This window comes from Lissotriton helveticus (assembly GCF_964261635.1).
Source record: "Lissotriton helveticus chromosome 1_1 unlocalized genomic scaffold, aLisHel1.1 SUPER_1_unloc_6, whole genome shotgun sequence".
Classification (NCBI taxonomy): domain Eukaryota; kingdom Metazoa; phylum Chordata; class Amphibia; order Caudata; family Salamandridae; genus Lissotriton; species Lissotriton helveticus.
The window spans coordinates 4,027,758-4,099,846 of record NW_027611703.1 but is presented as its reverse complement, the minus strand read 5'-3'; the positions used below and the strand labels follow the sequence as shown (position 1 = coordinate 4,099,846).

Below are 72,089 nucleotides of genomic sequence, written 5' to 3'. Positions count from 1 at the left end.
CCCTGCACCATACAGGTTCAGTGTAGGACCCTGTGGAGCATCAAAGACTACAGAAGTATCTCCCTTGGAGTGAAGGAGTCACTCCCATGCACCATACAGGTTCAGTGTAGGACCCTGTGGAGCATCAAAGACTACGGAAGTATCTCCCTATGAGTGAAGGAGTCACTCCCATGCACCATACAGGTTCCGTGTAGGACCCTGTGGAGCATCAAAGACTACAGAAGTATCTCCCTTGGAGTGAAGGAGTCACTCCCCTGCACCATACAGGTTCAGTGTAGGACCCTGTGGAGCATCAAAGACTACGGAAGTATCTCCCTTGGAGTGTAGGAGTTACTCCCATGCACCATACAGGATCAGTGTAGGACCCTGTGGAGCATCAAAGACTACAGAAGTATCTCCCTTGGAGTGAAGGAGTCACTCCCCTGCACCATGCAGGATCAGTGTAGGACCCTGTGGAGCATCAAAGACTACGGAAGTATCTCCCTTGGAGTGAAGGAGTCACTCCTCTGCATTCACAGGCATGTAACACAATTAACCGGTCTGCTGATCCTGAGCTCCTGTGGATTCCGAAGGCTCCAACAACACAGGAGGCGGGTTGCCAAGTTCCCTGAGGTCGAGCTGCCCTCTCACCGAGTTTGAGGCCATTATCCCTCGTGGGGACCGCATAACCCATACCCCTGTTCACCGCGTTCATTTGCAAGTGCATATGCTTGTTGGCATTCCCCAAATTTGTGCATTGGGGTGTCAGCCCCAACCTCTGCGCACATTTCCTACCAAGGACTTCGGCCTCCTCACACTCTGTGCCCTAGGAACTGAGATTTTGTGAAATTGCCTGAGGTCCCCTCGCGACTCCTGTGCCTCCAGCATGTGGGTCTTCTTGAGGGTCAACACTGCTTTATTTGGGCTCCCCTGGTTGCTCCAGGCTTGCCCTGACTTCCTTTGCTGTGGTGAGTCTCCTGGTCCTTGTTGGGCCAGACCCTAACCAATCTTGACCATCTTCGTGGGTTGCCATTGCCAAGGCTTGTTGGTGTTCCCGCCGGACACTGACCCCTCAGCACTCAACATCTGGGACAGCTCACATCTGGCTCCTGGTCGTCCTCGATGTCTCCTTGTCCCTGCAGCTGAAGAATCAAGTACCCCCTCATCTCACCAGAAGCACCAGACATCGGTGGGCATTCGTCTCCAGAGCCCCTGGTCACTCCTGAATGACCCAAACTCTGTCCCCTTTGCTTTCAGGTTCCTTCCATCAAGAATCCACTTGTGGATTCCACTGGACATTCTTCTTCCTTCCAGCAGAGGCATTTCCTTGAAGTCTCCCATTGAGAACGACATCGTTTTCCAACACCACTTCAGCCCTATGCACCCAGCTTCCCTGGGATAGGTAACACTGGTACTACGGTATCCACGTCTCTCCAACATTCTAAGTTCCAAAGGGTTTCTTCGTAATCCACTGGGAAGGGTCCTTAATCTTTAAAAATTCAACCGCAACTCTCCCATAGAGTTGTACGGAGCACGCGTCCTCCGTGGGGTTACTATGTACTTACCTTGGGTCGTTCCTTGGGGTTGTGCGATTCTACACCTCCTAGACATGGTCTTGACTCAAGTCGTGGTTCTTATACCACTATCTTAGTATATGGTTTGGTCTTCCCCTGGAGCCCACTGTGTATTGTGCTACTTATGATTGTTTCTTTGCTAAAGTATTGCGTGCTGTGTGTTATATCCTCAAATAGAGGATACTAGAGAGTGTTATATTAATACATACATATTTTTATAACTACTGTGTGGTTTACCTTTCATTCAACCAATACTATAAGGTTGCATTCTGGTAAAACAAGCTGCTTAACATTCCTTCAAGACTAAGCCCAACGGGTGCTCTCCACAGCTACCACTTGGAGAGCTTTCTAAGGTTATCATTAACCTAATTACCATAAGGGATGTTTGGACTGGTGCAAGGTGCCCACTTTAACTAGTGGAAAGCATATACCAGGACAACTTCTCACATTGGTGTGCAGCCGTTGGGATTCAACCCTGCATTATTTTACCACATACATCTTGTATTGATTAACTGGAAAACCACAAGTACTAGGTACATATAATGCTAGCTTGGATAAGTAAGTTCTACTGAACTTGGGGTTGAGTAGTCAAGGGTTTAGCACACCCTTCCCCAACCTAAGAGAGTTTAGTTTCCCATTAGGTTAGGTAGGTGCACACACCACACCACACTTAGTATGTTTACTAAAGGAGAAACCAGTGCCTCTCTGTCCTCTAGATACCGTGAGCTTTCATTCCAGGAATTGAAAGCCCTGTGTGCCTCTAGAAAGCTGAAGACAGGGAGAGCAGCCAACACTCAACGCCTGACTGAGGTGTTACTCATAAATGACCGTAGGAAGACCCCTGGGTCAGATGAGCTGGAGGTGGTGGGTGGGTCAAGGAATGAGGACATGTCAGGAGGTGACACCTTTTATGACTTAGACTCAAACCCTGACAGGAGGAACCTGAAGGTTCCCACCTGGACTATTCAGATATTCCAGAGGATCAGGGAGATGGCTCAGGGGAGCCAATCTTCACCCCTACTGGAAGAGTGCAGAGTTTACCAAGGAGATCTCGATCCCCATCTGCAGAATCAGATCGCTCATGGCACTCAGTAGGGACCTCTGTATCCAGTAAAGGGACCACTCTTTAGATAGGGAATACCAGTTACTTGAGCTTGAGAAAGCTAGGTTTAGAGTCAGGCAAGAGCAACTGCACTTGACAAAAAAGTTCCTGGAAGTCCAGAGAGCTAGAAAAAAGTTGCCACTAGAGTCCCATGGTGGCAGCAACAGTGTCCCTAGAGTTAAGAAACATTCATTTGACAATAGTAACTTGAGCAAGATTGTCCCTCTCTACCATGTTGGGGATGACATCCACAAATGGAGACCTGCTTTAGAGAGGGCATGTAAAGTACAGATGGTCCCTCAAGAGCAGTGAGCAGCTATCTCGTGGCTCTCCTTTGCTGACAATAGAGAATAGCCCCTCACTGTTAGACAAGAAGATGCTGACAATTATTCAGTTCTGAAGGGTGCTCTCATTGATGGGTTTGGCTTAACTACTGAGCAATACAAGGTTAAGTTCAGATACACCCAGAAGGCTTAGACTCAGGCCTGGGTAGACTTTGTGGATAGTGCTATAAAGGCTCTGTAAGGCTGGTTGCTTGGCAGCATGATTTTGTAGGATTGTATAATAAATTATGAGAGAGAAGATACTTAATAATTGCCAAAGTCCGTTATTGCATGAGTACCTGGTTTACTCAGATTTGACTTCTCCCCAAGAATTGGGAAAGAAGGCATATAAGTGGGTCAGAGCCAGGGTGAAGAAGAAAACCCAGAACAATGGTGGTGACCAAAAGAAGCAAGATTCTAAGACTCATGATGGGGGTTTGGAGAAGGGTAAAGATCAAAAGTCTTCATTGGGGCCCCATAAACCTAAATATGGGGGCGGGGTGTAGGGGGGTGTCACAGTCTAACAAAGGTAAAGGCAAAAAGAAACCTTGGTGCTATTTATGTAAAGAAAAGACCCATTGGACAAAAGATGTAAATTGTCCAAAAGCCAAGGATTCTACTACCACTGCCCCTAAGGCAACTTCGCCCCCTAGCACAGGTACAAGTGGTGGTACAAGGAGCAAGGGAATAGTAGGGTTAACCTTGGGCTCTGAGGTGGGTTCTGGCTTAGCCAGAACTCCAGCTCGGGCTGTACTTGTCTGTGATGGTGGCAAGCCCGTCTGCCCCAATTTTAGAAGCAGAAGTTGCCAGAGCCATGAACAATATCAAATCTGGATCCCCCCTTGAATCCTGCCCACATTTTATTTTAAGACAGATCATACCCTCCCTCACCCCAACTATCACGCAGCTTTTCAACAACTCCCTGGAAGCAGCAACTTTCCCAGAAACATGGAAACAAGCGATTGTGACCCTGCTGCTAAAACAAAAGCAGGTACAGATGTGACAAACCCGGTCAACTACAGACCCATATCTCAACTCCTGTATCTCTCCAAAGTGTTGGAGAAGCTGATTAATAGACAGCAATCCAAATACCTAGAAGACAACAACATACCGGACCCCTCCACAACAGGCTTCAGGTCTGCCAATAGAACAGAGGCCACATTGCTGGCCGTCACGGACAATATTAGAAACTCTCTGGACCAAGGCACAGCTGTGTCCCTGATCCTGTTAGACCTGTCGGCAGCGTTCAACACAGTCTCTCATCATCTTCTGCTCGAAAACTTACCGGAAAATGGGATGAATGGAAAAGCCCTTGAATGGCTCAGTTCTTTTCTGTGCAACAGAACCCGAACGGTCCAGCTAGGAGCCTTCTCATCTAAACCGAAACAACTGAAATGCGGTCTCCCGCAGGGAGCATCCCTCAGCCCCACGCTGTTCAATGCCTATGTCTCACCTCTGGCACAAATTGGGACAAAATTGGGCTTTGGGGTTTACTCCTATGCGGATGACACACAACTTACAATCACCATAGGGAAGGGGCATGAAGACACTAAAACTAAACTTACTAGCTGCCTTACCGAAATGGCTGACTGGATGACAGACCACTGCCAAAAACTAAATGCAGACACAACCGAGATCCTGCTCCTCGAAGAAACCAAACACATCTGGGACTCTTCCTGGTGGCCCTCCTTTTTAGGAGACGCCCCCACACCCATGTACTGTGCCAAAAACCTGGGTGTGACTATTGACGACACACTAGCTATGCAGGCCCACGTACGAACTCTATGTGGGAAAAGCTTCGCCATCCTGAAACTCCTAAAAAGGTTATTCCTGTGGATCCCCCTGGAAAGCAGGAAAACAGTCACACAGGCCCTGCTAGTCAGCAGGCTCGACTATGGCAATGCCCTTTTCGTGGGCATGCCAGACTACCTATTTAAACGTTTACAGGTGGTACAGAATGCTGCAGCAAAACTAGTGTGCAACAAAGGCAAACACAGCTCAGCAAAGGACTGCCTAAAACAACTCCACTGGGTACCCATGCGTCAAAGAGCCTGCTTCAAGCTCCTTGGTCATGCTCACAGGACACTCCATGACACAGGCCCCATGATCCTTCAGAACAAAATACACTTTTATATTCCCACTAGACCGCAACACCTTGCTCTGGCCGAAACAAAAAGATAAATAAGTCTAGAACAGGAGGCCGTACCTTTTCACTTTGGAACTAGCTATGGTTTATTCTTGAAAAAAGGTTTCCAGTCTTATCCTGCGGAAATTAAAATACTTGCCCAGGATCACATCATTTGAAATCAATTTAGGGGTCAAGAGCATTATAATTAGGTTGAGTAGATTATTTGAGTCACTTGTCCTACAAGTCTTCTAACATTTTTAAGATTTTTCGAGGCCTGTGTGGGACCCGACTGCACCAACCAGGATGTGAGAGGCCCCAACACGAATAATCTTAGCTGCCTGCTAATAAATTATCATAACTACTTAGAGTAACTACAGTCTGCTAACTCAGAGTGCTGCCCAGCCCGCCGCAGCACTGGGCAAACCGCAGGAGAGTGAGAAGCTGAGGTAAACAGGATGTAATTTTTTCAAAAGGCTTCAGCTTAGCTGCCAGCTCCCTAAAATAATGTAAATCAATTTTATTGTAGGCAATATGCCAGATCTGTTTATTAAGAAAAGCTATGCAAAAACATGCGGTCAGATGTATTTATTGTGAAAAGCATATTTTAAAAGTGCCTAGGGATATAATATAGGGGAATTGCTATTACATGGCACGTCCCAGATCAGCCAAATTAAAGATGCTCATGTGGACACATTTGTGTCAAAAACATTATTTATAGATGTGGTCAGTTAATGGGTAAAGTCCGTGGTTTCAGTGGCCCAGGAGAAAGGTAAGAATGTGCAACTTGAGATTCGGCGACTACGGCGGCATTCATTATCATGCCTGAAGCCTCCAAAAGCAGCCTGCTGGAGACGAGGAATCGATAGTTCTGAGTTGCAAGCTGCAACAGTCTTTAGTCTACAGACCTGAGGACGTGTGACTGGGAGTCCCAAGGCCAGGAAGAGTCTTCAACAGCCTGGTCGCAGCGCATTGGATTTATTTAGGCATTTTTCGATAGCGCATGCTTTACCCAGAGGTGTCAGATCGCTTTACAATAGAGCGAAGTATATAAGATTAGATATTATGGTAACATATTTACAGAGTATAAATCCGCTAAAAATTACACCCTGCAAACTAAAGTTGGCGCGATTATGGTTCCAAAAAAACACATTCCACAATTTAAGCGTAAGAACAAACTAGTTCTCCAGTGAGGAACACGAAACAGTCAGAGTTATTGGTAGCCGTGTCTTTGAAAGAGAAGAGTTTTAAAATCCTTTCGGAAGATGCGGAAAGAGGTGGCAGTGCGGAGGTACGGAGGAAGCGAGTTCCAAATTGTGGTCGCACAGGGCCTCCAGTCTGGGCAGGTTTATTGTTTTGACCCCGCTCTCATTAACAGACCCTGCCCCCAAACCCAGACCCGCCCCCACCCACAGACCACACCCCCAAACCCGCCCCTTTGCATTTCCCAACCTAAGTTCTGTGGTGGGTGGTAAGAATGTCGCTGCGGTGCCGCCGCCAGCGAGAGCGCAGCTCGGCCCGGCTGGACCTGCCCCCGGCAGAGGAGGAGCATTCACACCACAGGCCCCGCCCCTACCCACAGGCCCCGCCCCAACATTCACTGACCATGCCCCACAGACCCCACCCCACACCCAGCACAGGAAGCACATTCCCAGTCACAGGCCCCGCCCCCACAGGCCCCGCCCCTTGCAGTTCCCAACCTAACCTGTGGTGGGTGGTAAGAATGCCGCCGCGGTGCTGCCGCCCGGACCCGCCCCTGGCAGAGGAGGAGCTTTCATGCGCACTCTGGAAATAACCATTCAATGCCCCCAGGCTGGGCAGGTTTATTGTTTTGACCCCGCCCTCATATCCACGGACCCCGCCCTCTGACTCAGACTCCGCCCCCACATACACAGACCACGCCCCTACCCACAGGCCCCGCCCCTGACAGGCCCCATCAGCACATCCACAGGCCCGCCTCCTTTCAGTTCTCATACTTTAATGCTCTTGACCGCTGCCCCGAGGCCATGTCATACCTTAACTCTTTTGTGCGTTCGGCCTGTGAGAGGCGGCGAGGGAGGAGCAGCCCTGAGGCGGGCAGTGGAGCCTGGTGGAGCGGCCCTGAGGGGGGCAGTGGAGCCTGGTGGAGCGGCTCTGAGGGGGGCAGTGGAGCATGGCGGAGGGGGGGGACACACCAAGGGACTCGGGCTCTGGAGGTGCCGCCAGGACAACAACTCTGATGAGCTGTAGCTGCACATGCGCAGGACACACGGTGTGTTACAAGTGGCTATGACTGCGCATGCGCTGAGAATAGCGAAGCACATGAAACTGGAAGATTGTGCCATTGTGTATTGAGCAGCATAGCTCATAGGTTGCGATGTGTGACATTTTTATAATTTTTGTTTAATAATGAGTGACATTTCAAAGACTATGAGTGACACTTTCTCGCGAGCAAAATCAAACAATGAAGATGAAGGAAACAAACAAATATTATAAATTACTATCCACTGAGCAACGAAAAGCTCTAATTGTATCTTAAACTTGCTTAAAAGCACCAGAAATGTAAGGGCACTAACGAGACATAATCTCACCCCCACCAGGCAGATTATGCAAAATTGGTATTGACTACACCAGGTTGGCAGGTGATGGCAGTTGGTGGGAGCAGTTGCCACTTGAGGAAGTAACAGGATGTTATTTAAGTGCGTGAGGGAGAGCCCTGTGATTACTCTGCTGTGTCTCTCCCTGCACAGAGAAAATGGATCTCAGCAGCCAATTAACTCATTTTCTGTAGTTTCAGTAAGTTGTTTAAGTTAGGGTGGGTGCTCTGGTTTCTGCATGGTTTGGGCAGAGTGGATAGGTTTTCAGTTTGCCCATGTGTGACATTTATAGGCTTTCAGGGTATTTATGAGTAAAATGTCAGTGGTTTATGTTTGACACTTTGTAAATCATTAAAGAAAGCTCAATTGTTTTTTTTCTTGCGTTTTCTGTTTTCATAACTTCTTCTTGTAACTCGCCCTTGTCATAACCCATTGCCCTCCAGTGCAAAGTAAGGACGCTTTGGACAGAAGCTTTCACCAATGTTCATTTCCTTTACAGACCCAAGATGTGTTCACATTCTAGATGGCTGCAGCAGCAGTTACTCTTTTAAAGCAGGGCCACTTATGAAGACAGAAGATAACTCAATTCTGATAATAATGTCATTAGACAAAGAACGAGAAATATACCTGTAACAGATGTCCACTGCTGCTCTCTGGACAGGATCATTTTAACCTCCTGGTCCCAGGGTGGCAGCTGTTCACGCCGGGGCTGCAGCAGGGTCTGGTCTGGGCCTCCCAGCTCCAGAGGCCCCTCAGCTCCAGAGGCCTCTCAGCTCCAGAGGGCCTCTCAGCTCCAGAGGGCCTCTCAGCTCCAGAGGCCCCTCAGCTCCAGAGGCCTCTCAGCTCCAGAGGGCCCCTCAGCTCCAGAGGGCCCCTCAGCTCCAGAGGCCCCTCAGCTCCAGAGGCCTCTCAGCTCCAGAGGCCTCTCAGCTCCTGGCCCCAGGGTGGCAGCTGTCCCCGCCGGGGCTGTTGCAGGGCTCTGGTTTGGGCCTCTCAGCTCCAGAGGCCCCTCATCTCCAGAGGCCTCTCAGCTCCAGAGGGCCTCTCAGCTCCAGAGGCAGGGGCGGCTGGTGACATTTGAAAGTGGTGAGGCGTAAACTAATTTGCATATTGCACCGCAGCGAGCGAGCTCGAACCACCTTGCATCCATCCATACATCATTCATGCATCCACCCATCCATCCATCCACCCACCCACCCATCCATCCACCAATTCTGCATCCATCCTGCATCCATCATTCATTCATGCATCCACCCATCCATCCAGCATCCATCATTCATTCATGCATTCACGCAACCATCCATCCTGCATCCATCATTCATTCATGCATCCACCCATCCATCCATCCACCCATCCATCCTGCATCCATCATTCATTCATGCATCCACCCACCCATCCATCCACCCATCCATCCTGCATCCATCCATCCATCATTCATTCATGCATCCATCCATCCACCCATCCATCCACCCACCCATCCACCCACCCATCCTGCATCCATCATTCATTCATGCACCCATCCATCCATCCATCCATCCATCCACCCATCCATCCATCCTGCATCCATCATTCATTCATCCACCCATCCATCCATTCACCCATCCACCCATCCAGCATCCATCCATCATTCATTCATGCATCCATCCATCCACCCACCCATCCATCCACCCATCCATCATCCATCCTGCATCCATTCCTGCATCCATTCATGCATCCACCCATCCACCCATCCATCCTGCATCCATCATTCATTCATGCACCCATCCATCCACCCTGCATCCACCCTGCATCCATCATTCATTCATGCATCCACCCATTCATACATCCACCCATCATTCATCCATCATCCATCCATCCATCCACCCATCCTGCATCCATCATTCATTCATGCACCCATCCATCCACCCTGCATCCATCCTGCATCCATCATTCATTCATCTACCCATCCTGCATCCATCCTGCATCCATCCTGCATCCATCATTCATTCATGCATCCACCCATCTATTCATCCACCCATCATTCATCCTGCATCCATTCATGCATCCACCCATCCACCCATCCTGCATCCATCATTCATGTATTTTTATGACCATATAACTTGCACACAGCTTGTCAGTGTTTAATACCAGTCTCGTACCTTGTACTCCAGCACCAATGATGCATGATTAATATTAATTGTTTTTAAAACATGTATTTATTCGACACCAATTTCACACCTTAGTCGGAACATCATTTTTATTTGTTTTTTAAAATATCTATTTATTTAACACCAAAGTAAGTCATGTATACATTTTTATGGTTCGATAAGAGGCTCGAACCTGGTTTCCCAGCACCAAAGTCGGCCGTGCTATCCGTCAGGGGTTATGTAACCGGGCTATGTATTGACCAGCCAATCCTGCGCCAGGATTGGCGGGGGGGGCACCATGACTCCTCGCCCAGTCGCCCTGTGTAACCCCGGGGGGCTGCGGCCCGCCCCCTGGTCCTCTCTCTAAGGGGGAATTCCCAGGAAAACGATCTGCGCATGCGCGGGCATGTTTGTGCCCAAAAATACACTTGCGCAGCTGCAGCAGCCCGATCCCCCCCCCCCCCTTGCGCACTCCGGGAAGGTCGGGTGTCTCCCGGTTTCCCGGCCGGCAGATAGCGCAATTTTTTAAAATAATTGTGTTTGGCTTCTAGTGACGACGTGGTGGGTCCATGGGGCTTAGTGGGGCTACGCTCCTACGCCCCAATGGACGCACCGCGTCTGTCCAGAGGGCCTCTCAGCTCCAGAGGCCTCTCAGCTCCAGAGGCCTCTCAGCTCCAGAGGCCTCTCAGCTCCAGAGGCCTCTCAGCTCCAGAGGCCCCTCAGCTCCAGAGGCCCCTCAGCTCCAGAGGCTCTCAGCTCCAGAGGCCTCTCAGCTCCAGAGGCCCCTCAGCTCCAGAGGCCTCTCAGCTCCAGAGGCCTCTCAGCTCCAGAGGCCTCTCAGCTCCAGAGGGCCTCTCAGCTCCAGAGGCCCCTCAGCTCTGTAGCGTCCAGCTACAATAAATACAAACACTAGTAGGGTACTAACTGGAGCTTTATTATATGCATGTTACTCCTACCTTGTCCCTGCTCTAACTAACTATTTCCTGTGTCCACTCCTCCTCTTCCTCTGGCCCCCTAGCTCCTCCCACTCCCAACTACTGGTGTGCTAACTTCATAACATCTCCCCCCTTTGTAACAAAACAAACAGAACATACTGACTTCTTAGTCCATCTCCTCGATCAGTCTCTTGGGTGGACGTACGTCACGATGAGGTCGTGGCGACCTGGCTCTCAGACTATCAGTACTCAGTGTCTCAATGATCGGAGCAATGTTCTCTTGACCATTTGACTGTGGTTCTTCCACTCTGGGATTGTCCATGTCACTCATCATGGTTCTTGAGGTGTCTGTTGGCAGTTTTTTAAAGTGCGAGATGTTTCTCGTAACTCGCCGCTGCTCGGACTCCGCAGTTACCATAGTCCCTTTCCTTCTGGTGACCACCAGTGGTTCATCCTTGAATGGACAGTCAGTCTTTTTCTGCGTCTCTTGCTTGACGATAACATTGTGCCCTTCATGTAATGATAATGACCTTGCTCTCCTCCGGTGGTCTGCATAGGCCTTCATTTTTCTTTTGTTGCGGTCATCAGTGGCTCTTATTTCCCACGGGTCCTTCTCAGATGATGATGCTTCCAGGGCTCCATCCCACGTGGGAATGCGATTCCTCATGGGACGTCCCAGCATGAGAGTCGCCGGGCATTGGCCAGTCGTAGCATGAGGAGTTGTACGATAAGCTCGAAGGACCTCATTGAGTGCTGTTTGCAAGTCTCTCCCTTCCACGGTAGCATGTTGGAAGGTCTTTTTGAGCGTGGCCATGAACCTCTCAATTGTCCCATTCGCCTGTGGCCAGAGAGGCGTAATCCTGCGGTGATGGAAGTCTAGGTGCTTCGCAAAAGCAGCAAAGTCATTTCTGTTGAAAGGAGGTCCGTTGTCTGATTTAACGATCTTGGGAACTCCCCACGTTGCAAAGACTTCATCAAGGACTTTAAGAGTACTGGCAGTGTTCGTGGATGACACAAAACAGGCAATGGGGTATCTGGAATACTCATCGATGATGGCCAGCACATATTTGCCCGATGACAGGGGTCCATAAAAGTCTATGGCAATTTCTTGACACACACCACACACACACCACTGGGCAGGGTGGTCATATGTAAGGGAGCTGGAGGATCGCTCTTACTGGTGAGTTGGCAGAGATGGCAATCTTTCAAGGTGGCTTCCACTAGTTGATCGAGGAACGGAAACCACACTCGTTCCCTTAGTGCTCGTTTGGTCGACACTATTCCTCGATGCCCTTCATGTGCAAGAGCAACCACTCCTTGTCTCAGTTGAGTAGGAATTACAATCCTCTGATCACGCAACAATATGCCATCAGTCGTGACTGACAGCTCACCACTCACATGCCGGAAGGCTTGTAGTTCACGTTGAGTCAAGGAATCGGCTTTATCGTCCTGAGGATCATGCCTCCATCGATTGTTGCGGATCTTGTGAAGGACTTTCTGCAAGATGACATCCTGTGCTGTAATCTCTCGAATAGTCTCCATAGGGAGAGCTGGAGGAAGAGCTTGATCCGTTACAAATGAATGTACTCTTCCGCAATGGAGGATTTGGAAGCTGAAGATGGAAGAGGATGCCGGGACATGTAGTCCGCTGGATTTTCAGATTTCCCTGGTTTGTGAAGTATAGTGAAGGTATATTCTTGTAACCGTAGGCCCCACCTTTCGATCCTCGGGGGCATCTTGGATCTTGGATTTCCGTAGATGGTGATGAGATATATATACGTAAGTATATGTAAGTATATAATATGTTAAAATAATGTAATTATTATTAATATTTTTTTTAATTAATAATTTATTATTTTAATATTAAATATTTTAATTATTTATGTTAATTTTTATTTATTAATTTGTAAATATATATGTTAAAAATACCCCTGAACCCCAAAACCCAAACCCAACCCTGAAACCTAAAAATACCCCTGTACCCCAAAACCCAAACCCAACCCTGAAACCTAAAAATACCCCTGTACCCCAAAACCCAAACCCAACCCTGAAACCTAAAAATACCCCTGTACCCCAAAACCCAAACCCATCCCTGAAACCTAAAAATACCCCTGTACCCCAAAACCCAAACCCAACCCTGAAACCTAAAAATACCCCTGTACCCCAAAACCCAAACCCAGCCCTGAAACCTAAAAATACCCCTGTACCCCAAAACCCAAACCCAGCCCTGAAACCTAAAAATATCCCTGTACCCCAAAACCCAAACCCAACCCTGAAACCTAAAAATACCCCTGTACCCCAAAACCCAAACCCAGCCCTGAAACCTAAAAATACCCCTGTACCCCAAAACCCAAACCCAACCCTGAAACCTAAAAATACCCCTGCACCCCAAAACCCAAACCCATCCCTGAAACCTAAAAATACCCCTGTACCCCAAAACCCAAACCCAATACCCCTAATAAATGTTTTTAAAAAAAGATAAACTTACCTATACTTATGTTGTAACGGTATGCGTTGTAATAGTATCTGAGTTGTAGTGTAATGCGTTGTAAAGGTATTCGTGGTAAAGGGTCCTGCGTGGTAATAGTTTCGTTGTAAAAGTATTTTGTGCTAAAAGTTGCGTGGTAACAGTTACATACCATCAGGAGGTGACATCTTTTATGACTTAGACTCAAACCCAGCAGGAGGAACCTGAAGGTTCCCACCTGGATAATTCAGATATTCCAGAGTGTGGAAAAGTAAATTTTGCCATGTTGTATGTGCCTACGTGTTCCCCATCTTATGTTATATGTGCATGATCGATATGCATGTATTCCCCTCTGATCGATTAAAGACGCAATTACAGTTGTGTCCATCTCTAGTATGCCAGTTTCCAGTTCTCGTGAAAACAACGAATATTAGGCTTATGTAAACCTATGTTGCCACATTTCACAATGTGCACGTTAATTCATTGAATTGTCCCCGTTTCTAGGCCTCAAAAAGGCCCGGACTCAGATTCAGCTCCTGTCTCCTGAACCCTCTCCGAGGAGCGATACAGCCCCCACCTGCATCCCTGACCCCTCGCTTACTTCCTGCCACGCAGTGCCCGGCCCGGCCTGGCTCTGCCTCCCAGTCTGCCAAGAGTATGTTATGTTTCTAGTTATCAGTCCAGCCCTCCTTCTCTGCATTCCTAAGCTACTGCATCGCATCAATAGTTTCCGTCATGGTCTAGCCTTTATGTCTCCATGTAAGAGAAATACTGTATTAATATTCATAGAATATTCCTCGCACACGCAATACATGTAGAATTATGCATGCACCAGTCTTAGAGTCTATTAGCCTTTGCCCTGATAACTTTTGGATTCTATCAACATGTTCTCTAAACATCAGATACTAGATATGGTTAGGTACATGTCGCTCTGACACTCCCGACTTTAGTCTCCTCTTCTAGCGCAGAAGTCATAGCCCCCAGTTCTCCCTGGTAACACGTCATTGTTCGTTTGCGCGCACCACTAGGTTAGAGGTCCCAGCTGCTCAGGTAGCCCCCTCCATGTTTCCGCCCCGTTTATGACATTTCTGTTACGTTTACATCACATGTCTATGCATACGCCCTGTACACGCCTTCTTGTTACATCATTTTGCCCTTATCTTTCGCGACTGCTACGAGTTACGCCTACTGCTACGCCTACTGTATTGAATGTAATGCAATTGTTTTAATATATATACTGTGCACCCATGTTGAAAGTGAGCTTTTTCCCATTTCCCCGGCAGCTGCCTTCATTCCCGTACAGGCTGTCCTGTTCCTGTCCTTTATGCCTGATTAAAGCCTGTAGACTCAAGATACCTCGAATCCTGACTCTTATTTATTGAGCTATCTGTTTTATTGATCCTATTAAAAAATAGTACCGGTAATTAATTATTTATTTACCACAAGAGGATCAGGGAGATGGCTCAGGGGAGCCAATCTTCACCCCTCCTGGAAGAGTGCAGAGTTTACCAAGGATATCTAGATCCCCATCTGCAGAATCTGATTGCTCAGGGCATTCAGTAGAGACCTCTGTATCTAGCTCAGGGATGTGGAATTCCTATAGCCCGACGCCCAGGATATTTTGTTTGGGGTCAAGGGCAACACGTTTTAATGTGCATTTTGTCCTTGGGACAAGCAGGCCCAACCCCCAGCAGCACAAACCCTTTGGCTACCAGTTTGCAGTACCACATTAAGGCTCAGGGAAGGGCATCGCCTGCAGTTAAGTTAATATTTGTGTGCATATGTTAATGCTGTTCAAACTTGTATTTATGGTTCATTAACTGAGAGCCTTTATTATTAGGCTGAGCGCTCTCAGTAAATGTAAATTCTGACAGCGCTACTGACAGTGGTTCTAGTATAAAAATATGGACACACTGTTTCAATGTTTCAAAGTTTAGCAATATGAGGCTATGCATAATGCTCCCAGAATGCTCTCTGATTAGATGTAAATATTTGCAGAAGCTTGAAAGCAAGATTAATGATGATTTGCTTTCACTATAAAATGTTCCTAAAAAATGAAAGTAAGAAAAACATTTTTATGCTAAACTACTGTAAAATTTCAGGTACCATTTCTTTGCAGCATCCTTTAGTAAAATCTGTTGATGCATGCTAGTATTTCCCCAAAATATTCATATTAGAAAATCAGTGTAACCAGTTTCAATACGATTTTGGGAAACAAAAATAAACAAGCATTGGCGGAGCCAGTAGGTCTGAAATGGTGGTCAGCTTTTTAGTTTTGGCAATGCGTTTTATTTTGACATGGTTTTTGTAAAACCTTATTGATGTGAGAGCTGCCAGATCCTCACCATTATAACAAACATTGGCAAAAGCAAAAATTGTTTTTGGTCTCAAAAAAGCATGCACTGCTACATTAGTTAGTGGCACTGAACAAAACTACTTTGTGTGAAAGATATGCTCTTTGTGAAAGAGCAGAATGCTGTCACTCACCGTGAAGCCAGCCGATACAGAGAGAGAATTCTAATAAACACAAAAGGTCATGGTTAACGCCAGACCAAATTAGGGGCCCACTTTTTAAAGAAAGTCTCAAAAGTGCACCCTTGGTATATGTCCTTGCAGTAAGGGCAGCTATATGGCTTTCGTGACTTCTCAAGAATTTACAGCAGTCGGGCAAGAAATAGTACTCCTAGAAAATATTTGTGAACTGCATTTTAGCATGAGCAAATGTGCATGTGTAGATTTGCTCTTGCGATCACCTGAGAGTTTGCAAGTTTATTTTCCCTCCAACCACTTTATTCCCAACTCTGGAAGAAGGTTTACATCTGCCATTGTCAGGAGTAAATTTCCAACATTTCTCAGTATTGGACAAGATTAGAGAAGAGTTTTTGAAAACCCTTAAAACATGCAGGTTAGTAGGTTTGTACAGACTCAAAAGGACACTCCAACCCTGGAACTATTGTTTACCACTACCTTCAATCCCAGTATTTAGATCTGTGGAAACGTAGCAACATAAAGGGATTGCTAGTATTCAAACACTACTATGGTATGAGTTCTGGCATAATCAGAGAGGCTCTATCAGAGCTCTTATATAAGGAGATTGCTGCCATAATTTTGCGCCGCACAACATGGCACCAAAGGGACAAGTGGATTTTGTTACAGGACAAGTAGATTTTTGAAGCAACCTGTCCCATGGACAAGTAGATATTTTAATAAATTCCACACCCCTGTAGCTAAAGGGACCACTCTTTAGATAGGGAATACTAGTTACTTGAGCTTGAGAAAGCTAGGTTTAGAGTCAGGCAAAAGCGACTGCCCTTGACAAAAAAGTCCCTGGAAGTCCAGAGAGATAGAAAAAAAGTTGGGACTAGAGTCCCATGGTGTCAGCAACAGTGTCCCTAGAGTTAAGAAACATTCATTTGACAACAGGAACCTGAGCAAGATTGTCCCTCTCTACCATGTTGGGGATGACATCCAAAAATGGAGACCTGCTTTAGAGAGGGCATGTAAAGTACAGAGGGTCCCTCAAGAGCAGTGGGCAGCTATCTCGTGGCTCTCCTTTGCTGACAATAGAGATAAGCCCCTCGCTGTTAGACAAGAAGATGCTGACAATTATTCAGTTCTGAAGGGTGCTCTCATTGATGGGTTTGGCTTAACCACTGAGCAATACAAGATTAAGTTCAGAGACACCCAGAAGGCTCAGACTCAGGCCTGGGTGGACTTTGTGCACAGTGCTATTAAGGCTCTGTAAGGCTGGTTGCTTGGCAGCATGATTTTGTAGGATTGTATAATAACTTATGAGGGAGAAGATACTTAATAATTGCCATAGTCCGTTATTGCATCAGTACCTGGTTGACTCAGATTTGACTTCTCCCCAAGAATTGGGAAAGAAGGCATATAAGTGGGTCAGAACCAGGGTGAAGCAGAAAACCCAGAACAATGGTGGTGACCAAAAGAAGCAAGATTCTAAGACTCCGGATGGGGGTGTGGAGAAGGGTAAAGATCAAAAGTCTTCATTGGGGCCCCATAAACCTAAATCTGGGGAGGGGTCACAGTCTAACAAAGGTAAAGGCAAAAATAAACCTTGGTGCTAGATATGTAAAGAAAAGACCCATTGGACAAAAGATGTCAATTGTCCAAAAGCCAAGGATTCAACTCCACCTACTACCACTGCCCCTAAGGCAACTTAGCACCCTAGCACAGGTACAAGTGGTGGTACAGGGAACAAGGGAATAGTAGGGTTAACCTTGGGCTCCGAGGTGGGTTCTGCCTTAGCCAGAACTCCAGCTCGGGCTGTACTTGTCTGTGATGGTGGCAAGCCTGTCTGCGCCCATCCGCGCCTGACCGGGGCCAGGGGCCCAGGACCCCTGCTACTCGCTGCATGGACCTGCAAGACTCGCAAACCTATTCCACAGATGTTCCTCACTGAGCTCAACAGGCATGCCCCAAGCAACCACGAAGAATGCTTTAAAGCTTCTCCTGAAAACATCAAAGGACCATTCACATGCTTAAAATGCAAATGGTGCAGCCTAGCACACATAGAATCCACACCCGAAACGGTGAATATCGGCCTAAGAACTAAATGCCTATAGTTCAGATCCCTCCCCAAACACTCCGTGGAGATCTGGGACATTATTAACGAAATGAACCCAGACTTAGTGTTTATAACTGAAAGCTGGCTAGATGAGAACAACTGCCCTGATATAGCCAACGCACTCCCCCCGAAATATAAAATCATACGTCAACATAGGCAAGGGAAAAGAGGAGGGGGACTTGCAATAATATTTAGGAACAACATCAACTGCCTCCCAATCACAGTAGCCCAGCTTGATGAGCACGAATTACTAGCATTCCAAGTAGCTAAGGGTAATCACACCCTATTAGGAGGAGCAGTGATATATAATCCCCCGGATATCATGCCGACTTCAGCACGAATCTGCTCACACAACTATTCCCTGTCTGTCTCAAATACAAAAACTTTTTGGTGATCGGAGATTTTAACATTCACTTCAACAAACCAGACAACTTAGCTGCCACACATCTAAACAATGACATGCAAATTCTCCAATTTAAACAATGGATCCAAGGTCCCACTCATAATGCAGGCCACACATTGGACCTACTGTTCTCCAACATTGAAACTACCTCGATTGAGGAGATTCAACCTGTGACATGGACGGGCCACTCCCTTGTCTCCTTTTCATTTGCTCAGCCTGCGTTACCCGCTAGACCTTCTCTACCTGCGCCCGACTTTTACAGACCTTGGAAACTGGTAACTCCAGAATCATTTAAACTCCACAGGCCAATAAACACCAACCTAGAACACCTAGGTACTCCGCTCACCAACAAAGGCGCTCTGAATCTATACACGGAGATCACCTACACCTTGAACTTATGGGCCCCCTTAATCAAATCTAAATCCATAAAAAGAACCACCTCTGAAAAATGGTATACCCCAGAAATCAAAACACTTAAAAAAGTAAATGCAAAATCAAGGAACACACCTGGAGAATGTCCCGTCTAGATGCTGAAAAGTTAATCTACAAAACTGTTCTCAAAACTTACACAATCAAGCCATAAAAATGGCAAAAAGGACGCACTATGCACAAAGAATCAACGAAAATAGCAACTCAACCAAAGAGCTATATAAAATCGTAAAAGCCCTATTATAGATGCTGTATTCCTGGCTCACGACCGCATTAGGTCGTATTTGGACCTCTAACACTCTGATTGTTCCTCGATACTGTTTGGTGTTATTTCTATTAAACTATCGCCTTACTATAAGCGAGATCTACTTGATACAGAGATCTATTAGCTACTTTTTTATCTACCTTAAATTGATTACGAATTTCACGATAGTTCACAACTTGATTTTAAGAAGCCCTTATGAATTTACAAATAAAATAGGTCCTTTTGACGATTGCCCGTCCTTTAGGCAAATACGAAGCAACAGCTTATTTTGGAAACCTCAGGGAACAAGGACGCGGTACCTATAGGATTTATTCAAGAATCTTTTATCCAAGGACGATCGCTTCCAGATTCTGATATCGTGCTTCTCCTAAATTCATATTCATGCCCTGACGAAGTTCCCATGGCACTAAGGGAATGAAACACGTTGGCTGTGCCCGTGCTCACAGACAACTAATATTTTAAATAAAGAAGAGACATTCACAAAATATTCTTCGTTCCATTGACTTCATTAGAGTGCACCTTCCTTTTTGGTTTTTGTATACTGTTGTAATTTTCACATCCCTGAACAGCGGATGTTGGAAGTGGTTGCACCATCTGATATTGAGAACATACGGAACCATTGTGCTTGACCTAGGTCTGCTGTTTTTGTGCTTTTGGGATTTATAAAATCGTAAAAGAACTGTGCAAACCTGCCAGCATGTCCCAAACATTGCACCCTGCAACAGAAAACTGTGAAATGATCAGTAATTTTTTCACAGATAAAGTAGAGAAAATATACTCAACATTAGACCTAAACACCCCAGTGGCTCCCACTAGCAGGGGAGAATCAGACCCCCCCTCGAATAATCACACCCGACTAAAAAGCTTTGTCCCAATTTCAGAAGCAGAAGTTGCCAGAACCATGAACGATATCAAATCTGGATCCCCCCTTGACCCCTGCCACATTTTATTTAAGACAGATCATACCCTCCCTCACCCCAGCTATCACGCAGCTTTTCAACAACTCCCTAGAAGCAGCAACTTTCCCAGAAACATGGAAACAAGCGATTGTGACCCCGCTGCTAAAAAAAACAGCAGGTACAGATGTGACAAACCCGGTCAACTACAGACCCATATCTCAACTCCCGTATCTCTCCAAAGTGTTGGAGAAGCTGATTAATAGACAGCTATCCAAATACCTGGAAGACAACCACCTACTGGATCCCTCCCAAACAGACTTCAGGGCTACCAATAGCACAGAGGCCACATTGCTGGCCGTCATGGACAATATTAGGAACTCGCTGGACCAAGGAAAAGCTGTGGCCCTGATCCTGTTAGACCTGTCGGCAGCGTTCGACATGGTCTGTCATCATCTTCTGCTCGACAACTTACAGGAAAAAGGGATAAATGGAAAAGCCCTTGAATGGCTCAGTTCTTTTCTGAGCAACAGAACCCAAACGGTCCAGCTAGGAGCCTTCTCATCTAACGGAAACAACTGAAATGCGGTGTCCCGCAGGGAGCATCCCTCAGCCCCACGCTGTTCAATGCCTATGTCTCACCTCTGGCACAAATTGGGAAAAAATTGGTCTTTGGGGTTTGCTCCTATGCGGATGATACACAACTTACAATCACCGTAGGAAAGGGGCATGAAGACACCAAAACTAAACTTACTAGCTGCCTTACCGAAATGGCTGACTGGATGACAGACCACTGCCAAAAATCTAAATGCAGACACAACCAAGATCCTGCTCCTCGGAGAAACCAAACACATCTTGAACTTCTCCTGGTAGCCCTCCTTTTTAGGAGACGCCCCCACATCCAAGTACTGTGCCAAAAACCTGGGTGTGACTATTGACGACACACTATCTATGCAGGCCCACATAGGAACTCTATGTGGGAAAAGCTTTGCCACCCTGAAACTCCTAAAAAGGTTATTCCTGTGGATCCCCCTGGAAAGCAGGAAAACAGTCACACAGGCCCTGCTAGTCAGCAGGCTCGACTATGGCAATGCCCTTTTCGTGGGCATGCCAGACTACCCATTTAAACGTTTACAGGTGGTACAGAATGCTGCAGCAAAAATAGTGTGCAACAAAGGCAAACACAGCTCAGCAAAGGACTGCCTAAAACAACTCCACTGGCTGTCCATGCGTCAAAGAGCCTGCTTCAAGCTCCTTGGTCATGCTCACAGGACACTCCATGACACAGGCCCCATGATCCTTTAGAACAAAATACACTTTTATATTCCCACTAGACCGCAACACCTTGCTCATGCCGAAAAAAAAAGATAAATAAGTCTAGAACAGGAGGCCGTACCTTTTCACTTTGGAACTAGCTAAGGTTTATTCTTGAAAAAAGGTTTCAAGTCTTATCCTGCGAAAATTAAAATACTTGCCCAGGATCACATCATTTGAAATCAATTTAGGGGTCAAGAGCATTATAATTAGGTTGAGTAGATTATTTGAGTCACTTGTCTTACAAGTCTTCTAACATTTTCGAGATTTTTCGAGGCCTGTGTGGGACCCGACTGTACCAACCAGGATGTGAGAGGCCCCAACACGGATAATCTCAGCTGCCTACTAATAAATTATCATAACTACTTAAAGTAACTACAGTCTGCTAACTTGGAGCGCTGCCCTGCCCGCCGCAGTACTGGGCAAACCGCAGGAGAGTGAGAAGCTGTGGCAAACAGGATGTAATTTTTTCAAAAGGCTTCAGCTTAGCTGCGAGCTCCCTAAAATAATTTAAATCAATTTTATTGTAGGCAATATGCCAGATCTGTTTATTAAGAAAAGCTATGCAAAAACATACGGTCGGATGTATTTATTGTGAAAAGCATATTTTAAAAGTGCCTAGGGATATAATATAGGGGAATTGCTATTACATGGCACGTCCCAGATCAGCCAAATTAAAGATGCTCATGTGGACACATTTGTGTCAAAAACATCATTTATAGATGTGGTCAGTAAATGGGTAAAGTCCGTGGTTGCAGTGGCCCAGGAGAAAGGTAAGAATGTGCAACTTGAGATTCGGCGACTACGGTGGCATTCATTGTCATGCCTGAAGCCTCCAAAAGCAGCCCGCTGGAGCCTGAGGAATCGACAGTTCTGAGTTGCAAGCTGCAACAGTCTTTAGTCTACAGACCTGAGGACGTGTGACTGGGAGCCCCAAGGCCACGAAGAGTCTCCAACAGCCTGGTCGCAGCGCATTGGATTTATTTAGGCATTTTTCGATAGCGCATGGTTTACCCAGAGGTGTCAGATCGCTTTACAATAGAGCGAAGTATATAAGATTAGATATTATGGTAACATATTTACAGAGTATAAATCCGCTAAAAATTAAACAATGCAAACTAAAGTTGGCGCGATTATGGTTCCAAAAAAACACATTCCACAATTTAAGCGTAAGAACAAACTAGTTCTCCAGTGAGGAACACGAAACAGTCAGAGTTATTGGTAGCCGTGTCTTTGAAAGAGAAGAGTTTTAAAATCCTTTCGGAAGATGCGGAAAGAGGTGGCAGTGCGGAGGTACGGAGGAAGCGAGTTCCAAATTCTGTCGCACAGGGCCTCCAGTCTGGGCAGGTTTATTGTTTTGACCCCACTCATTAACAGACCCCGCCCCAAGACCCGCCCCCACCCACAGACCACACCCCTGAACCCGCCCCTTTGCAGTTCCCAACCTAAGTTCTGTGGTGGGTGGTAAGAATGTCGCTGCCGTGCCGCCGCCAGCGAGAGCGCAGCTCGGCCCGGCTGGACCTGCCCCCGGCAGAGGAGGAGCATTCACACCACAGGCCCCACCCCTACCCACAGGCCCCGCCCCAACATTCACTGACCATGCCCCACAGACCCCGCCCCACACCCACAGGCCCCGCCCCCGGCAGAGGAGGCGCATTCCCACTCACAGGCCTGCCCCCACAGGCCCCGCCCCTTGCAGTTCCCAACCTAACCTGTGGTGGGTGGTAAGAATGCCGCCGCGGTGCTCCTGCCCGGACCCGCCCCTGGCAGAGGAGGAGCATTCATGCGCACTCTGGAAATAACCATTCAATGCCCCCAGGCTGGGCAGGTTTATTGTTTTGACCCCGCCCTCATATCCACGGACCCCGCCCTCTGACTCAGACTCCGCCCCCACATACACAGAGTGCGCCCCTACCCACAGGCCCCGCCCCTGACAGGCCCCATCAGCACATCCACAGGCCCGCCTCCTTTCAGTTCTCATACTTTAATGCTCTTGACCGCTGCCCCGAGGCCATGTCATACCTTAACTCTTTTGTGCGTTTGGCCTGCGAGAGGCGGTGAGGGAGGAGCGGCCCTGAGATGGGGGCAGTGGAGCCTGGCGGAGGGGAGGGGACACACCGAGGGACTCGGGCTCTGGAGGTGCCGCCAGGACAACAACTATGATGAGCTGTAGCTGCACATGCGCAGGACACACGGTGTGTTACAAGTGGCTATGACTGCGCATGCGCTGAGAATAGCGAAGCACATGAAACTGTAAGATTGTGCCATTGTGTATTGAGCAGCATAGCTCATAGGTTGCGATGTGTGACATTTTTATAATTTTTGTTTAATAATGAGTGACATTTCAAAGACTATGAGTGACACTTTCTCGCGAGCAAAATCAAACAATGAAGATGAAGGAAACAAACAAATATTATAAATTACTATCCACTGAGCAACGAAAAGCTCTAATTGTATCTTAAACTTGCTTAAAAGCACCAGAAATGTAAGGGCACTAACGAGACATAATCTCACCCCCACCAGGCAGATTATGCAAAATTGGTATTGACTACACCAGGTTGACAGGTGATGGCAGTTGGTGGGAGCAGTTGCCACGTGAGGAAGTAACAGGATGTTATTTAAGTGCGTGAGGGAGAGCCCTGTGATTAGTCTGCTGTGTCTCTCCCTGCACAGAGAAACTGCATCTCAGCAGCCAATTAACTCATTTTCTGTAGTTTCAGTAAGTTGTTTAAGTTAGGGGTGGGTGCTCTGGTTTCTGGATGGTGTGGGCAGAGTGGACAGGTTTTCAGTTTGCCCATGTGTGACATTTATAGGCTTTCAGGGTATTTATGAGTAAAATGTCAGTGGTTTATGTTTGACACTTTGTAAATAATTGAAGAAAGCACAATTGCTTTTTTCTTGCATTTTCCGTTTTCATAACTTCTTCTTGTAACCGGCCCTTGTCATAGCCCATTGCCTCCAGTGCAAAGTAAGGACGCTTTTGGCAGAAGCTTTCACCAATATTCATTTCCTTTACAGACCCAAGATGTGTTCACATTCTTGATGGCTGCAGAAGTAGTTCCTCTTTTAAAGCACTAGCAGGGCCACTTATGAAGACAGAAGATAACTCAATTCTGATGATGATGTCATTAGACAAAGAACGAAGAAGATACCTCCAACAGATGCCCACGGCTGCTCTCTGGACAGGATCATTCTTAACCTCCTGGCCCCAGGGTGGCAGCTGTCCTCGCCGGGGCTGCTGCAGGGCGCTGTGTTGCTGAGGTACAGAGGCCTCTCAGCTCCAGAGGCCTCTCAGCTCCAGAGGCCTCTCAGCTCTTTGACCTCAGAGACGCCGCCATGATGTTGTTTGGGGGGCGGGGAGGTCAGGAGCACGAGAGCGGTAGGAAGTAGTATCTTCGCTGCGCACATGCGCAGAGATGACGCGCGGTCCTGCGCACGCGCAGCTATGAGACGCAGTCACGATGTTGTTTGGGGGCGGGGGAGGTCAGGAGTACGAAAGCGATAGGAAATAGTGTCTTCGCTCCCCACTTGCGCAGTGATGACTCGCGGTCCTGCGCATGCGCTGTTATGAGACGCTTCATTATGTTGTTGGGGAGGTCAGGAGCACGAGAGCGATAGGAAGTAGTATCTTCGCTGCGCACATGCGCAGAGATGACGCGCGGTCGTGCGCACGCGCAGCTATGAGACGCGGTCACGATGTTGTTTGGGGGGCGGGGGAGGTCAGGAGTACGAAAGCGATAGGAAATAGTGTCTTCGCTCCCCACTTGCGCAGTGATGACTCGCGGTCCTGCGCATGCGCTGTTATGAGACGCTTCATTATGTTGTTGGGAAGGTCAGGAGCACGAGAGCGATAGGAAGTAGTGTCTTCGCACCGCACTTGCGCAGTGATGACTGGTGGTCCTCCGCATGCGCAGTTATGAGAGGGCGGGGAGGTCAGGAGCACTAGAGATAAAGAGAGGCCTCGCCTGACTTCCCTCAAGGAAAACAATGTCACCGAATGAGCTTTGATACACAGGGGCTGCGAGGCACTACAGCGCCAATGTATGTGAGCAGGCACGAGCAGACGCAGGGGCCGCCAGCTCGGACTGGGAACCAATTCAACCACTTTGGGTCGAACGAGCCCTTCCTCGAACCCGAGCATCATTCCTTCCGGCTTCTGTCTGTGTTCAGCTGACTGCAGAGGCGGAAGGACCCTCCCCCCAGTGTCTGTGCAGATATCTTCATCTTCAGACCCTCACCGACCCCCCAGATCTGCCCCCACCCCCTCAGACTCCAAACCTGCCCCCCCCAGACTCCAAACCTGCCCCCCTCAGACTCCAAACCTGCCCCCACCCCCTCAGACTGCAAACCTGCCCCCCCCTCAGACTCCAAACCTGCCCCCCCCAGACTCCAAACCTGCCCCCCCCCGACTCCAAACCTGCCCCCTCCCTCAGACTCCAAACCAGCCCCCACCCTCAGACTCCAAACCTGCCCCCCCTCAGACTCCAAACCTGCCCCCCCCCTCAGACTCCAAACCTGCCCCCCCCAGACTCCAAACCTGCCCCCCCCAGACTCCAAACCTGCCCCCCCTCAGACTCCAAACCTGCCCCCCCAGACTCCAAACCTGCCCCCCCTCAGACTCCAAACCTGCCCCCCCTCAGACTCCAAACCTGCCCCCCCCTCAGACTCCAAACCTGCCCCCCCTCAGACTCCAAACCTGCCCCCCCTCAGACTCCAAACCTGCCCCCCCTCAGACTCCAAACCTGCCCCCCCCCCCTCAGACTCCAAACCTGCCCCCCCCCCCCCCCCAGACTCCAAACCTGTTGTGCTTTTTACTGCTCTCTGGGAAATCCTGCATGTTACTTTGCATTTCCCTGCACACGGAGGTATTTACATCTTAATCTTTAATTCTGTGCACACTGTATTACTTGTATTACTTGTAATACTGTATGAGACATCTTTGCACACTGGACTGCTTTTTACAATACTATGTGAAATCGGTGCACATTGTACGTGTTTATTACTTAACTATAAGAAATCTGTGCACATTGCATTGCTTTTCATGGCACTGTGAGGGATATTTACAGCTTAAAGAGGTAATCTGTGCACAGGGCACTGCTTTTTACCACACTGAGAAATCTTTGCACAATGTACTGCTTTTACTACACTATGAGGACTATGTTCACAATGGACTGCTTTGTACTGCACTACAGGGGGGCATGCACAGTGAAAATGTGTACACTGCACTGATGTTTACTACACTGGGAGAGATGCTTATCGCTGCACTGTGAGAAATCTTTGCCACCACTCTTCTTTACCTGCACATTTGAGGCAAATTTACATTCTCATTGTTGCTGAGATTGGACTCACGCACCCATCGACGTGCAGGCCGCGCCTGGTTGTGTCTGGCCAGAAAGAGGCACTTCCGCCTTGTACTCTGACAAGGAGAGTGTCCGCTTCTCCTGCTCTGCCGTGGTCAGCATCCCCCTCCTTTCTTCCTCTTCTTCCCTCTCTCTGTCTCTGTCTCGCTCTTCCTCACTTGCTGAATGAAAGCGTGACTTCAAGAAACAACGCTTACCTTCTCTTTCCTCTCTTTTCCTTCATTTGTTCCCCTGTGAAATGGATCCAAAAGAGGAAGAAACACTTTTGCTGGAAATGTCGTCTAGTTCTCAAATTTTTCTATTCCAAAGTGCAGCCTCGGGATGGAAAGAAAAAAAAGGTTCAAAATAAGAAAAATAACAAAGTAAAGCAAAACAGAGGTGTCGCAAAGTGGCCAGATTGCTTTTATTCACACCTAAACACATTAGCGCCACTTCACGGAGTTTGCCAGTGAAACAGTACTTTCGTTTTCTCGTCTTTCTGTTGGTGTGTGGAGTGGAAAACGTTTAATGCAATCCTTAACGACTGTTTAGTTTATAAAATGTGTACCACAGCTCTGTGTTCAGAGATGTGGTCTTTTTAAATCATACTATTTACGTTTTGTAAGGATGTAAGCATATAAGCAATGGACATTGAAACGGGTCCCTTCCATGTGTTTACTTTTCAGGCAAAAACACGCTTTGATTTCTAAATAGTGAGTGTAAACGTATTTTGGTAACCATGTTGTTCCAGTTTATATTACACATGCTTTACTTAATCTTGCATTCCCTACAATGTGTTCAGTTGGGTGTTGCAATTGCTTTGCGTGAAAAGTTGGTTCTAGAATATGTCAAAAATGTATGCAGATCAATATGTGGCCTGGAAAATTAAAGAACCATAATGCACAACGTAGATAGAGTGTGACCCTATCTGGGATGTGGAAATATTTTGCAAATCTAGTTGTGAAAGGGATAATAAGCTACATAAATCTACTAGCACTGCAAATAAATCAAAATGCCTGGCCTACTTCATAAATCAATTATACGGGCTTCCAAATAAATGTACCCCTTATGTGTAGTGCGGACTATGACGATATTGACTTTACACAGTGAAGCTTTTGCTTGAGGAAAAAAAGTTGTATAAAATTTCAGTGTCCTCTGTACTGGAAAATCAATATCATATATTTACATAGTATACATTTTAGCATAAGGTTTTGCAAAGAAATAAAATACAATAACAAGCATTTCAGACCCAAGCTGGTATTTAGAAAACATCTGTGATCCAGCCGTAAGTCAGAAATGGACATACATGTTTGAGTGTATCTCAAGTACAGCTCTGTTTTCTCCGGCAATGTGAAGGTTAGCTTTTCTAATACATCAGGCAAGAGCAGGGGTGTGAGGAATCCTTTCTTAGGAGACAGTTCTGAAGATTTCATTTCAACTTACAGCAAAGTATCATCTCACAATGTGTGCAGGGCTCTCATTTGAATGACTGTGACATTAAAATACATAATGGCCATATAGAAAACTCATTGGTGTACCCCAGCCTGACCTCACTTGTGGGGCAAGCGGCGGGGTAGACAGGTTTATGACTGAGGTATCGCAGTCTTACCAACGGTCCCAAACAGAACTTACAGTGATACTTGGTGATGAGTTTATAGGATCATCAACGAACAAGACCTCATTTTTTTTACAGTGGGTCAAGAAGAGCATTAAAACTTCCCAAAGGAGAGTGCTACGTGAGAGTCTTGGAGGGCTTGATTAGATCCCAGAGCCATTTCCATTGGCTGTGCTAGCGAGGCACAACTGGTACGAGAACAAGTTGTGTAGCAATGCTCAAATATGAAATGGCTAAACTCGTGATTAGCCGGTATCAGGGCTAAGGAAGGGAAACTCTTATCAATCTTGTCTGTTCCAAGCAGGCTTTTGATGTTCCTTGGAATTAACTGTAAGGAATTCTGTCTATGGAAATTTGTTTTTATGCTTATGATACACCGCTGGATGAATCCTGCGTTATCAGTATGAACATGGTATCAAAAAAGAAGGCAGTGCCATCAAAACGGTTGTGGTTGGAGCCGCGAGGCTTCACCGCTAATACTTACCACAGAGCTGTGATAGAATTAGACTTCGGCAGCAGCTTTACCACAATGGGCCATATGGACGAACACATTTTCCCATAGACACAGAATGGGCAAAACCCTTTGATGCATCTAATGATTCCATCTTGAGTGGCCAGTATTTCTCATAATAGTCGTACTTCAGTGAGGGCCGTCTGCTTTGTAAGAGTGTGTCCTGAACCATACATGTCAGACAAAAACCAAAGATTCCTCGCCATCAGATGATCAAATGTTTACCTATTACGGTTTAGATTATGGTTTGGCCCAATTACTGCTCACTTATGGTGCAGAGGAGGAGAGGCCTGTCCAGGGGTGCAGAGGAGGAGAGGCCTGTCCAGAGGAGGGGCAAAGAGGAGAGGCAGAGGAGGAGAGGCCTGTCCAGGGGTGCAGAGGAGGTGAGGCCTGTCCAGGGGCGCAGAGGAGGAGAGGACTGTCCAGAGGAGGGGCAGAGGAGGTGAGACCTGTCCAGAGGAGGGGCAGAGAAGGAGAGGCCTGTCCAGGTGTGCAGAGGAGGTGAGGCCTGTCCAGGGTTGCAGAGGAGCTGAGGCCTGTCCAGGATGTGCGGAGGAGGTGAGGCCTGTGCCGGGGTGCAGAGGAGGTGAGGCCTGTTCAGGGGGAGCAGAGGAGGTGAGGTCTGTCCATGGGTAGAAGAGGAGGTGACCCTGTCTAGGGGGTGCAGAGGAGGTGAGGCCTGTCCTGGGGTGCAGAGGAGGAGAGGCCTGTCCAGGGGTGCAGAGGATGTGAGGTCTGTCCTGAGGGGTGCAGAGGAGATGCCTCTCCAGCGGGAGCAGAGGAGGTGAGGCCTGTCCTGGGGTGCAGAGGAGGTAAAGCATATCCATGGGGTGCAGAGGAGGTTAGGCCTGTCCAGGGGGTCCAGAGTTGTTGAGGCCTGTCCAGGGGTGCAGAGGAGGTGAAGCCTGTCCTGGGGAGAAGAGGAGGTGAGCATTTCCAGTTGGAGAAGAGGAGGTGAGCCTGTCCAATGGGGTGCAGAGGAGGTGAGTCCTGTCCAAGGGGTTACAGATGAGCTGGGCCAGGGACAGACTAATTTGCATATAGCCAGGTTCTGAGCTGGGATGGGGCAGTGAGCTAAATAACGGTGATGGATCAAGCCCTGATCTTTGGACTGGGTAAGAGTGGTCTGCTTAATTCAGACACTCTGTTCATCACCACCCCCTTTTCTGAATCATTTTGTCCACCATAAGCGTGGAAGGGTATGCTCAGACATGAGTCCCTTGCTCACTGCTCCATCAGGATTCAAGCAAGCCGGGCCGACGACGCCTGAAATGGCAGAAACCGGTCCCCGGAAGCTTGTCTCCTTTCTGGTGAAGAATTGGCTTGGCAGTTTGGTCTGCCCTGTTCCCATGATGCACTGGGCCAGGGACAGACTAATTTGCATATAGCCAGGTTCTGAGCTGGGATGGGGCAGTGAGCTAAATAACGGTGATGGATCAAGCCCTGATCTTTGGACTGGGTAAGAGTGGTCTGCTTAATTCAGACACTCTGTTCATCACCACCCCCTTTTCTGAATCATTTTGTCCACCATAAGCGTGGAAGGGTATGCTCAGACATGAGTCCCTTGCTCACTGCTCCATCAGGATTCAAGCAAGCCGGGCCGACGACGCCTGAAATGGCAGAAACCGGTCCCCGGAAGCTTGTCTCCTTTCTGGTGAAGAATTGGCTTGGTAGTTTGGTCTGCCCTGTTCCCATGATGCACTGGGCCAGGGACAGACTAATTTGCATATAGCCAGGTTCTGAGCTGGGATGGGGCAGTGAGCTAAATAACGGTGATGGATCAAGCCCTGATCTTTGGACTGGGTAAGAGTGGTCTGCTTAATTCAGACACTCTGTTCATCACCACCCCCTTTTCTGAATCATTTTGTCCACCATAAGCGTGGAAGGGTATGCTCAGACATGAGTCCCTTGCTCACTGCTCCATCAGGATTCAAGCAAGCCGGGCCGACGACGCCTGAAATGGCAGAAACCGGTCCCCGTAAGCTTGTCTCCTTTCTGGTGAAGAATTGGCTTGGTAGTTTGGTCTGCCCTGTTCCCATGATGCACTGGGCCAGGGACAGACTAATTTGCATATAGCCAGGTTCTGAGCTGGGATGGGGCAGTGAGCTAAATAACGGTGATGGATCAAGCCCTGATCTTTGGACTGGGTAAGAGTGGTCTGCTTAATTCAGACACTCTGTTCATCACCACCCCCTTTTCTGAATCATTTTGTCCACCATAAGCGTGGAAGGGTTTGCTCAGACATGAGTCCCTTGCTCACTGCTCCATCAGGATTCAAGCAAGCCGGGCCGACGACGCCTGAAATGGCAGAAACCGGTCCCCGGAAGCTTGTCTCCTTTCTGGTGAAGAATTGGCTTGGTAGTTTGGTCTGCCCTGTTCCCATGATGCACTGGGCCAGGGACAGACTAATTTGCATATAGCCAGGTTCTGAGCTGGGATGGGGCAGTGAGCTAAATAACGGTGATGGATCAAGCCCTGATCTTTGGACTGGGTAAGAGTGGTCTGCTTAATTCAGACACTCTGTTCATCACCACCCCCTTTTCTGAATCATTTTGTCCACCATAAGCGTGGAAGGGTTTGCTCAGACATGAGTCCCTTGCTCACTGCTCCATCAGGATTCAAGCAAGCCGGGCCGACGACGCCTGAAATGGCAGAAACCGGTCCCCGGAAGCTTGTCTCCTTTCTGGTGAAGAATTGGCTTGGTAGTTTGGTCTGCCCTGTTCCCATGATGCACTGGGCCAGGGACAGACTAATTTGCATATAGCCAGGTTCTGAGCTGGGATGGGGCAGTGAGCTAAATAACGGTGATGGATCAAGCCCTGATCTTTGGACTGGGTAAGAGTGGTCTGCTTAATTCAGACACTCTGTTCATCACCACCCCCTTTTCTGAATCATTTTGTCCACCATAAGCGTGGAAGGGTATGCTCAGACATGAGTCCCTTGCTCACTGCTCCATCAGGATTCAAGCAAGCCGGGCCGACGACGCCTGAAATGGCAGAAACCGGTCCCCGGAAGCTTGTCTCCTTTCTGGTGAAGAATTGGCTTGGTAGTTTGGTCTGCCCTGTTCCCATGATGCACTGGGCCAGGGACAGACTAATTTGCATATAGCCAGGTTCTGAGCTGGGATGGGGCAGTGAGCTAAATAACGGTGATGGATCAAGCCCTGATCTTTGGACTGGGTAAGAGTGGTCTGCTTAATTCAGACACTCTGTTCATCACCACCCCCTTTTCTGAATCATTTTGTCCACCATAAGCGTGGAAGGGTATGCTCAGACATGAGTCCCTTGCTCACTGCTCCATCAGGATTCAAGCAAGCCGGGCCGACGACGCCTGAAATGGCAGAAACCGGTCCCCGGAAGCTTGTCTCCTTTCTGGTGAAGAATTGGCTTGGCAGTTTGGTCTGCCCTGTTCCCATGATGCACTGGGCCAGGGACAGACTAATTTGCATATAGCCAGGTTCTGAGCTGGGATGGGGCAGTGAGCTAAATAACGGTGATGGATCAAGCCCTGATCTTTGGACTGGGTAAGAGTGGTCTGCTTAATTCAGACACTCTGTTCATCACCACCCCCTTTTCTGAATCATTTTGTCCACCATAAGCGTGGAAGGGTATGCTCAGACATGAGTCCCTTGCTCACTGCTCCATCAGGATTCAAGCAAGCCGGGCCGACGACGCCTGAAATGGCAGAAACCGGTCCCCGGAAGCTTGTCTCCTTTCTGGTGAAGAATTGGCTTGGTAGTTTGGTCTGCCCTGTTCCCATGATGCACTGGGCCAGGGACAGACTAATTTGCATATAGCCAGGTTCTGAGCTGGGATGGGGCAGTGAGCTAAATAACGGTGATGGATCAAGCCCTGATCTTTGGACTGGGTAAGAGTGGTCTGCTTAATTCAGACACTCTGTTCATCACCACCCCCTTTTCTGAATCATTTTGTCCACCATAAGCGTGGAAGGGTATGCTCAGACATGAGTCCCTTGCTCACTGCTCCATCAGGATTCAAGCAAGCCGGGCCGACGACGCCTGAAATGGCAGAAACCGGTCCCGGAAGCTTGTCTCCTTTCTGGTGAAGAATTGGCTTGGTAGTTTGGTCTGCCCTGTTCCCATGATGCACTGGGCCAGGGACAGACTAATTTGCATATAGCCAGGTTCTGAGCTGGGATGGGGCAGTGAGCTAAATAACGGTGATGGATCAAGCCCTGATCTTTGGACTGGGTAAGAGTGGTCTGCTTAATTCAGACACTCTGTTCATCACCACCCCCTTTTCTGAATCACAGATGAGGTGAGGCCTGTCCAGGGGATGCAGGGGAGGCCTGTTGTCAAGGGTTGTGTTTACGCACAGTGCCAACACTCCCAGGAGCAGAACATGAGATTTTTCAAATTACACCACTGGTTTTCCCACAGCCACCAACTGAAGAGTTAACTAGTGGCCGTGCGAACCCAGCCGGGAGAAAGGGGCATGGGACAGAGAAGAGACTGCCTGACCTTCTGGCTCTTCCACTCTACTTCTTCCTTTCTGCCGTACTCCATTTTATGCCGTCCTTACTCCCTCTCTATCTTCAAGCATGGATGGAAATCGCTGTAACAGAAAAGCACACCATTACTAATTTAATTTTTGGACTGTGAACCCCCCTGGACTTCTTCTGGCACTTTGATTCATACTAACTGGGTCACTCTCATGGACTTCTTTACTCTTGTCCTGCCCGCCATTTTGCTGCTGTTCTCGGCCGCTTTTCTCTGGACCCTCACCCGCCATCTTTTCCATTCCCTCGTCCTTTAACCCTTTGTCCCTCGTTTCCCCTTTGACGATCCTATGATTTGACTTTTCTCCATTCCCTTGCATCCCTCCCACCCTCCCTTGGTGCTGAGACTACGTCCCCCCTCCTTAATGGAACTCTGCTCTCCTGGTTTTTTGGGTCTTGACCTGAGAAAATCTACTATTTGTATATTTATGTATATAGAGATAACTCTAACCACTAGTATATGTAGTACCATTCCTATGTGACTCTTAGAGTATATCCATTCGTATCCCTTCCCTATGTATATAGAGATAACTCTAATCACTAGTATATGCAGTAGACCTTTGCACTCTCTACCATTCCTATGTGACTCTTAGAGTTTATCCATTTGTATCCCTTCCCTATGTATATAGAGATAACTCTAATCACTAGTATGTGCAGTAGACCTTTGTAGTCTCTACCATTCCTATGTGACTCTTAGAGTATATCCATTTGTATCTCTTCCTTGAGTGACTTGCAACTTCTATGTTTGCAGTTTTTTCTGTGTTTATCTCTTCCGTGTGTGACTCTACATCTTGTACATTTGCAATTTTTTTCTGTGTGTATCTTTTATGTAACTCATGTAATTCCAAGTCCTTATGTATCGCTACTGGTTCTTATGTAAAGCACTCTGACAACTTCAGGTAATGTTCGCGCTATTTAAATCGCATTAAATAAATAAATATATATATATGTGTCCTTACCCAGAGTGCCTGTGGCATTTGCTCCTCTTCTATTCTTTAATATAAGTACTTTATTCTTTGGTAACCTTCATTATAAACAACATTTTAGCACCCTTTAACTCTGTGAGTTAATTTTTTTTTTTTTTCACTCATTCGTTCATTCACTCTCTGCCTTACTTTCTTATCTGAATTCTTCTTACTTCTCCCTTAGGAACCTTCTGGAGCCTCCGCTGTCAACCAAGCAACGAAGAAATCAGGAACTGAAGTATTCAATGGGTAAGTATTAATTCTTCTCTTTATATTTCTTTTTCCCTATTTACTTTAAATTGGTATTTCTCTCTACTTCTAAATTACCAAACTAACTAACCGACGCACCGAAGCACTCTAACCTGCGCCTAAGCCTGACACAAAACTGCACTATTTTTATCAAACTAGACTACAGAAAGAACGTGACTAATCTCTGAAAATCAGTTGGTGAAATGCCTTGGTTCTAAAATCAACCGGCGCACTTCACAGCTTGTCTAGACCTCGCACCTGTGTCCAGGAGCGCAGGACTAGGCCGGCAACTTGCACCGCTGTCTTCCCTGTTGGTAGTACAGGGGAGAATGCCCGGGTCCGTGCTAGAATCACCCGCGACCTTTTGCGAGCGGGTGATTTTTGCAATGCCCGTTCAAAGACAGATATCGCGAGACAAAGAAGAGCTTTGATTCCTTTTCCTGCACCCTGACACCTGTCCAGGAGGTGCAGAAGAGGTGAGGCCTGTACTGTGCTGAGGAGGTGAGACCTGTTCAGGGGGTGCAGAGGAGGTGAGGCCTGTCCTGGGCTGGGGTTGCAGTGGCGGTGCAGCATATCCAGGAGGGGTGCAGACGAGGTGAGGCCTGTCAAGGGGGTGCAGAGGAGGTGAGGCCTGCCCAAGGGGGTGCAGAGGAGGTGAGTCATGTCCATGCGGGTACAGAGGAGGTGAGGCCTGTCCAGGCGCGTACAAAGGAGTTGAGGCCTATCCTGGGCTGGGGGTGCAGTGGAGGTGAGGCCTCTCCAGGGGTGCGGAGGCGTGAGGCATGTCCAAGCGGGTGCAGAGAAGGTGAGGCCTGTCCAGGGTGTGCAGAGGAGTTGAGGCCTGTCCAAGGGGTGCAGAGGAAGTGAGGCCTGTCCATGGGGGTGCAGAGGAGATGAGGTGTGTGAAGGGGGCGCAGAGGAGGGGAGGCCTGTCCAAGGGGTGCAGAGGAGGTGAGGCCTGTCCAGGGTGTGCAGAGGAGTTGAGGCCTGTCCAGGGGGGTGCAGAGGAGGTGAGGTGTGTACAGGCGGCGCAGTTGAGATGAGGCCTGTCCAAGGGATGCAGAGCAGGTGAGGCCTGTCCAGGGGTGAAGATGAAGTGATGCCTGTCCAGGGGGTGCAGAGGAAGCGATGCCTGTCCAGGGGGTGCAGAGGAGGTGAAGCCTGTCCAGAGGGTGTGCAGTGGAAGTGATGCCTGTCCTGAGAGGTGCAGTGGAAGTGGGGCCTTCCAGTGGGTGCAGAGGAGGTGAGGCATGTCCAGGGGGTACAGAGTAGGTAAAGCCTGTCCAGGGGGGTGCAGAAGAGGCGAGGCCCGTCTTGTCCTGGTGAGGGCGATGCAAAGGAGGTGAGGCCTATCCAGGGGTTACATTGGAGGTGAGGCCTGTCCAGGGGATACCGTGGAGGTGAGTCCTGTCCAAGGGATTCAGAGGAGGTGTGGCCTGTCCAGGGGGTACAGAGGAGGTGAGGCCTGTCCAGGGGGTACAGAGGAGGTGAGTCCTGTCCAGGGGGTGTCGAGGAGGTGAGGCCTGTCCAGGGGTGCAGAGGAGGTGAGGCCTGTCCAGGGGTGCAAATGAGGTGAGGCCTGTCCTGGGGTTACAGTGGAGGTGAGGCCTGTCCAAGGGGTGAAGAGGAGATGAGGCCTGTCCAGGGGGTGCAGCGGAGGCGGATCCTGTCCAGGGGTGCAGAGGAGCTGAGGTCTGTCCAGGGGAATGCAGAGGAGATGAAGCCTGTCTTGCGCGGGTAGGAGGAGAGGCCTGTCTTGTCCTAGTGGGGTGATTCAAAGGAGGTGAGGCCTGTCCTGTGCTGTTATGAAACCTGCCATGTTGGGGTAGGAGGAGAAGCCTGCCCTGGCTTGTCCTCTGGGTAGGAGGAGTGTGGAATGCCTCAGCCGCTGCCCTCACTGCCCAGAGATACTCCTTTCCAGACGTATAATTTGATTTTAAGAGCTCATAATCCGAGTTTTTGAAAAGTACCCCGAGTTATTATTGAGCCCCAGATGGCTCATGACAAAGGCACACAACTCCATCAAGTATGGAGTTTATTTTTTAAACCACTGTCTTTAGTAATGTAACGGATACTACAACCCCAAGAATGCACTTATGTATTATATGAAAGGACAGGCATGAATATTCGGGGAATCACTCTACGGAAATATTTGGATCCTCCTGGGGCATCGTGGCAGATAAGAGTAGAACAGTTAATGTGCAAGGACTTTAAGACAGAGGGAGAAGGGAGACAGGGGGAGGGAGACAGAGGAAGGAGGGAGACAGGGAGAGGGAGACAGGGAGAGGGAGACAGGGAGAGGGAGACAGAGGGAGTGAGACAGAGGGAAGGAGACAGAGGGAAGGAGACAGAGGGAAGGAGACAGAGGGAAGGAAACTGAGGGAAGGGGACAGGGAGGGAGACAGAGGATGATAGACAGAGTGAGGTTGAGAGAGGGTGACAGGCAGAGGGAGACAGAGAGAGGGAGTTAGACAGAGGGAGGGAGGGAGACAGACAGAGACAGAGGGAGGGAGACAGAGGGAGAGAGGGAGGCAGAGAGAGGGAGAGAGAGAGAGGGAGACAGAGGGAGGGAGACAGAGGGAGACAAAGGGAGGGAGGGAGAGAGGGAGATAGACAGTCAGAGTAAGGGGGAGAGAGCGAGAGAGAGAGAGGTGTGCGTGTGTGTGTGTGCTGGGTCTGGTGACTCAGTGGACGAAAGCGTCCGCTGCCGGGACCTGTGTTCAACCTCATGGTCTCAGTTTTTTTTCTTTAGCCACGTCCCCCTCCCCCACTGCCCCCGCCCCCACAGGAGCGGCCCTTGGCTACAAACCACACTATAAATTTGCCCCCCGAGAGAAAGTTTGTGAGTACCCATGATCTAGAAGAACTAAAATCAAGGGAAGAGGATAACGATTCTTTATTGTAATCTTGTTCAAGGTACGATAATCTATACACATTCTCAGATCTCTGTCACGTTTGGGAAAGAAAAATAATGGTGAAGAAACGGGGGACTATGATGGTCGTATGAACCTGTTTTCTCTGTATTTCTAAATTTAATCTTTAAGATGATGGTTTTCAGCTTCAGTAAGATTAGATCCAGGATCCAAATCGATTTTGCAGTCATACGACCGATGTGGGGGCAACTTCTTTGATTCCGATTCACTGAAAACTTCAGCAAACTCTTGATGTTCTACCGTAAGACTCACAGTTTGAACCGCACACACCATCATCTTTTGCTTGCTTAATAAAGCTGCTGGATTTCCATCTTGCTCTTTCCGCTTTTCTCCGAAGCATTTTTCCAAACAATAACTTGAGTTGAACTTCACAGTTCGATCACTCCAGTTAATTGTTGGGTTGTGTTCAGTTAACCAAGGCAAACCCAGGATGATTCCAAACTGAGGAGCATCAATCAAGTTAAATGGAATCACCTCCTTTTGAACTTCGACAGAAACAAGTTCCACAACTTCCGTGTGACTGGTTATTGGGCTGGAAGATGAATTTTTACCGCCAACAGCCCTAACTGCCTCACTTCTCTTTTTAGGTAATGCCGTCAGACCAATTTTCGAGGCATATTGAGGTCACAAAAATTCCCCGTAGCACCGGAGTCCAGCATCATGGCCACTCCTGAAAGAACTCTGTCTCGAAATCTTAGGGTCATCGTCAGAATGAGGTGTGGAGTGGAAGATTGTAGAGTATTGGCCAGTTGATAAGAAATTCGAATTATATCCTTGTTAGCAACCACCAGCCCAACTCCTTCTACTGGTGGTGCAGAGAGTTTTCCTTCTTGAAGGTTTTTGGCTTCTTGGGACATTCCTTTACAAAATGTCCACTAATACCACAATAAAGCCATAGATTATTCTGTCGACGCTTTTCTTTCTCTTCTTTGGAAAGGGGGCCTCTAATAGTTCCAATTTGCATAGATTCGACTCCATGTTCTCTATCACAAGATTTAACAACCTCTGCTCTGACCCGGTCAAATCGTGGTACACTGGGCCGAAATTCACGTCATCTCTCACCCCTTCTTTCCATTAGTCGATAGTCTATCTCTAAAACGAGATCAATCAAAGCTGAAACTTCTGTAGGGCAATTTGGGATCAGTGATAAAGTATCCTTTAAGTCATCTTTCAAACCCCGATAGAACAAGGCTGCCCTTTTGGCCTCCGGCCATTCAGTTTCTACAACAAGTTTGTTAAATTGGGCCAGGTGAAGACAAGCTCTCGATTCCCTTGCCTCAACTCCAGTAATTCATTATCCGTAGCCTGTGCCACCTTCCGACGATCAAAAAGTCGCAAAAACTCTTTCTTGAACTCCTCAAAGTAATATAAAATTGGTGAGTCTTGGGTGACCAGGGGCATTGACCACAGGCTGCGTCCCCATTGAGATACGACTAGATGAATGCTATACGAGATTGTGTACTGGGAAGACAGTGGGCCGACACATGAAGTACAACGAGCACTGAGTTAAGAAAATGTGAGCCTTCATTTCAAATTTGATTACCTTATTTTCCTCTCTGACTGCTATTAACTCTTCTTGAATCTCCTTAAGAATATTTCCTAAATGTTTTAAATCAAACTCTTCAGCCATTCTGCTCGGGCGAGTATTGACGTGGGCACTTCGCTCTGTCAAGGGTCGTGGTTACTCACAGTGCCGACACTCCCAGGAGCAGAACGATGAGATTTTCCAAATTCCACCCCTAGTTTTCCCACAGCCACCAACTGAAGAGTTAACTAGTTTCTGTGTGAACCCAGCCGGGGGAAAGGGGAATGGGACAGAGAAGAGACTGCCTGACCTTCTGGCTCTTCCACTCTTCTTCTTCCTTTCTGCCGTACTCCATTTTATGCCTTTCTTACTCCCTCTCTATCTTCAAGCATGAGTGGAAATCGCTGTAACAGAAAAGCACACCATTGCTAATTTCCTTCAGTTCCTTCTCCACTTTCTTGCTCTCTGTCTCTCTATAATATATGTATATATTTCCTTACCCAGAGTGCCTATGGCATTTGTTCCTCTTCTATTCTTTAATATAAGTATTTTATTCTTTGGTAACCTGCATTATAAACAACATTTTAGCACTCTTTAACTCTGTGAGTTAATTTATTCTTTTTCACTCATTCGTTCATTCACTCTCTCCCTTACTTTCTTATCTTCTGAATTTTTCTTACTTCTCACTTAGGAACCTTCTGGAGCCTCCGCCGTCAATCAAGCAACGAAGAAATCAGGAACTGAAGTATTCAATGGGTAAGTATTAATTCTTCTCTTTATATTTCTTTTTTCTTATTTACTTTAAATTTGTATTTCTCTCTAGTTCTAAATTACCTAACTAACTAACAGACGCACTGAAGCGCTCTAACCTGCGCCTAAGCCTGGCACAAAACTGCACTATTTCTATCTAACTAGACTACAGAAAGAACATGACTAATCTCTGAAAATCAGTTGGTGAAGTGCCTCGGTTCTAAAATCAACCGGCGCACTTCCCAGCTAGTCTGGACCTCGTGCCTGTGTACACGAGCTCAGGACTAGACCACCAACTTGCACCATGGTCCTCCCTGTTGGTAGTACCGGGGAGAATGCCCGTTTCCACGCTATAATCACCCGCGACCTTTTTGCGAGCGGGTAATCTTTGCAATGCCGGTTCAATGGCAGATACTGCGGAACAAAGAAGAGCTTTGATTCCTTTTTCCTGCACCCTGACACCTGTCCAGGGGGTACAGAAGAGGTGAGACCTGTACTGTGCTGAGAGGGGTGAGACCTGTTCAGGGGGTGCAGAGGAGTTGAGGCCTGTCCTGGGCTGGGGGTGCAGCCTATCCAGGAGGGGTGCAGACGAGGTGAGGCCTGTCAAGGGGGTGCAGAGGAGGTGAGGCCTGCCCAAGGGGGTGCAGAGGAGGTGAATCCTGTCCAAAGGGGTGCAGAGGAGGTGAGGCCTGTCCAGGGGAGTACAAAGGAGTTGAGGCCTGTCCTGGGCTTGGGGTGCAGTGGAGGTGAGGCCTGTCCAAGCGGGTGCAGAGGAGGTGAGGCCTGTCCAGGGTGTGCAGAGTAGTTGAGGCCTGTCCAGGGTGTGCAGAGGAAGTGAGGCCTGTCCATGGGGGTGCAGAGGAGGTGAGGTGTGTGCAGGGGGTGCAGAGGAGGTGAGGCCTGTCCAAGGGGTGCAGAGGAGGCGATGTCTGTCCAGGGTGTGCAGAGGAGGTGAGGTGTGTACAGGGGGCGCAGTTGAGATGAGGCCTGTCGAAGGGATGCAGAGCAGGTGAGGCCTGTCCAGGGGAGTTCAGAGGAGGTGAGGCTTGTCCAGGGGGTGAAGATGAAGTGATGCCTGTCCAGGGGGTGCAGGGAAAGTGATGCCTGTCAACGGGGTGCAGAGGAGATGAAGCCTGTCCAGGGGTGCAAATGAGGCGAGGCCTGTCCAGGGGTTACAGTGGAGGTGAGGCCTGTCCAAGGGGGTGCAGAGGAGGTGAGGCCTGTCCAGGGGATGCAGAGGAGACGAATCCTGTCCAGGGGTGCAGAGGAGCTGAGGCCTGTCCAGGGGAATGCAGAGGAGGTGAAGGTGAATCCGAGTTTTTGAAAAGTATCCGGAGTTATTATTGAGCCCCAGATGGCTCATGACAAAGGCACACATCTCCTCCAAGCATGGAGTTTCTTTTTTAAACCACTGTCTTTAGTGAAGTAATGGATACTACAACCCCCAGAATGCACTTATGTATTATATGAAAGTACATTGCTTAAAAAGATAGCGTAATTCTATTGTATAGACCACAATAGGCTACTATACGTTTTCCTTGCCCAGCCGGGCAGGGAGTTTTATTATAGGTTAATTCAAATCTTTTTGGTTTTTAAATACATTTTTACAACAAACAATTTTTGCTGTGAAGCACAGTCCTGCGCCATTCATAAAAGGTTGAAAATAGAAGGAAAGAAATAAAGGAAATAAGAGAGAAATACTTCAGGCAACAGAGAAGTGAGCGGTCTGGGCACTGTAAGGATCAAAAGATATAACAATGTTTCCCAGAGCAGAAAATACATACAATAATACCAATGGTCAACAGTACGTCTGCTAAGAAAGGTCGACGTTTCGATACGGCGCTCTAATTAAATGGGATCATCATCAGGACTTTAACAAAATAATTGCCTGGATAGAACACTAAATGCGTCTTGGTGCCCTTGGTGGGGCCTGACAGCCCTTGCAGGGTATGCGCAACTTCATGCCCAGTGGTTACTTCAGTCTGTCATTTGCATGTTTTCATGGACTCAACAATGCATTGCACTGTATTTGTTTTTCTCTGAAACCAATAAAACAAATTTAAACCTAAAATGCACTACAGAGGGCATCTTAGAGATGCCCCCTGAAACCTAACCTACAATCCACGTCTTGTCTGACAGGCTGCCTAGGCTGCCACACAGCAGACATTTTGCTGGACCCCTGGGCGGAGAGCCCCCGCTCTCCTGGGCCTGCAACAATGCACATCCTGGGACGAGGTACCAAGCCTCCTCCCCCAGGATGGGCAGGGGAAGCTTCAAAGGCATTCCGCCTTTGTGTGCTTCTTCAGACCACTTGATGTACTGAGCAACTGGCCCCCACCAGTTCTAACCCACACTCTGGCGGGAAGACTGGTGGAAAACCCTACGTCAGGAACGGGGGTGCGCCAGCCTGTGCCAACTCCACCCCTCAGGTGGGAGAGGAGAGGTGATGCACGACCCCGGGCTCCGGCCATCTTGAAGATGGGGAGACCTGCCCAATCACAGCTAGGCTCCTGCCCCCCTCCCACTGGAGAGGAGCAGGCTAGGGGGTGTACCCACCCCAGGACAGCGACCCATTAGTCCCTGCCCTTGCCCTACCTGTAATGCCCTTAAATTTAGTATTTAGGGTCACCCTGAACCTTTCTTCCCCAGATCCAGATTATGAAACAAGAAAGAAGAACAAGAAACAAGAAGACCTGCCATGCAGCTGTTAAAAAGAGGAAGACACCAACTGATTTGACCCAGCCTTACCGGCCTGTCGACCCTCGAACCTGCTCCTGCTAAACCTCGGCGTCTCCAGTGGTCAGGAACCTCAAAAACCCCAGAGGACCTGACTGCCTTGTGACTCTGACTACCTGGGTCTCCCACGAGCCGTGGTACTGCTCAAAGCAAGTAACAAGCCCTGGCATCAGCCCGGAACCGCGAACCCTGCATACTCTGCACCCGCCAAGCCTGGCCTGTGCTGGAGTTGAGGTACTGGGTTTTTAAGAACCGGTACCGAACCTACAGAACCGGTAACCCAGCGGTGCCAGGGGATCAACACCCAGAGACCTCGGGTTCTCCTGAGTCAGACCTACAGAAACTTCAGAGTCTTCCAGGTGAAGTCAAAGATTAGTTTATTGGCTGCAACCAAGGTGACAGGGTCCTAGAAGTACAATACCAGTATATTCAGGAGACTGCACACTTTCACGAAGTTAGGCTTCTCTTCTTATACACAATATTCAGCTTTGGGCAAAACATTCCTTGGATTCGTGGTATTTCATTTATGGTTACTGATTACAAAAGAAAAGCAGAGTCATGATGACATGTACATATTTCACGTCGTGCGGCCCATAACAAATCATCCGGCAAGGCCCAACATTTCATCAGATATCGCTGGACCCCTAATAAAAATGGTCACCTCCCCGTCATAAAGCAAGTGAGGAAAAGGAGTGGAGAAAGATGTGAGCGAGATATGGCAGGTGTGCGCGCTGAAATGGTTTTATGGCTGGTTGGGCCTAGATGCTATCTTGCTCGGCCACTGGGAGGGAACTGACCTAACGAGTTCGGCCTGGGGCAATGGTTCTAACTTATACTGGGGTCAGAGAGAAGTCGATTAAGGAGTATGTGTCCTTGTGGAATCAAATTCAACTGGATTAAGGCCTATGTAAAGGGCAACATGCAGCTAAGGGTTTAGAAGGTAAATGACGATTTCGAGGTGAAATCGTCACTCGAATACGCCGAAAATACATGTACTTGATGTACTCGTCATTCTCGGTCTTTTGATACCAAATTCGTCCTGTTTCGACGAAGTTTTTATTCTCGAGTCCAGTACTATTATATGAATCCAGATTTTTCAGAACCACAGACCCTCCTTTTGCCCTTATATAGGCAATTAATCTATCCTCATGTTAATCTGAGTCCAGATCTATATTCCTAAAGTCATTGAGATGTTGCTGCAACATCATTCTAGTGCTGAGCTCATGTCTTGACACAGGCTTCCTTACACATGATGTAACACAGAGGCCACATATTGCAGGAGCACACTGTATGCATAGACAAAACAGGAAAAGAATGGCTAAGACCATCCCAATGACCATCAGAATTTTCCATCCCCAGGCAGATATCAGTCCCCAGAACCATCCCATTAATGACCAGTCTCCTTTATCCACATGGATAGATTCAGAGATTTTATGTAGTTTGGAGATGGCCCCGTATACTGTTGGAGCATTATCTGGAATAAAAATGCAACAACTGGACTGGATCAATTTGCATACTCCACCTCGGTCCGCAAGTATTACATCCAAAGCGACCCGGTTCTGAAGGGTCATCAGTCGATCCGACTGGAGCTCAGCAGTCAGTTTACTAAGGGCACCAGCAGTTTCAATCACGGTGGATTCAACTACCCTTGTCAATTGCCTTATGTTTCTGCTGTTAGCCATGGCTCCCCAGAACGGCAGAACACCCATTGCAAAGTCACCAAATTCTTGACCTGCAGTGTCTTCTTTACTCAAAACACCTCTAACTACCCTTGTCCGATGGTAATCTGCCGCTGCTGTGTAGGTGGGAGGTAACAGGAATGAAACAAAACATGAGCCCGAGAAGTCAGGGGGCAACCATGTATAGGCTCTATCATGGCAGATGAAATAAGTACCCTTAGCGGCTAAAAAGGCAGGGGAAGTTTGGGATCCAAAAACGTACGTTTCTGTGCAGACACTCTTCCCTAGCTGAGCTCTGGGATTCCTACCAATACCTTGCAGACACAGGTGACCTTGATGGGGTACGATCCAGATAGGGGACGATCTCTTGGCTTGCTGTTTCTCACTTAATGTATTTTTTTTTTTTTTGAAAGTATGTTTTTATTGCAGAATTACAGTCAAACATCGAAAGTATCAACCATCAGCCCGTCCCCATACAAAACCCCACGTGGAAAAGCAGTAGTACACAGCCCATCAGCCCTCATCCCGGAGGCAGGGCGGCGTCAAGTCAAATTGCAACAGACGTTTCCCCGCTTGGCACATAGGGACGGTAGGTCAACAACACAATTCTGGTTCCGCATTTTCTGGACCCTCAACAATAATTCCCCCCCCCCCCCAACTGCCCCCTAGAGGAGCCGTACCCACCACTCTAACACCGTCCAAGCGCGGCAAATCCACAGAACCCAACCCGCATCTACGTGTAACAGGCCATCCCGCCCGACGGATACTCCTCTCCATCTACTGCCACGCTCTAACAGGGCAGTCTACGTACTCCTCTATCCCTCCCCCCCTCTAACTGCTGCTAGTGTGGTTAGCTATGTTGTGCGCTAGTAGTGACAGTGCGTCATCAATACTGATCAAACGTTCGTGCTATCAGTTCCCTGGAACTCAGCCTCCGAGGGTCTGTCCTCCGTATCCACTGTTAAGCGGTCATTCAAAGCTTGCACAATCGTTTCCCAAGCTCTAGCTGCCTCCAGGCCCTTCTCCGACCCCAGTTTCGTGGCCTGCCGCAATCTCAATATGCTCTCACACCTCGACCACTTCAACAACTCATTCGTCCATCGTCTCACCGCTGGGCCTTCCCTGGTTTTCCAACGCCATGTAATCTCCCTCTGCGCCAACATGAGCCCCAAATCAATGAACTTGCTCGTGACTTTCGTTTTTGCCGTGTGGGGAAACCACAACAGGAGGCAAGCCGCCATGTCAAACTCCACCTCCCTATCCGTAATCGCATTCAGAAGGGCGCCCACCTCAGGCCAATACGCACCCAGCTGTGGGCAACCCCACATCATATGATCCAATTCTACCCCACCGGCCAGGCATCTCGGGCAAGCCGCATCCCGCACCCGAAAGTGTCGGCGGAGTTTCCCCGGGGTGAGATACGCTCTATGCAGAAGGAAGAAGTGTATTTGCTGGAACCTGGCATTCCTGCTACCCTTCCATGTCCGAGCCAGAATGTGGCCCCACTCAGTGTCCGGAATAGGTTTGCCCACACTTTCCTCCCACTTAGCTTTCAGCACCGTGAGAGGCTCCAGTCCCTCATTCAACATCCGTGAGTAGAGACAGGTCACCGCCTTGATTGTGCCCGCGGCCATCACCACATATTGGCAGGCCATGGTCGTGCTCGGCTCCGTCAGTCCCCCCTGCCAGTGCTTCCGTATCGCCGCAGTAACCGCAGCGTGTAGGAGAAAATCCCCGTCCGGGAGACCAAACTGCTCTCGGAGTACCGCAAACGGGGCCAGCACCCCCTCCACAAACAGATCTCCCACCATCTGTAGGCCCAACTCCTCCCACCCTGCCAACGGAGACCAATCACCCCCATGCGGTAGAGCCGTCAACATCCCAATGGGAATCTCCGGGGCATATGGCCGTTCCGCTCGAGCCCGCCTCAGGCTCCTATTCCAACAGAGTCGGAGGGTTTTTTCCTCTAAGGTAAGCCCTCGCAACTCCAACCGCTGCTGCATAACAATGTAAGACAGAACGTGTCTCTGGATGCCCATCCCCCGGACCCGGTCAGGACCCCTAAACTCCCTGGCCACATTCTGCGTCAGAATCTGGAGCTGGGCTGCCAGATAGTATAGTTCAAAATCCGGCACCGCCATCCCCCCCTCGAGTTTGGGCCGAGTCAAGGTATGCAGCGCCACTCTACATCTACCCTGTCCCCATAGGAACCCAATAATCATTGACCGCAGCTCCTGAAAAACCCGCTGCGGGATCCAAATAGGCAAGGTCCTGAAGTAATATAACAGTCGAGGGAGCGCCACCATTTTCAACAGTGCCACCCGTCCCTGCACCGACAAAGGCAGAGTAGCCCAAAAGGACATGCAGCCGCGCAATCCTCTGATACCTCGTCCCACATTCCCCTCCAGCAGGCTCTCTGCATCATGGTAGATCCGGACTCCCAGGTACGTAAAGCACCTGTCCTCCCATACCACATTCGCCGCAAGAGTCGGTCGCGGAGCCTCCGCTCTCAGCGGAAAAACACAGGTCTTACCCCAATTTACTTTGAGCCCTGAGAACTCGCCAAAGGTTGAGAGCAGTCTCATAGCTCCACTCAAGGCCAACTCCGTGTCTTCCAAGTACAGCAACAGGTCGTCGGCATACAAAGAAATGTGGTGAGTACGTCCACCGCAGCGGACTCCAAGAAAGTAGTCCCCCGTCCTGGCCTGCGCCGCCAACGGTTCCATTGCAAGGGCGAATAAAAGGGGAGAGAGCGAGCAGCCCTGTCTGGTTCCTCTACGCACCGGGTAAGCAGAGGATATAAGCGGCCCCACTCGCACCCTGGCCGTGGCCGACGAATATAGTATCTTCGTCCAGCTCACAAACCCCTCACCTAGTCCGAACCTTTCCAGCACCGCATCCAGGTAACCCCATTCAAGGTTGTCAAAGGCCTTCTCGATGTCCACCGACAGAACCGCCGACGCGCCGTCCGAGCCCAAGGCATCCTGCAATACACCGATCAGCCTGCGCGTGTTGATGGCCGTGTTCCTGGTAGGGATAAACCCCGCCTGGTCACCGTGCACCAGCAAGGTCATATGTGGGAGCAGCCGGGTAGCCAATATACGACTCAAGATTTTATAATCTACCGTCAGCATGGACAACGGCCTGTACGACGCCACCTCCAGAGCATCCTTACCCTGCTTCAGAAGCGGGATTACCAGCGCCTCTCTCATAGTGACGGGGAGACGCCCCAGTGTCATCGCCTCCGAGTACACTGCCAACAGTCTGGGCGCCAGTATATCCGCGTATTTGGCATAGAATTCAACCGGTAGCCCATCAGCCCCCGGCGTCTTGTTCCTAGCCATCTGTTTAATAGCCCCACGGATTTCCAGCAGTGTAATCGGACCCCCCAAATCCTTCGCCGGCTCCTCGTCTAACACTGGGAGCTGTACCCCTTGTAAGTAAGCATCGATAGCCGGGGGACCCGCCTCCAACCGAGTGTCATACAAGCTCATGTAATACCGCTGAAAACACTGCAAAACGGCCTCCGGTGAATGGACCACCTCCCCCGTTTCGGTTCTGACACACAGAATCGGGCCACTCCTCGGTACCGGGTCAGCAAGCTTTGCCAGCAGCGTGCCCACCTTATCCCGCTCCGCATGGACCTTTACGAGGTACAGCTTATAATCATAACATCTCAACCGTTCCGTGTCCCTTGCCACCACTTCTTTAGCCTCCAGCAGTCGTACCTGTAAATCCGGACACTCCGGCCTATTCCTCTCCATGTCTCTCAACACACTTTCCGCTTTTTCCAAATCCGCCAGAACAGTCGTCCGCACATTCGAGAAACTACCCATGCACACACCTCGCACCGCCACCTTCATTGCATCCCACTCCAGCGCTCTCGTTGCAGTCGAGCCCTCATTCTCACCAAAATACAGCGTTAAGCCCTGTTCAACCGTGGCTCCAAATACCTGGTCCTCCAGCGTGTCCGGTCGTAGCCTCCAGGTAGGGATCTCAGATCTCGCCCTCCGCCATCTGATCGCTACCAGCAGAGGGTTATGGTCCGAAATGGTCCTAGCCAGATACTCAGTATGGGTCACCATGGCCGCCATATGGGCGTCACACAATATAGAATCAATTCTGACATGTAGATCGTGCAGCGCCGAATGAAAGGAATAATCCCTATCAGTAGGATGCTGCCTCCTCCACACATCCAGCAATCCCCACCTGTCCTGCCATTCCCTCCTACGTTCCGATAGCTTCCGCACCGGGGACTCCGCTAAGGGCGGGTGGGACCTATCCCACCCTATATCAGTGATAGAGTTAAAGTCCCCCCCCAGGATAATGGGACACGTCAGATAATGGGCTAAGGAGCCCGACAGAACATCAAAATAACGGGCTTGGTCAACATTAGGGGCATAAACACTACATAACACCACCTCAGACCCATGCAGCCTCCCTCTCACTGCTACATACCGACCTCCTGGATCCACCACCCGATCCGTAACCTGGAATGGGACCCCCGCCCTGACCCATATCAGCACCCCCCTCGCAAACGCCGAATAAGAGGTCCCAAACACTTGGCCCCGCCACCTTTTCTGCAACGCATCACATTCAAGTTTGGTAAGGTGAGTCTCCTGGAGCATGGCAATTTGAACACCCCGCCTCACTAAATAAGCATGCACCTTGTATCTCTTAGACATTGTTCTGAGACCCCGAACATTCCATGTTAAGCACTTCACATCAGGTAACGACCCCATCGCTGTTGTCTCTCCTCTCCCCCGCCTGCATCAACCACCCCATCACATCATTGCAGCTACACCCACCCCCCCCAACACCCCAAAAAACTACCCCAACCCCACTCCCCAGGACAGGACCTAACAACAGTGCATCAGCCTCCATCCAAACCTACACTATACACACAGTATACTAACCCGTGGCAGCCGCCACAGGAGCCGTAAGGGCACTAGGGGGGTAACCCAGCACCAACCCGCGGCAGGCCAACCCACGCCCCATGTCCAAGATCCCACATGAAAATTACAACAGAGTACCTGCTGAACGCTGGACAACTGGATAAATGTTCACCACTGCCGAGTCCACAGCGCTCCTCCGCAATTACCCATTAAACAGACCATCCGCCGTTTGCGGCGTGACCGGCGGCCCCACAGAGCTGTCCGCCTCGGAAAGTTCTCCACCCGACTTGCGGCCTCCGCTGTCCGACTCCGAGTCCTCCACCAGCTCCCCGAGCAGCGAGCCCGTGATCGTCGCCGTGGCGGCCAACGCTCCTCTCCGTTCCGCCGCCAGCGCTTCCTCCTTCATAGCCTGCTTTAGCCTGTCGCGTTTGCGGATCCTCTGGGACTTGCGGATCTGCGTCGGTCTCGTCTTCTCCTTCCCATCCTTGTGTGGGCGGTCAGTGCCCAACCTATATCTCTCGAGCCACGACCAGGCCTCCTCAGGGGTGTGGAAAAAATGAGACTGTCCATCCAGTATCACTCTCAGCCGTGCCGGAAAGAGCAGCGAGTACTGCACACCCTCCTCCCTAAGCTCTTTCTTGACCGCGAGGAAGGTCGCTCTACTCCTCTGGACTTCCTGGGTATAATCCGGGAAGATAGTCACTCTGCTATTGTCCATCTGGAAGGGCCCCACCGATCTCGCCCTCTGTATCAACAGGTCCCTGTCCCTGAAGTGCAGAAGCCTGGCTACCATCGGTCGGGGAGGACGGCCCTGCATGGGAGGACGCGACGGGACCCTATGCGCCCTTTCAACGGAAAAGAACGGGGATAAGCCTTCAGGAGCAACCGTGGATCTAAACCAGTCCTCCATATAACGCACAGCATCCTCCCCTTCAATTTTCTCCGGCAGGCCCACCACCCTGACGTTGTTCCGGCGATTGCGACCTTCGGAATCCTCCGCTCGTTTCTCCAGCGTCTCCAGTCGGGCCAGGATATCAGAAAGTTTATGTTCCGCGGTGACCACCGCAGGCTTAAGCTCCTGAAGAAGTGATTCATTGTCTTTCACCCTATCAGACAGTTTGGCGTGATCCGCTCTCAGGAGGCCCAGCCCCGCGGCCACCTGACTTATGTCCCGGTGCAACGTCTCCTTGGTCGCAGTGATCGCCTCCAATATACCATCCAGGCGAGCAGTCAACCTGCGTTCCTGTGCCGTGGCGTCCGGGCCTTCCTGTTGTGCTGCAGCCCCGTCCGGCCCAGCCGTCGCGCCCCGACTCTGCCCAGCCGCCATGTTGTCAATCACCTCCGCCATCTTAGAGGACCTCCAAAAGACCGTCCCAGCACACGAGGGTGAGCTGAACCGCCTCAGTCCCAAATCCACAGGCCTGAGTAACGCCCCGTGCCAGCACAGCTCTCACGTCCGGAGCAAGTGGACTCCACTCCGCAGATGGTCGCCCGGCACCATAAAGCACCCCCCGGTCACAAATGAGCAGTGTCCACCCGCGTCCCCGGGATCAACACATCCCAGCTACACCTGCAGGTCCCAGGTACACCGTAGCGCAGATACTCCACTGCGCCTACCCGCAATTGTGCGGCCCTCCGCCCAGGGCCCGAAAGCAGAAAAGGTATGGGCCTGCCAGACCGCCCCCTCCGGGAGTTCCTCACTGTAGTCCCCCAGGGCAAGTTCCTCGGTAGTCCCCAGCTGTGCGAGGCAATGGCCACCTTCGACCTCACTGGTCGTCCTCCGAAGCGCCGGCTTGAGGCCCAGGCAGGGCCGCCCCACCCCGTGCAAGCAGCACCTCTGGGGACCTCTCAGGCCCGGTCAAAGGGCAGGCGCGGCCCGTGGTCTTCCTTCAATTAGCTGCCCCACCTCCGCCTGGAGGTCACTGCAGCACGCAGACACCCGGCCACCACCGGGACGGCCGCCGCCTCCTCCTCCTCCCCTGACCGAGCGCCTCCTTTGCGTCAATGTTCGCTTTCCACGGTCAGTTTCTTGATTGGTAAAATAATATATATCCAGACTCCGAATTTTGATATGTCCGATGTTAGACCATAGAACTCTTCTATTGCTTGCGCGTCAATTTTCTCTACAATGTCCTCATCGAACAAAAGTCAGAAGCCATGACTTCTCACAATGGTGATGCAATGTCCACGGTTAGGGCCGCTGCCGCAGTGAACACCAGCCGCCACCAGGTCATACATGCGATCTCGCTATGGCCCCGGTTCCGTAGGGCAGCCTGTGTCCCGGTCCCACGCAGCAGTGGGGGGAAGGGCCACCAGCCCACCAGCCGCCGATCCTGCAAGCGCCCCCTCAGCGCGGACGTCGCTGGCGTCTGCAGCGCGGTCGGGGCCACGTCCCGCTGGGTGCCCGACCGCAGCCGCTCCGCTCTCACCACTGCCCGGGGTCACCGCCGACCTCTGCCATTGCAGCCCCAGATGCCGCCGCCTCCATCTTGGGCGCTGGGGCGCGAGTCCGTAGGAGCTCCGCTCCGGCGTGCCCCACCGCCTCCGATCCCCCGCCGGTCCCGCAACGGTCACTTTCGCGGGTCCGGTGCTGGAGGCGAGCTCACCAGTGTATACACCAGCTCAGGAGCAGGGATCCACAGGATAAATGCGGGATCACGGACGGAGCTCAGGGCTCACGCCGCCATCAGAGTCGGCGCTCAAGCCACGCCCCCTTTCTCACTTAATGTAGTGCCATATCCGGTCACATTCCAACCTACATATGCAAGTATTTCATCATCCGGGGTATCTTCGTAAGAAGTTACTTCCTTGATCATGTCAACTATACCCTTGACTAGGGCGCTAGTCTTGAGGTTGTCTTTTACAGAACGTAGGGGTTGGATTTCTCGTGCATATATGAATATTGTCCTATATGCCCATACTGACCCATTGCGACTAAATGGCAGGACCAAATAGGGGATACCTCTATCCGTGGTGTGGGGCATGAGACCACACACCCAACAGTTGGTTGTGTTCATTACAAGTTGGTGTTGGTGTAATAACTGAACGAAGGAGTTATTAATGAACTCTAATCTCCTATTTGATTCGTGGTCAGGCAAAGGGTGGAAAGAATGAGAGGAAACAGTAGGAGGAGGTATGGGTGATGTAGTGGGCGCAAATGTCACATGAAAAGAGAATAAAACATAGCTTATCAAAAAGACCATTACGCTAAATAGCATAAAAATACACATTATTATAAAAAATGTCTTCCTTATTGTTTTCAAAAGTCTCTGCTTAAAGTTCATTTGTTTGGCAGGTCTCTCCACATCAGGAAACTCCATCCTCTCTAAGGTGCTGCCCGCGGCGGTAGGTTGTTTCTGCTAAAGGATGCTTCCGTCAGTCTAGGGTAGCTCCCTTGGACCAACTGGAACCAGCGACCTATCGTCGTCAGCTGCACCCAAAAGTCTTTAATCAACCGCGACCCTAGCAGCGGAACCCGGATGGCGGTTCGAAAAAAACAAAAATAAGCAAGTTACCTAGATGGGAGAATCTGCACTTTCAAAAATAGGATTTGGGGAAAAACACACATTTTTATTAGTCCACAGGTTTTTCTCTCGGATCATAAAATAAATCACTTTTACTTTAGTCTGTTTTTCTTGGTCGCAAATGGTAGTGTCTTTTCCCGGGTACTGTCTGGTCCAGAAATAGTAGCTCAGGTTCCACAGAGTTCAATTGTTCTGGTGGTGGCGCAGTTTCTGAAAAAATGTTCCCACTTTCGCAATCAGGATTGGCTTCTTTCACACGTTCATCAGTTGTGCGCTCTGAGTCAGTGCCTCCTTTTCGGACCCATTGGTCATGTGGCAGAGGGAAGGGTATTTTCTTACAATGGATCCCGTGGACCCAATTGGCCTTCCCCTCCACTCTAACAGTCGACCTTGTAGACAGGAGGACGAGGTGAGGCCCGGTCCATCTGGGCTGGTCGTTTCTTGTTCTTTGGAAATTGCGGACAAGCACCCAGGAACCGGGGTCAATGGAGTGACCCGGTGTCTCAGAGACCGGAGGCAAGGTGTTGTGGACCTGTTGATATAAAACATGCAATTTAGCCGTCAATTCATACAAATAGTCAAGCAAAATGGGGTGTTGCAGCTCGCTAAACTTCGTGGGCCTAGGCACTCCCCATATGTTGGCTGGCCGACCAAAGATTATTTCATAGGGGCTGAGTTTCATTCGCGAATGCACAGTCATTCTGGTGGATAGGAGTGCTAAGGGTAGAGCGTCAGGCCATTTAAGACCTGTGCTCGCTTGGATTTTGGCCAATTTAAGTTTAAGCGTGCCATTGTAACATTCCACTAATCCAGCTGATTGGGGTGATTTGCAGCGTGGAACTTCTGCCTAATGCCTAGCCCTTCACACACTCTTTTCATCACACAACCCACAAATTCACTTCCGTTGTCCGACCAGACCATTCTAGGCATTCCGAACCTGGGGAAGAACTCTTTCACAAGGGCTTTCGCTGTGGACAAGGCAGTATTGTCCCTTAGGGGATAGGCTTCTACCCATCTTGAGAAGGCACAAACAACCACGAGCACATATTTTAAGTTGTTGCACCTCTCCATGTGTATGAAATCTAGCAGCAAAACCTCGAACGGATACGTAGGAGGTGCAAAATGACCAGCTGGAGTTGGGGTTCCCCTACCAGGATTGTGCTTCAGACATACCATGCAATTCTTGACAACATTCTCTGCACACTTGGGAATCCCTGAATCCTTCCACACTGGGGCCAACAACTCGCAAATCCCTTTCGCGCTGATATGAGCCATTCCATGAGCCATTGTAACTACTGCAGGCACATATGCATCGGGTAACAACCATCTCTGTTGCTCTGTCGATTCAATCCAACAACCATTTGCATCCATTCTCCCTGTACTTTCTCTCCACATGCTTAACTCTTTCTCCGTGGCCTCAGCTTGGATGGACTTCACACTTTCTATCGTGTCTTCACATATTCCAACATCACCCGTCCATCTTTTTGGGCTCGCAACATACATTCGGCTCATCATATTCTTTGCAGTTTCCTTAGCAGTTTCATCAGCAAATGCCTTTCCACGACCAACATCATCAATCACTTTCTTGTGTGCACTACATTTCACGATCGCTACTTTCAGGGGCAACGTCAGTGATTCAAGAAGCTCATTCACCAACTGACCATGCTGAATCTTAGCTCCATGCGAAGTTAGGAACCCACGTTCTCTCCACAATCGTCCAAAACTGTGAGCCACTCCAAAAGCATACTGACTGTCGGTATAGACAGTCACTTTCATTCCTTTGGATAACACACATGCTCTCGTCAGTGCCACGAGTTCAGCGGCTTGAGCTGAACCATGTGGTATTCGCGCAGTTTCAACGATTGTGTGCAAAGTTGTGACAGCATATGCTGTAGTCACGTTACCATTTGGGAGTTTAAAGCATGAACCATCCACCCATAATGTACCATCACATTCAGCAAGAGGAGTGTCGGATAAATCAACTCTCCCTTTCGTCTCTTCCTCTGTTCTGAGGAAACAATCGTGCTGTTCTGAAGCATCCGATTCCTCTGTAATTGGTAACAATGTGGCTATGTTCAAGGTACTGCACCTTTTTATGTGCACATGGCTCGCTAGTAGCGTCAATTCATAACTGGACAGTCGAGCACTAGTTAAGTGCTGTGTCTTGGTCCTATTTAACAACGTGTCTACTGCATGCGGGACCATCACGATTAGTGTATTATTCATTACTAGACCTGCAGACTGTCGAATAGAAACAGCTGCTGCTGCTGTGGCCCTTAAACAACTTGGCAATGCTCGTGCTACCGGATCCAAAGTTGACGAAAAATAGGCGCATGGCCGCTGTCTATCTCCGTATAACTGAGTCAGCACAGACAATGCACAGCCTTCCTTCTCGTGGACATATATTGTAAAAGGCTTACTGTAGTTGGGGTTACCTAACACAGGGGCCGAACATAATGCTGTGCGTAATTCGAAAAAACTTTTCTGACATTCTTCCGACCAAGGAATGGGATTGGGTGTATTTGTACACGTTAGTGCCAATAAGGGTTTGGCTAATAACGAAAAATTTGGAATCCACTGTCTACAGTACGATGTAATGCCCAAGAAAGCGCGTACTTCTCTCTGCGTTCTTGGCACATTCAATTTAGCTATTGCCTGAATTCTTTCTGGGGTCAGTTTCCTTCCCTCCTTCGATAAGAGATGACCTAAGTAGGTCACTTCTTGTCGGCAATATTGGAGCTTGGAAAGTGACACCTTGTGGTGCAGATCACATAGATGACGCAGTAATGTCAACGTGGCCATTTTACAGGTTTTCTCAGTATCCGCAGCGATGAGCAAATCGTCTACGTACTGTACGAGAGTGGAACCTTTGGGCAAAACCATTGCGTCAAGCTGACTTTTCAGAGCTTGACTATATATTGAGGGGCTTTCACAGTAGCCTTGAGGGGCGCGTTTAAAGCGGAAGCTGCGACCACCTAAACTGAAGGAAAAAATATCCCTGCTTTCCTCAGCAATCGGGATACTGAAGAAAGCATTCTTCAGGTCAATCACCGAAAACCAGGATGCAGAGGCTGGAATCATAGTCAATAATGTTGTAATGTCGGAGACAACTGGGAATTGTGGCACCACTATCTTATTTACTTCCCTAAGATCAATCACGAATCTATACACAGGTGGCTGAGAAGGGTCAGTTCGTTTTAAAACAGGCAGAACAGGACTATTGCAAACATTGCCTCGTGTTTCTTCAATTACGTCTTTTTCAATCAACTCGTAAACAATCGCCAGCAAAGCTTTTTCGCCCTTATTGGATATTCTGTATTGGGGAATTCGTGGCATTTTGACATTCGGTTTTAATGTTACAACATATGGTGGAATTTCTAAAAGACCTACATCATTCGGACCAGTAGCCCAAAGAATATCTGGTAGAAGTGCCAATTCTGCTGGAAGTGCATTTCTCGACAAATACATGGGAGAAACCACTTTCTTACCTAAAGTAAGTTGTACTCCTGAGGGAGAACAGTACAAAGTCGCATACAATCTTTTTAGCAAATCTAATCCTAGCAAATTTTCACCACAACCTGTTGTCAAAATAAGGGGTGCTTCGAATTCACAAGGACCAACAGAAAGAGATAAAGGGTCCGAAATCGGATTTCTAACCGGGGCGCCAGAAAAACCTACGGAAACGTTCATTTCGCCAGACAAAGGTGCGCCAGGGAGTTTGGAGTGCATAATAGAACTCTTTGTAGCACCAGTATCCAACAGAAAAGGTTCTGACACACCCGATGTAATCACCTCAACGTAAGGTCCACTCTGATCTACTGGAACTGAAACAACTCCCTCTCCTTGTCTAAGGCTGTCCTAGCAATCATTATTCTCCCACTGCTCATTTTCTGTGTAATACTCATCAACGTAGTATTGAGCTGTCCTGTCAGATACGTTATTTTGCTGGTCAAACCTGTTCATAGAGTTTTGTGGTGGAAGGGGACGTGCGTCCTGAGGGGCGTTTCCACGCACTCTACCTCTAGGCGCTTGCTGACTACCACGACCTCTTACGCCAGAAATCCCATTTGCACGTTGTGGTAGGGCAGGACAGTCATATTTGTAATGACCCTCTTGTTTGCAGTATAAACACTGGTTGGGACCTACGCGGTTTTGATTGTAATCGAATCTCTGCAAGTTTCTCTGAGGCTGCTGAAAAGTGTTCTGGTAGGGATTCGGACCATTATTATTTTTATTACCAACACCACGTGGCGGATAGGCTTGCTGTAGCAAAACCTTCGTTTTGAGTTCTCTAGTTTTCTTTTCTACTTTATCTTTCTCATCTTTGTCTCTATTCTCGTAGTACTGTGCGGTAGCTAATATCTGGGCTGAAGATGAGACTGCCCAAGAACTTTCCGAATCTTTTAATTTCCTACTCAAGTCTGGAAGTAGATTGTGCACAAATTTATCGACAAACAATCTCTGACCACCTTCTGTGGTCATATCTTGACCGCTGTGGTCAATGAATGTTTCTTCAAATCTGGTGAAGAAGTCTGACACAGTTTCTTCTTTCTTTTGCTTGCATGCAGATAACTTATCCCAATTTACGCGTATTGCAGGCATTATCGTTTTCATGTAATCTACTATTCTACCAGGTAGTTCCGCTATCAGAGGCTCAGGCTTAGCACCACCAACTTGTCGTGCGTCTGCAGCAGTAATATTAGCCCACGTGTCACCTAATTCCTGGTCATGATCTACATGACGAATTTTTCCCCATAACGGCTGTGGAACAACGTTCCCAAATAACATATCGATATCGGCCAAATTCATTATACATGACCCAGCAGTTTGCGACAATTCTTTATAGTACCCTGCAGGATTTTTACGCGGATCTGGTAGTGTTTGTTTGAGTGCTAAAACTTCAGCTCGCTTCCATGGAACATGTACCCATACGCGGTGAAAGTGGGGCAGGACAGGTGGGACAGCTGTCGCGTCACCCTCTCTCCACTGTGGGGGAACTTCTCTCATAGGGTATTGTCGTGCCTTTTTCCTACTAGATGCACTAGATTCCGATGGTGACCCAGAACTGCTTCCCTTACTTCGATATGATAATAGCATTTCAACTGCCTTTTCCACATCGGGACCTACAATCATACCCTCTCCAAACTTAAATCGTACACGACACATCTCTAGCGGGATGCATTCTTGATCATTGTCTTCTAAATCCTCGCCAAGAAAGACACACATCTGTTCGAACACATATCTCTGTGTCGCTGCTTCCCATTGATGGAAGACTTCCATGACAGACTGTAAATCATATTTTGCAGTGTCCATGACCCATTTCCGAGCTAAACCATTCAGGGAATCTCTCTCTTGATAATCAGGCAGTTGACTTCGCAACTGTCTTCTACTTATGTTAGGGGTCGTAGCAGGCGACCCGAAAAGAGGTAAAAGAAGATTAGTAACAGTGCTGGCCATTTTCTGCCGAAGGGAAGGTGAAACTGAAGGACAAGCAGATGCAAAAACGGGGTGAGATAAGGCGGGGGTAGAGATGGCAGAAGAGGTATCAGGAATAATAGATGTGGTACTAGGCAAAATCATAGAGGGGGCATTAGGAGATGTAGAAAGCACTGTAGGCAAAATCGTAGAAAACACAGGTGAAACAGAAGTGGTTGGTGGTCCTGGAGGAGGCTGCACTGAAGAAGTAGGAGCCAGCTGAAGAACAGCTGGTGGGTGCTGTGGAAGAGTCAGAGGCGCAGCTTGTGCAACTAAAGGTTGCGGGGGTGCTGTAGCATTCTGCGCATAGGGGGGTGGCGAAGTTAATAATTGCGACATTAATTGGTCTTTTTCACGCTCTTTTGCTGTCCCTTGCTGAAGAGACGGCAAAACTGGATAACACTTATCTATTGCCATTTTACGTTGCCTGTGCAACTGCTCATTTATCTGCTCTTCCTCATTATCTTTAAACTGCACGGCAGCTTGCATTACTGAAAGTCCCCCTTCTCTCTTATTTTTCTTAGCTAATTTAATTTCTTTTTGTTTGGCTTCTTTGCGCCATAAGCGGAAAGAGTCAAACATCGCCGGCCGGGCTTTCTTTTTGAAGAGTTTAACTTCAAGGTTGTCTAAGATTTCAGAATCAAAGCTACCATATTGGGGCCATTTTAAAACACCGTCTTTCCTAGTGTATTTAATCCATACCTCGTTATAAACGATGGGGCCTACCCCATGTTTAACGTATAGCTCGTAAGTCGGAGTTCCAACTGGAGGAACCGGACATGAGTCCTCCAATCGGGAGTCCCTATTATTACTACCAAGACAAAACCAATTCCCGAGTCTAAGACAAGGCATCCTCGCTCTCTAGTCTAGTTCCAAAACTTCAAAGGATTTATCGATTACGATATTTCTCGTGAATACACGAGTCCTTCGGTTATGGTGCTTGCAAGAACCAATAAAAACCTTATGTATCTCCAAGATACCACAAAGTGAGTCCAACTAAGGACTGGGAGACGCTCCACTTATACTTAACTGAAAAATATCGATGGCTTCACCAGAAGACTCGTCTCAGCGTTTCGCTCTACCGAAAATTTCAAGGGTCCAACATCAGGGCGATAGCCAGGGCAGCAGTCCTTGTAGCCGTCGGGAAGCGGGGAACCTCGCAGTAAAGACCTTCGGACCACGTCGACATGCAGGGGTCGATGAGGTGGTGGGCCCTCCTCCGGAATTTTGACACGAAGCTCCTCACGATCTTCAGGCTGATTGGTACCACTGGAATCGCCCCACGTTGGGCGCCAAATGAGGTACTGGGTTTTTAAGAACCGGTACCGAACCTACAGAACCGGTAACCCAGCGGTGCCAGGGGATCAACACCCAGAGACCTCGGGTTCTCCTGAGTCAGACCTACAGAAACTTCAGAGTCTTCCAGGTGAAGTCAAAGATTAGTTTATTGGCTGCAACCAAGGTGACAGGGTCCTAGAAGTACAATACCAGTATATTCAGGAGACTGCACACTTTCACGAAGTTAGGCTTCTCTTCTTATACACAATATTCAGCCTTGGGCAAAACATTCCTTGGATTCGTGGTATTTCATTTATGGTTACTGATTACAAAAGAAAAGCAGAGTCATGATGACATGTACATATTTCACGTCGTGCGGCCCATAACAAATCATCCGGCAAGGCCCAACATTTCATCAGATATCGCTGGACCCCTAATAAAAATGGTCACCTCCCCGTCATAAAGCAAGTGAGGAAAAGGAGTGGAGAAAGATGTGAGCGAGATATGGCAGGTGTGCGCGCTGAAATGGTTTTATGGCTGGTTGGGCCTAGATGCTATCTTGCTCGGCCACTGGGAGGGAACTGACCTAACGAGTTCGGCCTGGGGCAATGGTTCTAACTTGTACTGGGGTCAGAGAGAAGTCGATTAAGGAGTATGTGTCCTTGTGGAATCAAATTCAACTGGATTAAGGCCTATGTAAAGGGCAACATGCAGCTAAGGGTTTAGAAGGTAAATGACGATTTCGAGGTGAAATCGTCACTCGAATACGCCGAAAATACATGTACTTGATGTACTCGTCATTCTCGGTCTTTTGATACCAAATTCGTCCTGTTTCGACGAAGTTTTTATTCTCGAGTCCAGTACTATTATATGAATCCAGATTTTTCAGAACCACAGAGTGAACTAAGACCCTGAGGACGTCCCCCCGGCGATTCTGACTTGGAATCCAGTGCCCAAGGACCCTCCTCGATGACCCAGACGACGCCTGCAGCCTCAGGACAAAGGACCCCTCCGACCGAAACCATCAGGTGGTAAGATTCCCAGACCTCAAAAGACACCCCTGCACCCGGCTCCCCACGGCCCCCTGTGCCCAATTTCTGGGTGCTTACCTATCCTCCAAGATCCCAACTTACTCCTCCAAGTGATGGTCGCTCCAGAGGATCCTCTGTCCCTGAGCCTGCAGCCTTTGTTCCCTTTTCAAGATCTCTATTGAATAACATTGAGCGCCCGATGGCCCAAAGGCACCCTGCAACCAGCCGCCCGAGTGCCCCTGGCAGTGCAACCTTTGTCCCTATCTACTTCCCCATTCGTCCTGAGCAAGTAACCCAGAGCCCGCTTCCACAACCGCGTGGCCTGCTAGCCAGCAGCCACCAACCGAAGGCCCCCTGCCTCTCATGGGATAAGATTGAGTCTAACTACCTCTGCACCCGGCTGCCCCTGTGCCGCTGAGGGTGTACCAACTGTACCTACCTGACCCTGGGGGACCCCTGAGTCTATGCCCAGAATCTTAACTTCACCAGTCGAGTACTCACCTGAAAACCGATAACTCACTTTCCTTCTATTGGATAACATTGACTGGTTTGACTCGAAAGATTTTCTAAGTGTGAAGTTTTGAAACTTTAAAATATTCATCTAAAATCAGCCGAATAACAAATTCCGAAGTACTCACCTGTAATCAGGAGAGAAGCCAGTACTGTACCTTTTAGCCCAGTACTGAACCGCAAAAGTAATCCTAACCGTGTTTACTAGTAACCTGAATTTTCTTCCATAGGAAACCATTGACTGTTTTTCTCTGAAATTTCTTCTGTCTACTTTTGAAAATTACAAATATTCCTTAAAAATCGTACCAAATACTGAAACGTAATTACTTACCTGTCTTAGGTAGAGACCCGAATACTGAACTTAGGAGTACAGTCCTGGATTACAAAAGTAACAAGAACCTACTTTACCTGTGACTTGAATTTCCTTCCATTGGATAACATTGCTAGTTTTTCACTGAAAAGTTTCTGTCAACTTTTAAAATACCGTTATATTCTTTAAAAATCATTGCAATAACTAAAACGTTTTTACTAAACTGTTTTCAGCTTAGACCTCAGGACTGAATCTAGGATCCAGACCTGAAGTTACAAAAGTAATCAATAAAGTAATCAGCTGCATTTATGTAGAAGAACACATTGAGGTCAATGTTAAATTGTGTTTCGAATTGTGTTGCCTACTGCAATCCCTGTACCTATTGTGTTTACAAAGTTTATTGCCTCTTTGTAAAGTAATTACCTGAGATCACTCATATTGAGAAAAGTATATTTTGACACCTGTTGGTTCTAAAAATAAAACAACTATATCTTTTGATACAAAACAATTGGCCTGGAGATCAGTCCTTGAGTGTGTGAAACCTTTTGCTGACTGAGTGTGTACAACATATGCTTTACACTGTCCTCTGGTAGTGCCTTACTGCTTGACCAAGCTAGCACTTTAGAGAGTAAGGTCAGCCCCGACTTTAACCTCTGTTATACCTCTGGGGATTGTGGATTCTATACACCCTGTACCTTACTTTGGTCCAGCATATATAGAGCCACTTTCTCACACAGACGGTATTCGCAGTGCTGCATTAGGTGAAATGAAATTAAATGAAATGAAAAACATATTTACAGAGCGCTAGCAGCTGCCCTGAGGCGTCAAGGCGCTAAAAATTACCATCAGTGCTCAAGAAAAAAAGGAGTGAGTCAACACTATTGATTGAACAGAAGAGTTTTAAGTTTCTTACGGAAACTCAGAAGGTTAGAATCTGCTCTAAGATGAAGTGGTAGAGTATTCCATATTTTTGGGGCTTTATATGCGAAGGAACGACCTCCGGCCCTCGCTCTATGAATTCTTGGGATTTGGGCTAGAAAAGCATGTGAAGATCGTAGAACTTTGGTGGGTTCATATGGCGATACCAGCGGGTGATTGATCTCTGGACCTGATTTCCAGTACGCCTGATGTGCAATGCACAGAGATTTAAACTTGACTCGCTCCCTGATGGGGAGCCAGTGTAATGATCTTAGACCAGTTTTTATTGAAGTTCTCCGGGGGGTGCCAAGTAAGGTGCGAGCAGCACAATTCTGAGTGCGTTGTAATTTTTGTAGGGTGTATTCAGGCGCCCCAAGGTACAGAGCATTGTTAAAGTCTAGGCGGGATTGAATTAAGCCCTGAATGACTATCTATCTTGCCTCAAAGGGGAGAAGTGGTAGGATTTTCTTTACCATCCTTAGGAGGCCAAAACAGGTCGCAGAGACTTTAGTTGCCTCCATGTCGAAGGTCAACGATTTGTCTATCCACACCCCCAGGCTTTTGATGTTGTCTCTAGGGGTGGGAGCTGTGCCCATGCTCAGAGGCCATGACATCTCCAAGGTGGAAAGAGTTGGAGGGCCTAGAAGCATCAGCTCAGTTTTATCATCGTTGAGCTTCAGACATGATTTAGTCATCCAGCTCTTGACATGCTCGAGACAGGTTGTTAGGTTGGACTGCGGTAGTGGGGTACTCCTTTGTGCAAGAGAGACCACTAGCTGGGTATCGTCCGCATAGGTGATGATGTTAATACCATGCGGACGTACTATTCCAGCCAGCGGTCCCATATAGGCGTTAAAGAGCGTAGGGCTCAATGAAGAGCCCTGCGGAACCCCACATCCCAGAGGCTTCTTCGAGGAGACCGATGTGCCTTCAAAGACCTGGAAGGTTCGGTCTGATAGAAAAGACCTGAACCACTCCAGGGCTTCTCCCGAGATTCCCATATCGAGGAGGCGGTCCAGAAGTATTTTATGGTTGACCGTATTGAAGGCGGCACTCAGGTCAAGGAGGATCACTGCCACTGACCCTCCCTGATCGAGTATCCGCCTAGTCTCTTCTGTCACTGCCAACAGGGCTGTCTCCGTGCCGTGTTTTGGGCGAAAGCCAATCTGGGAGGTGTCGAGCAGATGGTTATTCTCGAAGAACTGGGTTACACTGATGTTGATGTGTTTCTCTAAGATCTTGGTAGTCCAAGGAAGCAATGATATTGGGCGATAGTTATTAAAATTAGTTGGGTCAAGGGTGTTTTTTTTAACAATGCTCGGACCATGGCGTGTTTCCAGGACTGTGGAACTATCCTACCGTAATGGAAGAATTCAACAGCTCCATTAGATTGGGAAGAATGACTTTGTTAACTTGGGTCAACATCTCAAGGGGGGCAGGGTCACAAGGTGAGCCTGATTTGATTTGGTTAATCAAGGTCTCAAGGGTGTCAAGGTGCAGCATTGGGAAGTGGTCCAGAGAGTTGTTATGGAGGGAGACCGCTGATGTAATCGATGGATTAGGTTTTTGCAAAGACGAATCAGTTTCTGGGTCAGAGAAGGAGAGATAGATTGTGTTCTTCCCTTAAAAAAAAAGGCATTGGCCAGTTCCTCGCATCGAGAGGATGAGTTGTCATCAGCTGATAACCGTGATGGCAACCTGGTCAGTGTTTTCACAATCTGATAAATTTCTTTAGGCTTAGATTTTGCCAGTTTAATCTTTTCCGTATAATGTATGGATTTTTTTATCTCTGATTTTGTTTTTGTAATTGCTTCTCTGTAGGTTGCTTTATCTGTAGGCTCATAGGATAGGCGCCACTTCCTCTCTAGTCTTTTACAGAGGTGTTTTTTTTCCCTTAGATCTTCAGAGTACCAAGGGGCGGTTTTTTGTTTCCTTCTAGCACCGGAGGTTCGATAGGGAAGTACAGAGTCCAAGGAGCTTGTTATCCAGTTGTTAAACAGCTCATTGTTAGCGCAAGGATCAAGAGAGAGTGACGGATTAGTGGCAGTAAGATTGCTCATCCATTCGTCTGTTTTGATCTTTGACCAATTTCGGGTGGTACGAGAAAGGGTGGTAGAAGCTAAAATTTTGGGAATGGACCAAGTTAAGGAAATTAAAAAATGATCAGTCCAAGGAAGATGGCTAATATTGCCAACCTTTAGAGTTTTGCTATTGCTAAATACTGGGTCTAAAAGATTACCCTTGTTGTGTGTAGGTCCTGGCACCAATTGATCTAGTTGCATAGCAGCTAAACTGGTTGTGACTCCCATGGCAGTGGTGTCTAGCAAGTTATCAAAATGAATATTAAAATCTCCCAGTAAGGTAAAATTAGAGGGGGAGGTGACTAATTCAGCTACAACAGTTGGTCGATCCGCCCGAAATTTTTTTATGGGACCAGGAGGACGGTAGATAAGGATGCCAGCGAAGCTATTGTTAGGTGTAAATTCAATGACAAAAGGGAAACTTTCACAGTCCGCAATGGACTCCGTTAGGCAGCGACATGTGTAAATGTCTTTATAAATGATAGCCAGCCCTCCACCTTTGCCTTGTGGTCGATCTAACCGGGCTATCTGATAGCCGGGAATGAGGGCTTGCACTATATCAGGCTGGAAATCTTGGGTAAGCCAGGGTTCAGTTAAAAATACTGCATCCGGCATATGTTCCTCTAACAACAGCGACATCTCCAGACTATGCTTGGCCAGAGATCGACAGTTAAGGAGAAACATTTGGTAGTCCTTAGAATCCAATTGGGTGAGGTGGTCAATTAGCTCAAGTTTACAGTGAGGACATACATGGGGGGTTTCTAGAGGGGGGAAGTGATGAAGGCAGCCATCGGGAATGGGAGGACAGGATCGAAGTAGAAAGTCCTTATTATAAGCTAGCCTTTGTGGTTGGGGCAACCAGGGGGGGTGGCCCCTGGTCCCGGTTGGGCGCAGACGGGCGCAGATAGGCTTGCCTTTGGCGCGCCCGCCCGCTGCGCGGACGAGATGACATAGGGAATTTATAGGGTGTTTAGGAGGGTGGGAGGCGTCCTGCAGCTAGAGTGTAAATCCCTTACCCCTCTCAATATGGTGGCTCTCAGTGGCGGTAAGCCCTATTTCTATCTCTCTGCGCCAGCTCCTACTCGGCTGCGCAGAAATCGGTAAAGGCGATTTTCTGGCTAACAAGTGATCTATAAGTTCTAACAAGTAAGTACTCTACTTGAGAACATGCGGCGATTTAAAATATCGTGATGACAGTAATGTGGAAAATAAAAGTAGCAAGGTAGCTGAGAGAACCCCCGGCTTCCGCCTCAGAGGAGAGAAAAAACAGCACGGTAGCAATCAGCGCGCTGTTAGGAATGACAGGATTTAAATACTGCGGGAGGGCGGTACATGAAGTAGGCTGATGCCGATAAGGCACTTGACTCCCTGGAGTAGCCTTTTATGATCGAAACGTTTAGGCGGCTTGGTATGTCAGATCTCGTATGAAGCTGCTGGACACACAGCTTGTGGCCTGCATGTACGTAAATGGGCTCAACTCCGATGCCGTTCAGATCGCCTGGGGCACTGGGCTTAGTGTTATAATTTCTGATGTCTTTGTCTCAAACTGGAGGATCGCAAATTTGAATCCTGGTTGGTGCACTATGAATAGTGACTTGTATATTTTTACTGTGCTGCCACCACACAGGCAAACTGACCCAGGAGTTACAAGTTAGCCGTGGCGGCTACAGGCCATTGCTTACATTGATGGCCCCACCCAGGTCTCTGGCCCTCTGGACAGCTATCTAAACAGAGGCCATGCCCTTTTGAGAAGCTGGTGACCCCAGTGCTTCTTCGAACAGTTCTTTTATCGTGGCTCTCCATTTTACGCGACCAACTCTCACCCCAATGGCCTCCTCAAATGGTGCGATGTTTGGGTGACATTCGTTCCGCGAAGTCCTGAAGCGTTCATAAAGCACAAGCCCGAAACCCATCAGCCTATATCTTTCAGGATCAAGACCTAACTAGAAGAATAAACGCAGAATTCAAATGTTTTGATAGAACAATGTCATAGTCACAGTTTGATGCACTGTAGTCGTTCGCCGTATTAGCAGGTCTTTTGTAATTAGGCGCTCCTACCTGGAGACGGTGGGTATGTGGTCACTATTAATAAGGGTTATTGTCCGCCATTGCAGATACACTGTCTACTTCGGCTTTTCCTTAACCTTTGTGTTGTTCTAAAAGTACCAGTAACCTTTATAAGGCAAGTTGGTAAGCTTTATAATGTTGTCTATCAGTTGTAGCTTTATCCCCTTCTCGTAAAATATGCAAACCAAACTTGAAATAAGTACACTTTGTTGTGAGAATAGCTATTGTTGCCGCTGATTTCTTTTATTGCAGCACAGCAATGCCTCTATTATGAATCGAACATTGATTATTCGAATAGTATTGATTTAATTCCAGAGTGACTTTTGGACCATTAAGGCGATAAATAATACATTGACCTCATATTTGTGTTGAATCAGTTTATCCTGTTAGAGTCCTGTTCTTCGTCGTCGTTTTCTAGTGAGCGGCCATGGCTCTAGAGGATCATAGGGCTCTGCCCCTCCTTTTGCTTCGATAGGTCAACTTGAATATGAGAAATATGGAAAGGTAGAAATGCCGCATCACCTGTGGATAACTGAACCTCCTCCCGCTCTTCCAAATGCCCATCCGGTCACAAATAGCATCCTGGGCCCCAAAAGGACAACATCATGCCAGATGCCATGTAATGTTGCAAAAGGGGGGAAAAGAGTAATATGCACACATCTGCTGCGGGGATATGTCAGGTAAATTATTGGTTGTGATGGATTCTCTATAAGTACTAAATGACTGATCTCATTGAATATTAAATTATATGAATCAACGTTTGTTTACCTGATCTGCGCTTATAATGTAAAGGATGGGGCTTACATTGAACCCCTCGTTCTGTTTTACACAAAAGCCCCAGATGGAGCTGCATCTTACAGAACTTTATCTACTTTAGGAAGAACTAAAGACTTGCTTTTTAAAGTTGTCTTTCAGGGCCAGAACCAGGCTCTGTAAGCGGCAATAGTTTCAGGGAGATGGACAGATGCTATGGTGATAGGAAACCCCCCTCAACTCACAATAATGTTCCAATCTTCCAGGTTAGAAGAAACCAGAAGTGCTTGAACCAAGGGAGCTGTTGAAAGTGTCAAAGGTGACTTATGAACAGCGAGTAAAGACAGGATTTGGCATTTGAGATGATCTTAAGTGAATCGGAAAGAATGAGAAGAAGTGTGTAAATGGAGTTGCTTTTGTTGTATACTTCGTAAAGAGTTACTGGAAATTCTGCAGCCCAGCCTGATCCAGCTCTTTCTCTAAACTCTATTGTTGTTTAAATGAAATCTTGACCATATGCGTCTATCTTAAGCAAAACCTCAAGCACTTGGGTGCTCCGTGAGCACCTTTACTTTGCTAAGTTACTCTGTAAACACTAGTAAATCACCTCTTTTTCAGACATTAATAAGATGTCACCTAATCAACAGAACCTTTAGTTAAATATCTGTGTATGATGAAATATTTCTTGCTAATTTTTAAAGGCGGTAAAGAAGAAGAGGGAGATTTACTAATATATTGCGCCGTATTTGCATCACAGAAGTGGCACAAAAAAGCGCAAAATATTTTTTTCCTAATTTACTTTCTAGCGCTAAACTTTTTTAGCGCTGGAAATAATGTAAAAGTAATGTGAAGCAGCGCATAGCAGTGCTTCGCATTACTTCACACATTGGGACCTGCCAAGGGGGGGTGCATGGGCATTCCCGTGCAACCACCCAAGATTTCTCATGCTAAACCCATTTTACCAAAATCAGTAGATTGGGTTTAGTGTGAGAAAACTGCACCATTTTAAACAAGACACAAGGAAGGAGAAATGAATTAATTTATCCTTCCTTTTCTGACATTGCATGCGTGCTGCACTGCGCAACAAGCATCCAAAGTGGGAAAAGCCTCTCCTCGTGTCTGACATACTATTTTGTACAGGAAGGGTGTCCTTCCTGTACAAAACCGATGCTGGACTCACACACACACCCTAGCACTCTGGTGCTAATGTGTGTGCATGGCGCACGGCTGCTGTAATCAGTGCCAACGCAAGGGAAAGGGAAGGAGAGAGCCATATCTTTGAAAATATGGTGCTCTCCTGTTCCCTTCCTGTCGCGCCACGCAGCGAAGCCTCGCGGGGGGAGGGCTGCGCTGCATTGTGTGGAGATTTGGTAAATCTCCCCCAAAATGTCTTTTACAACTATTGTGAATTCTCATTCCATTATGTTTTAATTTAGTAATTTTAAATATCTTTACATCCAACAGAAAACAAGCCTTGAATGTGTGAAATGACCATCAATAATGAAGCGAATGCTGTAAATCTTCATAATAGCAGAAATATTGAGCTACAGTATTCAGGAAACCATCAGCGCAGTCGGCGAAAGGGGAACCTGCACACAAACTGACAAATCCCGGATGAAGTATCAAGGGCAGTTCAGTGATTATAAGAGGCCGAACTGTACACCTCCACGCCACAAGACGAAGAAATGACCTTAAGAAAAATAAGGCAACAACAATAACGAACCACCTCCTGTATAAACAAGTGTCCAACACCAGCTTTGATCATCGGATCGGTATGATGTGATTACCACAGTGCTCTATTTTATAAAATGATGACAGGCCATCATTCCGTGCTCTAGGAGAATTGTAAACTCTTTCCTGACAAACCACAGTAACCAGAGAAGAGCACAACAGAGCGGAGCCAGACAACTGATGGGTAAAGGAAAGAGGAGTTCTTTTATCTACAATACAATAGACTGTCCTAATTTGCACCGGTCAGAAGGAAGATACATCTTTACCCGCAATCGTGCATAGCCATAATCCAATCTAAAGGCACAATCACCTACAAAGACACCTTCTACGTATTAGGAGTGTGGTAAATATTTGGTGGCTATTGCATTTTTTTGTTAAAACAGAAATAAAACATGCAAAATACTGCACACATATAAAGTGTGTGAGAAAAACACAAGTGCTTTATAAGCCATGTCGGACATCAGGAAATGCAGTCATGGGATATAAACAAATATATACCCGACCCACAGACACTAAACAAGAAAGAAGAATCATACACATGCAGCAAGAGCTTTAGTTTGTCATCACTACTCAAGCTTCATCAGCACACGTACACAGGACAAAAACCATTCAAGTGCAGTGAATGTGTCAAGAGCTTTAGTAGGTTATCAAGCCTTCAAAGTCATCAGCGAACACACACAGGGGAAAAGCCATGCAAGTGCAATGAATGTGGGAAGAGCTTTAGTTGGTTATCAAACCTTCAAAGACATCAGCGAACACACACAGGGGAAAAACCCTATCATTGTAGTGAATGTGACAGTAGTTTTAGCTGCTCTACAGCATTAAAGGATCATCAGCGAACTCACACAGGAGAAAAACCATTCAAGTGCAGTGAATGTGGGAAGAGCTTTATTCAATTATCAGGACTACAAAGACATCAGCGAATACACACAGGGGAAAAACGCTATAATTGTACTGAATGTGACAGTAGTTTTCGCTTCTCTACAACATTAAAGGATCATCAGCGAACTCACACAGGAGAAAAACCATTCAAGTGCAGTGAATGTGGGAAGAGCTTTAGTCATTTATCAAACCTTCAAAGCCATCAGCGAACACACACACGGGAAAAACCTTTCAAGTGCAGTGAATGTGCAAAATGCTTTAGTCAGTTATCACACCTTCAACGTCATAATCGAACACACACAGGGGGAAAACCATTCAAGTGCAGTGAATGTCCAAAGTGCTGTAGTCGGTTATCATATCTTCAAAGACATCAGCGAACACACACAGGGGAAAAACCATTCAAGTGCAGTGAATGTGCAAAGTGCTTTAGTTGGTTATCACACCTTCAAAGCCATCAGCGAACACACACAGGGGAAAAACCATTCAAATGCAGTGAATGTGCAAAGTGCTTTAGTCAGTTATCACACCTACAAAGCCATCAGCGAACACACACAGGGGAAAAACTATATGATTGCTGTGAATGTTTGAAGAGCTTTAGTCAGTTATCAACCCTACGAAAACATCAACAAACACACACAGGGGGAAAGCCACTCAAGTGCAATGAATGTGGGAAGAGCTTTAGTCGACGATTAGAGCTACAAAGTCATCAGCGAACACACAGGGGGAAAACATAGAAGGGCACTGAAAGTGTGAAGGGCTTTTGTCAATTTTCGATCCCACACAGCCCTCAGTGAATACTCTCCTTCATTTAACTCACATGGAAATATTCCTAGAGATGCAGAGATTCCGGAAAGAATTTAAGAACATCAAAAATAATATTGACCCGTCTAAGGACATAGACCAGAGCAGAACAGTGCAGTTATTGTGAGAGGAATGAATTACGGAAAAAGATCAAATTCAAATTATGTAGGACATTGAAATACCAATGATAGAAGACCTGAATAGCAGTAAAGAAGAAAAACAGATAACAGTATTTGCAGAATTATAAAAGTGTTTGTTTCCAGTGATTGTTCACTTCCGTACACATAGCAAAGTGACATGATGTACCAGGATACACAGTGGGAGACAAGCACAATGTGGATTAAAAAGAAACATTGTTGATTTTTATTTGGTGAAGAAGAGATACAAAGAAAAACATTCAATCGCACCTGACCACACTACCTGTAAAAGCAACACTGAACAATACTGGGACTAACAGCGGTATTTTCAGCTAACTTGTCGGATTAGTGATAAAACCTTTAAACCCAACACACCCAGAGTGGACATGTTGTCAGGGCTCTGGAGATGGAAGCTTCATTGGTAAAATGCATGTATTACTATTAACAAATGCCACTGCAGTGTATGTAATGAACTAAAGCGAAGCACAGGTGTTCAAGAAATAACCTATTTTCAGATATAAAAGAGCACATACCTTGTTTTTAAGTAACGTTTGGTGCATCTTTTACACACTGTTATCGGTAGATGGATCAGCTCGTGCCTCGCGCCTTATTACTAAGTGCGACCCATGACTCCTCTCCGACTTGGCGATGTGGTGAAATAGCGAAATCCCACATCAAAAGCATATATGTGCCAGGACAATCAGTTGCACTCCCAGCAACTCGTCTTCCACACTGATTGTCCCTTGTTCTCAAATGTTCTGAAGGATTTGTCATATGAATTACAGAAGTGGCAGTGACATTCATGAAGCTAAAGCTAACAGGAGTGTGTGGGAGATAGAGAGGGGGAGAGGGGGAGAGATAAAGAGAGCGAGAGAGACAAAGAAAGGGGGAGAAAAAGAGAGAAATGGAAGGAGGGGGAACAGCACGTTATTTGTACTCACCTAAAAATAGAAGAAGCAGCCGAATACATGCCAAAGTGTGACATCACCAGAGAAACGGGCTGAACACCTGTGAATTTATATGTTTATTTTTAACACCTATAGACCCATGTCATGCCAATAAACAGGGCACAAGTAAGGAAAATAGTGAAGGAGCCCATTATCATATGCAAATCACAGAGACGTCACATGTAGTGACATCACAAGAAGTGATGCCAGGCCCTTATAATAATGTTCACGTGAAAGGTTGACGGCCTGTTTTAAAAACAAAAGATAAGAAACATAAAATAATGTAAAAGTAAGTTTTTGGTTTCAGTTTTTATACATCATGTGTTTTTCCCACTTTTAGTTTGTAACTAAACTCAGAAATGACTGAAAGTGTAAATATTTTTGAACAGATATGTGGAACTTGGAAATTAAATTTTTAAACAGTTTTCAGTGAATAAATAAAATTTGCTTTTAATTTGCGCTTGTTTCCTGTCGTTATTCTTTAACCAGCCCCTAAGCCCCAAAGTGTTTCACATTTACAATGTATTAAGCAATAGAAGGGCTAATTTTGTCAAGTTCTCTGTCTCTCTCTTGCGCCACTCACACAAACAAACACTCAGAGGCCTGTGTCGGCAGTGCTGGGGCACAAAGTAACAATTACCAGTTGCAGACTAAGGATCTAGGTGGAACTGAGTCTCGTTTCTAGATAATAGTGCTGATAAAGCACTAGTGAAATTGAGTAATTTATGATGAATTGAAATGAGAGAAAGAGGAGAAGAGAGCGTGGTGCAGGATATATTAAAGAAAATGAAAAAAAGCGACACAAGACTTTACCCTGTTCTGTGTAC

The 72,089-nt window shown here is 47.9% G+C and overlaps 1 protein-coding gene across 2 annotated transcripts; it reads left to right on the top strand.

Annotated features, from left to right (window-relative positions):
* Positions 1-25,887: 25,887 nt before the first annotated feature.
* On the top strand, positions 25,888-71,720 carry LOC144806289 (uncharacterized). 2 transcript variants are annotated; one of them, XM_078672680.1, is made up of 4 exons: positions 25,888-25,967; positions 34,235-34,299; positions 39,449-39,513; positions 68,229-71,720. In XM_078672680.1, the coding sequence occupies exon 4, from the start codon at positions 68,963-68,965 to the stop codon at positions 70,109-70,111; it is 1,149 nt and encodes a 382-aa protein (XP_078528806.1). In that variant the 5' UTR covers positions 25,888-25,967; positions 34,235-34,299; positions 39,449-39,513; positions 68,229-68,962; the 3' UTR covers positions 70,112-71,720. The 2 variants fall into 2 exon arrangements, with proteins under 2 accessions (XP_078528806.1, XP_078528805.1); XM_078672679.1 differs by lacking the exon at positions 25,888-25,967 and having other exon boundaries at positions 33,986-34,299.
* The last annotated feature ends 369 nt before the right edge of the window (positions 71,721-72,089 follow it).

Excerpts from the sequence above, each read along its gene's own strand:
- LOC144806289 (XM_078672680.1), top strand. The coding sequence starts at position 68,963 with ATGCAGTCATGGGATATAAACAAATATATACCCGACCCACAGACACTA.